Below are 72,089 nucleotides of genomic sequence, written 5' to 3'. Positions count from 1 at the left end.
TCCTGAAGGAGATGGTAAAGTTATGTTCATCTTTGATGGGCTGGATGAATGTCGCTTTCCTTTGAACTTCAGAAGATGACATATTTACAAATGTAAATGAACTTTTTATGAACTTTTTATGAAATTCCACCATTTGAATTGAAAATATGGGATCATGATTCATATAACCTATTAATTCATAAATGAATGTGACGAGACACATTCACGTTTTCTATATATTAGACCAGTGGTTACCAAACCTTTTAGCCTGGAGTACCCCCTAAAGAGATTACCATCCTTCTGCGTACTCCCTCTCTTCCACTTAGACTGCAGTCACACCTTTACCATTAAGGGACAACATTTGCCCCCTTAATTGATTTTTCCAATGCTTTTTTTTTTACCTTTATGAATAACTATAAAATAATGTTTTAAATAAAAAAATGTTCAATAGAGAAATATGCAATAATGGTAAAACTAAGTAAAACTTTTAAATATTAAACTAAAACCACCAGTAGGTGGCAGCAAATCATGGTTTTTATGAGTGAGTCAGAGTCATTCATTCAGTAACGAAGCAAGTGGCTTTGAATGAATCATTGAATCATTGACTCTCACGATTCGTTCCAAGCCGCAGAATTGTTTGTGAAACACAGACGTGTGTTGTAGTTCTGCTGTGGTTTTCTATTCTTCTGTTACTCTGTTTTACCATGCCAGCTTTTCCCAAATAAACAAAATGGTACAGACTTCCCACTCATGTCACATCTCAGGACATACAGGAAGTTCAGGGACAACCGCCATGGTCGTGTCAAGGCTGACTAGAAATCTGGAGATGACTTCTGTGGTCGTGTTAGGACAGGACAGACTGTGTGGTCAGGAATGACCTCTGCAGTTGTAACCGGGAAGGCAGGGTACTTAGGAGCGGACCTCAAGTAAGTTGGAGAGCAGTGTGCAGCCCAAAACCATATTATGGTAGTTGCCATCACTGGCAGCAAAAATAACAGTGGTAGGAACTCTGGAACACCCAGACTTGAAGGGGCAGGAACCACAGGTATGCCAGCCACTCACACAGACCTCAGCGATGGGTCCAGCAAATCGGAAGCCAGTCTCAAAGGCCTAGGGACCACCTCAGTAGCTTCAGGTGCAGCGTCCATGACGGCTGGAGACTCTGGCATGGCAGGCACAGAGTGAATGTCGAGTTCCTTCTCCACAACACCCACAGAAAAAGCAGAGTCGCTCAGTTGCAATGCACAATCTATATAAAACTTCAGAGTTCAGTGAGGATTGTCCACAGGCATGAGTGAGCTGAGCAGTTCAGATAGCCCCCTGCGAAAAAATATCATAAGGCATACCTTGTCCATAGATGTTAAATATGCCAGTTTAATAAAGTCCTTACATAGTCCTTGATAGGCTGATCTCCTTGCTGGAGACGCATGTTAGTTGGTCGTTCTGTAACGTGCGAGCAGGGATAAGGCAAAGAACAAGAATCCAGATGCAAACACCAGAAGAGCAACAACAGGAACAACAGGAGAGGCAGGAGAGCAACAACAGGAACACATACAGGAGCAATAACCAGCAAACAACAACTGAAGCACAGAGGTTTAAATAGTCAAGTTAACAAGGGGCTGATGAGGGACAGGTGTCTGTGAATTCTTGTCATGGGTACCAATGAGGGTTAGAGCTTAGATTCTCTGCCCGAGCCCGAGCCCGGACTCGGCCCGACCCGACCCGACCCGACCCGTGGGCCAGGTCGGGCCGATATTTCCCGCCACCGTCCTCGGGCCGGGTCGGGTCGGGCCCTTGATAAAGCACGTCACGTGTCATGCGCAGCATCTCGTCCACTCGCAGTCTCGCACGCGTGACGCATCACACCTGCTGTGCGTTTTGTACTATTCAGCAGCTTAAAGCCTCGTTTAAAGCCTCGTTTACACTGCACGCGTGCGGCGCGTCACGGCTACGACGCGGCTACCGGAGCTGATACGCGGCCACTCTAGTCAATGCTCGTGTTTACACCAGCCGCTCCGCGGTGCGTTTGAGAAGCGTCCCAGAAGCGGCTCACCGCGCCGCTTCGCTAAAGATAGGCGCCTCGCCTATTTTTGATGGACGCCGCATCCAAGACACGCAGCTGAAATACAAAATAAAGTCAAAATAATCACCCTGAGTAAACTCCCGCTCATATTTCACATTAATAAGATGCCAGAAACTGACGACAAGAGATTCAAACTTGAAATTTCTTGGTTTTTGTTGTCCATAACTGGAATTTTAAGTGTGTTCACTTCATCTGTATGGCTATAGCAAAATAAAGTATGGCATAGCAATAAACACAATCAAACCGGACAAAATATAACCATTTAGCCATTAAAAACATGAAAAAATTAACGAAAACAATGTTTGCCAGGCAAATCTAGTGGTCTCGCGAATCCAGCCACTTCGCTTCTGAAATGCTTCTGGTGAGTTGACACCCCTCAGAAGACAGAACAAAACCTTGTCGGAGCCGAAACGAGGCTTAAGTACAACATGGAGCTTGAAGAACCAAAGAAAAAAATTAAAACAGGAGAATTAACTTTGAGCAAGTCTGGAGGAAAGTCGGAGGTATGGAAACATTTTAAACTAGTTTTAATAAACAAACAACGCAGTTTACATGCTTCTTCCTTGTCGTATTATTCATTAAGATAATAATTAATAAATGCACGCACAATTATGAACTTGATAAATGTTACAGATATGTTTTACTATGCACAAACAAATGCTTTTCAACTTACATATGCAAAATTCTGAATTAAATGAATGTGCTGCAATTTGTACAAAAAGAGAGTCTAGCTATAGCCTACGTGTTTTAGCCATTAAATAAGCACATTTAGTTTCAATTTTGTTAAGTTTTGTTTTGAAGAATGATTTTCTTTAAAGTGAATTTCGTTTAGTATTAATTGTATCTTAATTTTAATACATTTTTCATCATCCAATTACCTGGATTTAATACATAAAAAGCAATATAGCAGACAATATAATATTGACATGGAGGCGCCGGCGCGCCACGGACACACTTACACCATTTGAAACTCGTAACACACGCTGTCACCGAATTTACAAATGCACATCTTGCTTGTTGCTCACACACATATTATGTTAAAATAACAATAGGTTGAAGTAACATTATTAATAATAATTAATCTTTAAGAATATTTGATTGAATGCTGAATGTTGAGCTTGTTCAATTTAATAAAATTAAAACTTTATTATAATTAAAATAATTTAATATTTAATATTGAGTGGCCAATTTTTGCTCATTTATTAATAGTATTTATATATAATATATATAACTGCGCAGCTCCCCCCTGTAGCCTAAATGATCTAGCACAGCAGCACCTGCGTTAAAAAAATATATATATATCTGGCGCCGCCCCTGGTTATAACGGCCCACATATTAAAAATGGTCGGGTTTAAATCGGGCTCGGGCTCATAATTACAGTGGACGTGTCGGGCCGGGCCGGGCTCGGACACAACGTGCTCGGGTAGGGTCGGGCTTGATTTGTTGGGCCCGATCTAAGCTCTAATGAGGGTAACTATTCCTGCATTCCATTTGGAAGGGATCATTCCTATGGCCTAATCCCTTCAAAGGGTTTACCCTTCAGAGTAAGAGCTATGAAGGGATGAAGGGTGTAGGGGTAAAAAAAAAAACTTTTTTTGGAACGCACTTCTGCGTCATCTTAACAAGACAATCAAGGAGGAGTAGATTGTGCAAGCTGCGCCTTTTGTTTAATGTTAGTTTATTTATTTATTTATTTTAGGTTTATCGCATGTAGGCTATATAGTATCTATGTATTTGAAACATTTGAATGGACTGATAAAGGGAGCTGAAAAGTATTTTTGTTGAAGTACAATGTCGTTTTGACCATAATACTGTACCAAATCTAACTCATATAAATATTACAGTAGTATAGAAAAATATTATACATAGTTATAGTTTATAGTTTTATTGGATTTATAGTTTTATTTATTTTATTCTATTTTAACATTATAGTTAAAATCGAACTCCAAGCCTCCTGTACCCATTCTGTGACGTCAAACAACTTCCCTGTGCAAAGGATCATGGGGGCCCAAAGTGTCCATCAGTTGTACCGAAATCCTTCATTCCAAAGGGCCCTTTGAAGTGGCCAGTTTTGAGCACTTCGGTTTGGAACGACCCTTCAACATGGCGGCCACGATTATTTTCACTCCGAAGTGCCCTTCGAAGGGCAATATATCCCATTTGGAACGCACTGTATGACGAGACAAGGCAGGCAAGACAACATGGGAAATAGGAACCACAAAGGAAGGGAGCATGGAAACTATGGGAACTGAGAATACATTTCAACAAAAGTCCTTACAAAACACAAGACACAAAACCAGGATTGTGACACTTGTCTAAATGTAAATGCTATTTCAAAACAATGAAATTTAAAAAAGGTAGTCACTTAAAATTGCTGCAGGTTATTGAAGTTTTATAAACAGTTAAAAATAAGAATGGATGTGTCTGATGACTTAACTACATTACATATCCACAGACACTCTTGTGACTTGATCTACAGAAAACAATAGCTGAACACAAACTCCACAGGTCAGTGTATGATAGCAATGTCTGATTGCCAAACTAATGTCATGTGATCTGTTGCTGTATGTCTTTGTAGATTGTCTGGCTGTATGGTGACAGAGGAAGGCTGTGGTTATCTGTCTTCAGCTCTGAGTTCAAACCCCTCACACCTGAGAGAGCTGGATCTGAGTTACTCAGGGGTCAAGTTGCTCACTGATAAACTCAACCATTCAGACTACAGGCTGGACAAACTCAAGTATGTACAGCAAATAGAGTTTTGGTTAAACTTCAAAAAAAAGGATTGCAATCTTAACTTATTACAAACCAGTTACACTTTGTTTCTTTCATACATTTACAAAAGTATTGAGAATTTATAGAGGTTTAGCTCTAGTCTCCAAGCTATTAAGTGTTTCATTCTGAAGTAGACATTGACCAAATAAATAAATATAACAAAAATACAATATAAATCACCAACCATTTCCATGACTTTCCTACAAAATAACTTTCCATTAGCTTTCTCCTACTCTCTCTCATACAAATGCACACACATACAATAAAAGCCCTATTCGGACAGGATTAGTTTTACATGGGGAGGTGGGGGTAAAGTAATTATTACCAGAGCTTCTCTGTGATTTTAGTCACTTCCGAAAGTGCCATTTCAGTAATCATTATGGACAGTGTCAGTAAAGATTACGGCGACTTTTACCTTCTGTGAAAAGGTCCGGAAAAATTACCTCAGGTAATACTAATCCTGTCCGAATAGACCCTCTGTAAATATGTACGGTAAAATTCCGTCATTCCCTGTTTAAAGGTTTTCTGTACATTATTCAAGCATGGAAGCACTTGAAAAAAACATTCTTTTGTGTTGTAGGTGGTGGGACAAGTCTGTGGCAAACCTCAAGTATTTTCCACATACCATTCACAGCAAAAAGAAGATAGAAGGAATTGTCAGAGGCACAAAACTAATTTTATCTTTAGCTAAGATGTGTTTGCGCACATGGTATCAGGAAGCAACATATACCCACATGACGACAGGGAGGTGACGGTAGTGCATAAATCGAGTTACCCCTACCACTTCTGCTAGTATTACTGAGATGTCTTGTCCCGTGCGAATTGACCAATTATATAACAGACATCCTGAGGTCAAATTACTTTACTCCACCTCCCCATGTAAAACTAATCCCGTCCGAATAGGGTTAAAGACACACAGACACAAGCACAGAAATGTGTCTGACAAAGGGACTGTATTAAGTGAGGTCCGATATCTAGCTTTCCACAAGTGTGTATGTGTCCTAAAATAGAAAGAGAATAAATACACTAATTAATTTGCATGTCTCAGGTATTATGCAAAGTTATTATTTACATGAACAATTTACATAATCATTAAAACGTACACTTAGAAGGGCCCAAAAGGTCAAAACTGCTGTGGGCTTTAGTGTGGGTTTGTCCTGCCAACACTGTCCCACACGAACCCACACCTGCCCACGGTGGGCCGCATGGGTGTATTTGCTGGCTGTGCATGAAAGAGCTTCTCGAAACTGACTTCAGACAGGCTTCTGAGGCAGAATGACCATCTAATGATCTACAATGAAACAGACAGAACTTTGATGATAAACTAAAACAATATTTCTTTATTACAATACTAATTTCCTGCAAGAAATCAAGTGAAAAAAATTGAAAAAAAACATACATTTATGCAACTTTCGGGTGCAATTACAAATCATAATCGTAAATATGTGCTAACAGCCCTGCACTGCTGTGTGTGAATTACTAACCTGATATAAAGACAATGGAAGTGACTAATATAGACAAACAAACCTGTGTGTGTGTGTGCGCACATGTCCGTGTAAGAGAGAGTGAATGTGTGTATGTGTGTTTACTGAGTAACTGTTTTTTTTAGTGTGGATCATGGAGGAGAGATCAGGATTACAGCAGGAGTACGCAAATGTATGTATACACACTCACACAAACAAACTCACACTCAACCTTAACCCTAACATCCTAACATTGGTTTTTATACTGTACAAACTGTATCTTCTATCCCCTAAACCTACCCATCACAGAAAATTCTGCATTTTTAAATCGATCATTGTGGGGAAATTTTGTCCCCATGGTGTAGGGCAGGGATGGGCAACTCCAGTCCTGGAGGGCCAGTGTCCTGCAGAGTTTATCTCCGTCCCTGATAAAAACTCACTTGCCTATAACTTTCTACTAATCCTAAAGACCTTGATTAGCTGGTTCAGGTGTGTTTGATTAGGGCTGGAGCTAAACTCTGCTGGGCAGTGGCCCTCCAGGACTGAAGTTGCCCATCCCTGGTGTAGGGTTTACCAGGACACACACACACATGCATCTGCTAAACTCTACTAATACACTGCTGACATATAGAACTTGGAGAGTTGAGATACATTAAAAGCTCAGACAGATTCATAATTCCTGATTCTGTATTACAGAAACATCTTAACTTTAGAATCCTATCTTATCTGTTTGGTAATCACAGTGATTTCAGTCAGAACCTCATTTAGGACAAAGGCTGCATTTACACTGCACGTCTTAATGCACAGATCCGATCTATTGACCATATCCGATTTTTTGGCCAGTATGTTTACATTCACTTTAAGGCCAGAACACACCAAGCCGACGCCGACGAACTAGTGGCGACGAAAGCAGACTGCGGGGTTGGTTCATGTCAGCAGCGTCTGTGTCCAAAGTTGCCCTGACACACCAAACCGACACTAGACAGCTGACGGCCAAGTAGCACGTCCGTTCTGCACCTGCGTGAAATGTAATGCCTTTCCGTACCAGCAGGTGGCAGTAGCTGAACAGTCAATCAGAATGATCAGATGGCCCGATGGACTGACGAGCTTCGATGCAGATTCAACATTTCAAATCGGCCGAAAAAAAGCCGACGAGGACCAACTTCAGCCGACGGTGTGGAACACACTGAGAAAACTTAGTCGGCCGACGAAGAAAAACTGCCCAACTCAAACCGTCGGCTTAGTGTGTTCCTGCCTTCCCACATGGAAAGAACCTATATGTGGATATATGCGCATATATGAAACCTATATGCAGTGTATATGCATATATGCACATATATGATAATATATATGCTGCATATATGCGCATATATGCTGCATATATGCGTATATATACTGCATATATGCTGCATATATGCGTATATATGCCACATATAGGCAAAATTGAGGTGCATATATGTGCATATACAGGAAATATAGTTCTCCTGTATTGCTTCTTCATATCCACATATAAGCCCTATACATACAAGATATGTCTTCTATATAGCTAATGGCAGGATCTGGTCATTTTGTAGCTCATATCTCATTTTTGACTGTCATACATGATGCCTAGCTCATATTTTCTATTATCAAGGCAAAAACTAAGAATTAACGAAAAAAATTATGCAAGAACTTATGTATGTGCGAATGTAGCAGTTATGTATTTAGACAATTATTTTGTGATTCCACTTGCCATGACCATATTTGGGGTTTCCTGCCGCCATGCTGACTTGGGGTGTTGACACACTTTGCTGCTTCCCAGTCTGCATGAGACATCACAGCGGTAGGTCGCACAAAGTTTTTGCGGTGATTCAATTAAGGCCATGTTTCATGTAACAGCTGAATTCACATGATATATTTGTATGATTGTAATCCAAAACCCCTCTGTGATGTACATTCAGATGTTTCGTTGATTATTTTTCTTTACTTAAGTTACTTTTAATATCTCTCTTTCTCACCCACATGGAAAAAACCTATATAAACATATATGTTTCAATATAGGTTTGATATAGGTTTTACATATATGTGACATATATAAAATTGGCCGTTTTCCTATATTATGTGTACATATATGTACATATATGTGTATATATATATGTACATATATGTGTATATATATATATATATATATGTGTACATATATGTGTACATATATGTGTGCATATATGTACATATATGTACATATAATATAGGAAAACGGCCAATTTTATATATGTCACATATATGTAAAACCTATATCAAAACCTATATTGAAACATATATGTTTATATAGGTTTTTTCCATGTGGGTTTAGACGCGACTGACTGAATGGATATAGACCAGAAAATAAAGTTAATTTGCATTTGATAATTTATCTACAGTTATTAGTTTTACAATTCCATACTTTTTTTATGAATTTGAGCGAGTTAGGGAGAACATGCGAGAGAGAGGGAGAGAGAGAGAGAGAGTGGCTACAGTGGCTACGTTTACATGCACCAAAATAATCCATTTGTAATCGGATTGACGGCTCAATCGGATTGATAAGCGTTCATGTAAAACACCTTAATCAATCCGTTTGGAAGGGGTGGTTTATTCCTTTTCTAATCTGATCCAACAGCAAAAAATGACCATGTAAATGCTTAAATCTGACTACTTTATCAAGTGTATTCAGAGGTCTCTGGAGCACATATGCGTAGTGCAATGTTGACACGCATTGCGCAGTGCGCAAGTTCATGTTACGTCTTTAATTGTAAAGATGTATGTCAACAGGCAGTGGTGTATGTATCCCTTTGTCATAATATTGGAAATCTTTCCATTTTAAAGAAGGGGAGCTGATGGATATCACACAAGAAGCAATGTGCAACTTTGCACAAGAGTTTTTCAACATTGCGCACGTATGCCGGTGAAAAAGCCTCAACCTCAGTCAGTATTCACTATACAGAAATTGAAAGTAAAAAGTGATGGAGCTGTCTGACGCTGCATAAACGGAGCATATTCTCTCGGAGACTCAACATAATATGCTGATAACTGTATATACTGTCTTAATTTATTCCATTATTTCTCTTGTTGCAGTACATAGGCCTATAGGCTAGTGAAACGCACACAATTTCTTTCTAGAAAAATAGATAACGTTAGACATAGTTATCTATAGACAAGTTCCCACCTCAATAATAGCATACAAGCACGGCTGCTTCATAATACAGCATTAAAGCTACCTTTTAGTGAGCAAACATGTCGCCCTCACCTTGTGATGGCTTGGAATTCCAATGGGAATCGGATATGCGTGTTCAGACGTAGGTCGCATGTCCAGGGATTGGATATGTATCAGATTTAAAACCACATTTGGAAGTGGCTCAGATCAGATGCGAAAAAATCGGATCTCATGTGGATTTTTGTGTTTACACATGTGCAACTAACGTGTGCTCTCCCAAATGATCTATTTCGGCCAGGTCCGTGTGCAGTCTGATTTCTGTGTCAGATGTGAGCAAAAGATCAGATTTTTTTGTGCCAGTGTAAACGCAGAAAAAAAAATATTTCAGAATGACATTTCTTAAGTGCATTATTATCATTGGTTGCTTGTGTTTTCTCTCCATCAGATTCCCATCAGTTCACTCTGGATCTGAACACAACACATAAATACCTCCATTTGTCTGAGGGGAACAGAGTGATTACTGACACTGTCACAGTCCAGTCGTATCCTGACCATCCAGACAGATTTGAAGGATATAATACTCAGGTGTTGTGTAGAGAGAGTGTGTGTGGACGCTGTTACTGGGAGATTGAGTGGAGTGGGAATGATGTGTTAATATCAGTGTCATATAAGAGCATCAGCAGGAAGGAATCGGGTAATAAGTGTGTGTTTGGACATAATGATCAGTCCTGGAGTTTGTTCTGCTCTTCCTCCAGATACTCATTCATACACAAAAAAATATGGACTGATCTCCCAGTAAAGTCCATCATCAGCAGTAGAATAGGAGTGTATGTGGATCACAGTGCAGGAACTCTGTCCTTCTACAGCGTCTCTGGAGACACAATGAGCCTCATCCACACAGTCCAGACCACATTCACTCAACCTTCTATGGGATGAAATTAGACTCAAACTGATTAACAAATGCATGCACAATTATCCACGTACTTGATACATTTGGCAGAAATGTTTTACAATCCACAACCAAATGCCCTTCAACTTCAAATGTCTGCAAAAATCAGAATTAAATTAATAATTCTGTTTAATTTGTACAAAAAGAGACACTTTTGTGAATTAGTGTATCATCATTTGTGCATGCAATAAAAATGTGCATTTGTGGATCAGGTGACATATATGCATTCATTGACGTTGTTTCTGAGTTAATCACATTTGATTCATTTGGATTTTGAGACTTTCTTTTCACGGTTTTCAAGGATTTCACAACCCACACACAAACAACTACCAATGAATTAGTATGGTGCTAATTATTAATGTGTGCACAACTACCCGTTTATTTGACAATTCACATATGTGTGTTACTACATTTAAACTAATACTTTACAATTGTGTGTGCAAAAATCCAGATGAATGTGCAGCATTTTGTATAAATAGAGACCATAGCTGAGAATACAAAACTTTGATTTTGTATTAATGTAGTCGGAATTTTATATGTTAAACATTCGTTTTCCCATGCTACTGTTCGATAGAGTCAGCAGTCTTACAAAGATATCAATAGCATGATTAATGTTAAAGTCCCCATGAACCGGAAGTTGCAAACGGATTTTCTCCAGTGTCGTGACGTATTTTCAAGTGAAACGGAACATTGAATAGAGGGCAGGGTTTTACTTTAGTGCTCCTCCTCTCCATCTCTCGCTTATAGCAGACTAATGGTTGGAAGGGAGTAGTTTATGCGTTTTCAACCCAAGCTGTCAAACTGATGTCATCAGAGAAGGAACGCCATTCCATTAACTTTTCATGATTATAGATTACACAATTTTTTTCTGTGTATTAACTTGCACGGATCAATTGTTCACCACAAGACTAGTAATATGTGCTAACAAAGTAAATAGGGTCAATTTTGATTTCATGAAGACTTTAACAGTATGCAAACATTGTATATCGACATGAAATATTCCTTCAAAATCGCCTATGTGCATTATTGCTGCATATTTATAGGGTACATGAGAATGCTCTGATGTGCTGCCGGCACGGGAACGTCTGCCATTTGCAATTATGCGCTAAAACGTATAATTTGTTTTAATTAAAATAACATTTAAAAACAGACATTTTAAATTAAACCTTGTAGAAGGTTCCTATTGGAAAGGCTGACTTACTACAGGTGAATTTGATTTTGTGAATTTGTGAAGATGATTTTGACTATACATATATGTACAGTACACAATTATTTTCAGAAAAATTACTGTAACTTACCAAAAGGGTTTTTGGTGACTTACTACACGAGGGGGCAGTCGTGGCCTAATGGATAGAGAGTCGGACCTGTAACCCAAAGGTCATGGGTTCGAGTCTCAGGTCCGGGATTGTCGGTGAGGGGAGTGAATGTCCAGCGCTCTCCCCACCCTCAATACCACAACTGAGGTAGCAATGGCGCTGCTCCGGGTGTGTGTTCACTGCTGTGTGTGCGCACTTGGATGGGAGAGCACAAATTCCGAGTATGTGCTCCATACTCCATACATGACCATACTTGGCCACATGTCACTTCACTTCACTTCATTTCACTACTGGTGAATAAGGCTCTAGTATAACTTACTCAAACCTAGACCTACTCGAAACTAGAGCGGTTGCTTTCCATTACAAATGCAAAATAATACAAACAATAATACAAATAACAAACAGGCTCTAAGGGAGAAAAATCCCCTTAACGTGAAACTTTAGCTGTGTCCCAATTCAGGGGCCGCGCACTTCGAAGTGCATGAAAGGGGTGGGGTTTTGGAGTGGAGGGTTGCCAGACATGGCAACAATGAGCTGAGCGTCGTTACATGGCTAGCGGCTGTGTGACAGACAGCTGACAGTTGACGTTTATGTGTGCATTTTAAAGTTTTATGACTTTCTATTGGGTTTTGACATGCTTCACTGCCGGCGATGATGGGACACTTAAACAGGTTATGGTTAATATGGTTAAACTATGTAATGTTAGTTTTATATCGTTAGCAATAGTTAACCTTGTTTGGTTTTTTTATGTTCAATTATGTTAAATTTATGTTAACTGTGAAAATATATACATTCATATTTATACATTTACTCTGTATTTAAGTCTGAATTTAAAGTACAGTACTTTAGGAATTTATTCAACTGCACTCCATCTTAGAGACAAATATTTTATTCATGAAAAACAGATATTACAGTTTGATTTAGATATTGGTGAACACGGGGCATTGCTTACATTTATGTGAATTCACACAGAACTCCTGTCGTCACTGGCGCGCAATGACTTGAAGTCGCTCTCGAATTATGTCATCCCTCTTCGCGCCGCGGTGAATCGCACTTAAAAGGCTGCTTTCACCCCACTTTTTTCAAGAACAGAATACAGTGCATAAAATGGGCACATTAAAATGTGTCGATATCAATATTATTTAAATGTCACTTTGTCAATGAAACAGCCTAATTTCTGTACAGCTTATTTTTGTGATGTAGGCTAAGTTAAAAATGAAATGCATAAGTTGTACATTATATTTGTAAAGTAATTTATTTGTAAATGAGCCAGAGTAATTTCTGTTACTATAATTTCTGTTCGATAATTTATGTTATTTTTTACGAATGTTCACGTCTGTAAATAAAAGAATTGTTCTGTTCATTGTTTATTTCTTTTATGCAACTTATAATTTTACATGAAACATTATGCATATACATACAACATACAATCATTTTTTCATCATGTAAATTAAATATTTTTACATTAAAATACATTGTTCTATACATTACATAGAGTACCTTTACAACTGTTTACAACAGAACTTAGGTTGAACATCATAAACAACAACTGAGATGGAGTGTAGGTGAATAAAATCCTAAAGTACTGTACTTTAAATTCAGACTTAAATACAGAGAAAATGTATAAATATGACTGTATATATTTTCACAGTTAACATAAATTTAACATAATTTAACATAAAAAACAAACAAGGTTAACTAGTTGCTAACGATTTAGTTTAACCATACATATTTTGGTCCAGTGTCCCGTCGTCGCCGGCAGTGAAGCATGTCAAAACCCAATAGAAAGTCATAAAACTTTAACATGCACACATAAACGTCAACTGTCAGCTGTCTGTCACACAGCCGCTAGCCATGTAACGATGCTCGGCTTATTGTTGCCATGTCTGGGATTGGGATACTTTTACACTTGTGCTGTGATTACGCTATTTTTGGGATGGTTTTGTTGTGTAGACCTGGCAACCCTCCACTCCAAAACCCCACTCCTTTCATGCACTTCGAAGTGCGCGGCCCCTGAATTGGGACACAGCTTTTGAGTGATGTTATTCTATAGGCTGTACATAATTTTCTTCTCATAGAGCCTATTGTAAAAGAAAACGCTTAACGGGGCTTAATGCAGTAAGGTGGTGAAATTAAAATTATAAAGGTTTTCTATGTGAGAAAAATGCCTAACCTCACGTGTTGTTCATAATTTAATCTGCTGGCATGTAGACAACAAAGTATGCTTTATTAATAAGGTAGGCCTATAGTCTTGATGAGTTTGGTCTTTTAAGCAGGACAATGACACTATTTTCTTCTAGAGCTGCTGTATAGCCAAAATTATGTTCCTTCTATCACTGTAAAGCTGCTGACACAATCTGCATTGTAAAAAGTACTATATAAATAAAGGTGATGACTTGATTATACAAGGTTATAAATCTGCCACTGCTCCGCTTTCATGCGGTGTTCCTCAAGATTCAGTTCTTGGTCCACTACTGTTCATCATTTATAAACAGTATATCCACTTAGTTACATCATACGCATACATGGACTTTAATTTCATTGCTATGCTGCTGACATTCAAATTTGCCTTACCACCAGTTCTGATAGGCCATCACTGCCTTACTCACTTACTGCATGTATCAGGATATCAAGCATTGGATGTGTCTGAATTTTCTTAAGTTAATAATATAATCTGTAATCTCGGTGCCCCATTTGACTCAACTTGTAAAAAAGACAATGTTATAAAAAACTCTTTTCTATCTTTGTAATATTGCACGTTTTCAATCTTCTCACACTAGCTAATGCCGAGACCTTAATTAATGCATTAATCACATCACGTCTGGATTATTTAAATGCTCTATTTCTTGGTCTGCCCAAAAAAATGATTGCAAGATTACATTATGTTCAAAACAGATGAAAAAATTAATTAGAAATTTAGAAAAGTAATCAAATGTAATCAGTTACATTACTTTAATAAAGTAACTGAAATAGTTATACTACTTATTACATTTTAAATAGGGTAACTTGCAATCTGAAATCTGTTACATTTCCAAAGTAACCTCCCCAACACTGGTTGTGTGTGGGCTTTTTGACGTCAGACAGTGATTCTCCACATAGTTTCACTCTTATGTCAAGTGTTACGGAGGGACTGCAATGAGAGGCATGCGGATCCATATGCAAAGCTTTATTCCAAAACATAGTCAAAAACAGGCAAGGGTGTGACAATGGCCTCCAGGTATTTGAGGGCAGACAGAAGAGTAATCCAGGGATGAGCATGGTCGTTCTGTGGAGAGCAATATCCAGGAGGGCTAGGCTAAAGGATAATCCAGACTATGATAAGAACTATAAACTCAGACAAGGACTGGGAACTAGTTCTGTAAAGTAGCTCCGCTAAACGGCATAAACACTAAAAAATACTTGGCAGTGAGAGAGAGGAAGTCCATGGCTTATGTAGGGTGTGTAATTGGCTACAGCCGTGTGCGTAATCAGTGCAATGGATGATGGGAAATGTAGTTCGGGGTGAAGTGCAAAACAAAAAGGTAACACTTTAGAATACTGATCCTTCATTAATGAATAACTACACAGGAACAAATGAGTAATGCATTATTAACACTCTAGTAACTACTATTAACTAACAATAAACTCTGATTAATGAATTAGTAAGTAATAGTGCTCAGTTGAAGGTAGTTAACTATTAACTAATCAGTAACTACTGTTTTTTCATACCTCCCAGAAAACTACTACGTGTTCGTAATTATTGAGAATAATGCATAATGTATAATTAATTCTAAAGTAAAGGTCATGGTAACCCATTAGTAATGACTGAAATATTACCAAATACTTAAGAAGGAATTACTACAGTAATTATTTGGATCAGTATTCTAAAGTGAAAAGCATGATAACTCTCTAGTAACTACTGAAGTCTTTGTAATCTTTTGATGTTTTTGTATGTTTTTGGACAGTAATTCCTTATGATATATTTGGTAACACTTAAGTAAATTACTAGTGGGTTACCATGATCTTCACTTAAGAATACTGATCCAAATAATTAGTAGTTCTTTTAGAAGGGTGTAGTAACACTTGAGAAATTACTAGTGGGTTACCATGATCTTCACTTTAGAATACTGATCCAAATAAGAAGTAGTTCCTTTAGAGTTATATAGTAACTCTTGAGTTATTACTATCCAATATTTTACAAAAAAAAAAAAAGTTTACAAAGACTTCAGTAGTTACTAGAGAGTTATCATGTTTCTCACTTTAGAATACTGATCCAAATAATTAGTAATTCCTCAAGTATTTGGTAATATCTCAGTCATTACTAATGGGTTACTATCACCTTCACTTTAGAATTAATTATACATTATGCATTATTCTCATTAATTACAAACATGTATATAGTAGTTCTCTGGGAGGTATGAAAAAAAAGTAGTTACTAATTAGTTAATAGTGAACTACCTTCAACTGAGCACTATTACTTACTGTCATGATCACCGTCTGTTCCTGTCAGTTCCCGGACTACATCCCCCATCATCCTCTCTGCCACTCACCTGCACACACTTAACACTAATCACTAATCACCACACCCAGCTGCAGCTCATTACCAGGACTATAAAAGACTCTTACACACATCACCTCACTGCTAGGTCTTGTTTTCCCTGTGTTGCATTACCAAGCGTTATATCCTGTCTGCCTGTCCTGTGTTACCGTTCCTGCCTGTTTCCTGTTTGTTGACCCGTTGCTGCCTGTCCTGACCATCGCCTGCACCCTGACTACGATTCTGCCTGTTCCTTGTTGTTCCCGTTTGCTCCCGTTTGACCCTGCCTGTATGACAACGCTCACTGTAAATAAAGCTTTGCATTTGGATCCCTACCTGAGTCCCGCCTTCGTTACAGAAGACCTAGCCATACCCAGGTCCAGCAAGCTTTGTGAGCGTTCCCGTCTCGGCAATATGAATCCATCTGCTCAGTTGATGTGTCTCCGTCAAGGAGACAGAGCGTTAGAGGATTACGTCAAGGAGTTTATCGGACTGGCACAGTTAACGTGTTTTGATGAGGTATGTCTCATGATCTTTTTCCGAGGAGGACTGTCTCATCCGCTGTGTTCCGTCATGCCGCTTCACGATCCCAGGTGGTCGTTGGAGCAATATATTGTCCTCGCATTGCAGCTGAGTGGCTCTAGTTTTACCGTGGGTGTCGCGGAGGAACACGACACCACGTTGCATCACGTAATGGCTGCCGCTAAAGAGGACATTCACAAGATGGCGTCAACAACAACAACAACAACAACGCCAGTTCATACCCCCGCTGATCGCCCAGAGTCAAGTCACGTCTTCGCTGATCACCCAGAGCAACGTCACGCCTTCGTTGATCGCCCAGAGCAATGTCACGTCGCCGCTGATCGCCCAGAGCACCGTCATGCCTTCGCAGATCGCCCAGAGCAACGTCACGCCTTCGTTGATCGCCCAGAGCAATGTCACGTCGCCGCTGATCGCCCAGAGCACCGTCATGCCTTCGCAGATCGCCCAGAGCAACGTCACGTCGCCGCTGATCGCCCAGAGCCACGTCACGTCTCTAGATCAGTCAGAGAACGGCAAGGATTACGTTCCAGTGTGGTTGACCCACCGCTGATTTCAGCACGAGCGGCTGGTATTCCCAAGCATACACCAGCCGTCTCATTCTCAATCCCGCCGGCCGCGCCGCTCTCAATCCCGCCGGCCGCGTCGCACTCAAGCCCGCCTGTTTCAACGCACTCAAGCTCGTCTGTTTCAACACACTCAAGCTCATCTGTTTCAACGCTCTCAAGCTCATCTGTTTCAACGCACTCAAGTTCGAGTCCGCCGGTTGCTACGCACTCAAACTCTCTGGATGCGATGGACGAGATGGCCGTTTCGCCAGTGCCCACGGGCAAGATGGCCGCCCTTTCGGTGTCTGGAATAGAAGGGGTTGTTCCAGCCATTGAGTCCGCTCCAGAACCCGCTCCAGCCAGTGAGTCTGCTCCAGCCAGTGAGTCTGCTCCAGCGCAGCCTGCTCTCCTGGTCTGTCCTGTCTTGGCCCAGAGGGCTGTGCTCACTTTTTATGTCTTGGCTGTCCTGCGTGCATTGATGAACTCGAGCTCTATGGACTTTGGAACAGTCTGCCAGCCCGAGCAGCCCGCTGTTGTCTCAGAGCCGTCCGCTGTCGTGCCAGAGCAGCCCGAGCCGTCCGCTGTCATGCCAGAGCAGCTCGAGCAGCCCGCTGTCGTCCCAGAGCAGCCCGCTGTCGTCCCAGAGCAGCCCGAGCAGCCCCAGCCTGAGCCCGCTGCCATCACTGAGCTGTCCGCTCTCCTTGATATGGCCACTGAGCACCCTTGGCCAGCCCTGCCGCCACCGCCTGCCCTGCCGCTGCCGCCGCCCAAGCGTTTTGCCCTGCTGGCGCCACCCAGGCCTTCTGTCCACGAACCTACTAAGGACCCTGCTGAAATCCCCAAGAACTTTTTGGGGGGGGGGGCAGTATACCCAAGGGTGGGGAGCTTGTGGGTGGGGACCATGCCCGGCCACCTTTGGTTTGCAACTTGTTGTGGTCACTAATGGACTCTGACCCACCATGGACATCTTCGGACTCTGTCCCGCAGTGGCTGCCCAAGCCTCCTGACCCGCCGTGGCCGCCCTTGGCTCCTGACCCGCCGTGGCCGCCCTTGGCTCCTGACCTGCCGTGGCCGCCCGAGCCACCTGACCTGCCGTGGCCGCCCGAGGCTCCTGGACCTGCATTGGGGACCCCGTTCCTGTCTGCATGCAGGTCTCCAATGCACCCACCCTCCCTCCCTAGCTGTTCCTTTTACGTCGCGAGGACGCGCCTTCCGGGAGGGGGGCGTTATGTCATGATCACCGTCTGTTCCTGTCAGTTCCCGGACTACATCCCCCATCATCCTCTCTGCCACTCACCTGCACACACTTAACACTAATCACTAATCACCACACCCAGCTGCAGCTCATTACCAAGACTATAAAAGACTCTTACACACATCACCTCACTGCTAGGTCTTGTTTTCCCTGTGTTGCATTACCAAGCGTTATATCCTGTCTGCCTGTCCTGTGTTACCGTTCCTGCCTGTTTCCTGTTTGTTGACCCGTTGCTGCCTGTCCTGACCATCGCCTGCACCCTGACTACGATTCTGCCTGTTCCTTGTTGTTCCCGTTTGCTCCCGTTTGACCCTGCCTGTATGACAACGCTCACTGTAAATAAAGCTTTGCATTTGGATCCCTACCTGAGTCCCGCCTTCGTTACACTTACTAATTCATTCATCAGAGTTTGTTAGTTAATAGTAGTTACTAGAGTGTTAATAATGCATTACTCATTTGTTCCTGTGTAGTTATTCATTAATGAAGGTTCAGTATTCTAAAGTGTTACCAACAAAAAGACAGAACTGCGATTGTGACATCAAGAGTCCCTATGAAAAACTGGTTCTATTATTTTTCCCAAAAATCCTGGTATAACCAGTTTAGGTTCTGAAGAAAACTCCTCCCTCCATATTTCTTTATGAAAATGCAGAATTGAATGGTTTCAAAACCACTTCAAGTTCAGTGGAGGAACAAGAATCATCCACATCATCGTTATTCATGGTTAGTAAATACTACTTCATAAAATACTGACATATATAGATTTAAAAGTGTCATGTATCCATTTACATTGATCTAGATTTAACAAACAGCATTGACACATTCTTTATAATGGTCTTTGATTGCTTGCAAAACTCAAAACAAATATTTGCTTTGCAGATTTAAACAACACAGCTTTTTGATGCCTCTGAATCTATGTTCTCTCTTCATAATTAGCCATATTCATCTCACAAACTTTACTTCAACTCATTTAGATTAGGGCTGTCAAGATATCAGATTTTTCAGTGCACGACTGTCATGGGCAAAAGAATTCACAATAAAAAATATACTGTGATATCTATAGAAATCTTAAAAAACATAGAATAATTTAACTGATAGCATTAGTTATTTTTTGTAAAAAAAAAAAACAAAAAAAAAAAAAAACATCACACTAAGTGTATTGGGATTGCCAAAATATTTGGTAATTAAATAAAATTCATTAAATTTAGAGACAACATGTTACAATGTTTACATTGTACAATGAATGGCAGGCTACAGTTTTATTAGTGTTTGTAACAAACTTCACGATTTCAATTCATTCCAATCTTGATTCAATATTAATTAATTTGGATAAATATTAGTTACTACTACTACTACTAATAATAAATAATCTGTTTCATTTATAGAGCACTTTTCTCTGCACTTTGCACAGGTAGTCTGGAGGAAGGACTCTGGAAAAAGGGCACACCCACCACAGTAAGCAAAGTATCTCTAAACTTTTAAAGCCCTTATTACCTTTTGGTTTACATCTGTGGAGACAACACCATTATACCAGTCGCACTGAGACATTTTAAATGATACCAAACATGAATTATCATGTTCATCTTGAATGAGACATTGGATTTTTGGTGAGTTTTGGAGTTTCCTGAGTTTAGGAGATGAGAAGGGGCAAAGAGAGGGATAGTGAGTAAGGAAACAGATGTTGAAAATTAAAAGTGAGGTGCAACTCTTCTGTCTTCACCCAGTGGGGTGTGTTATCTTAGATGTGCGTGTTAACTTCCTGAGAAAGTGTTCAGATGTTGATTAGAGTCACTCTCTCTTCCAGTTCTTCCAGTTTCTCCAGTCGGTTTCTCCATTACGGTAGCGTTTCCCAGAAGGCAGAAGAGTAAACAGCCCCTGGCTGGGGTAGGTGGAGTCACTGATTATTTTGCTGGCTCAAGTAGCATGAGAGATGTAGTTCCTGTAGAGATGGGAGGGAGGTCCTGATGATTTTGTCTGCTGTCCTCACCACTCTCTGAAGGGACTTCTGGTCTGCGGCTGTGCAGCTATTATACCAGACTGAGAGGCTGCAGGTCAAAATGCTCTCTATAGTGCCTCTATAAAAAGTTGTGAGGACAGGAGGGAGAAGGTTTGCTCTCCTCATCCTCTTTGCTCTCCTCAGTATAGGCACTGCTGAGCCCTCTTGAACAGGGATATGGTATTAGTGGTCCATGACAAATCCTCAGTGCTACGCACCCCCCAAGAACTTGGTACTTCTCATTGACTCCACAGTCCTGCCATTGATTATGAGTGGGTTATGAACCCTATACTTCCTCCTGAAGTCAACAGTGATCTCTTTAGTTTTGTTGATGTTCAATGACAGGTTGTTATTATCACACCATAACTTCTTCTCTGTAGGCCAATTTGTCATCATTTCTGATGAGGCCCACCACTGTTGTGTCATCTATGAACTTAATGTGGTTCAAGTTGTATCTAGCGCAACAGTCATGTGTCATCAGAGTGAACCACAGCGGGCTCAAGACACAGCCTTGGAGAACCCTGGAGTTCAGGACGATGGTTCCAGAGATTTTGTTCCTAACTCATACTGTCTGGGGTTTATCAGTGAGGAAGTACAATATCCAGTTGCACATGGAGTGTTGATGCCTAATGGGCCAAGTTTCCTCGCTCTGGGGGATGACTATATTAAAGGCGGAGCTGAAATCAATGAAGAGCATCCGGATCTTGTTCTCCAAATGCGCCAGGCTCAGATGAAGTGCTGCTGGTATGGTGTCATCGGTGCAGTTAGGGTGGTATGCAAACTGGAGTGGGTCAAGTGCTGCCGGAAGTCTGGATGTAATGTGACTTTTGACCAGCCTTTAAAAGCAATTCATCATAAAGGATGTGAGAGCTATTTTGCAGTAGCTGATGCTGGTGATTCCTTTGGCATTGGTATGATGATAGTGGCCTTGATGCACAGGAGTACAATGGCTTGCCTTAGGGAGATGTTATAAATGTCTGTGAGGATGTCTGAGGCAGAGTACTGCATCATCTGGGCTTTTCCTCAAACCTGCTGAAGTAGGTGTTAAGTGTATTGAGGAGGTCGATGTTGTAATCACAGTGTAGCTGAGAGGACCTGTGATCTGTGTTAGACTTGATACCCTAGAGCAATGTTCCCTCTAAGCTGCGCGCGTGCGCGGCCGCGCACTTCTGAAGCCGCGGCCGCGCAGAGAAAATAATTGCCGTGCAGAGAACAGACATGAAAATGATTGTAGTAGTTTAAATGAGAAATAATTGCAGTGCTCTGGACAACCGCTATAGAGTTATTGTCGCTATAGAGTTGGAACCGGTGAATGCGGTTTACAGGTTTCATAGAAAGAGAACGATTGAGCGCGTGCGCTGGCTGGCCCTGAGCCAAATCAGTAGCGGTAAGAATACTGTCATGTGTGCGGACTAAATACATCAATACGAGAGGCAACGCGAAATGAAAAGAAATGTGAAATAAAACGTCATGTTTTAATGAAAAGTGGTGGAAATAACGGATGATGGGCACAGAATGGTAACAAAACTCTGAGACATTTACAATCACACGCCCACCACAGGTGTAGCTTAAAAACTCAAAATACATCAGTGATATACCTCAGTTTAAATAGATTATTGTGTGTGGTGGTGGTGTGGGTTTCAGGGATGTTTAGATAACTATAAACGAGTTAACGTTCACTTTTCTTAAAAATATTTAGTTTAAACTTTATCAGTTTAAATGCTTCAGTTTGTTTTCACTATATAATATATTAAAACAAATGGAAGCATTTAAACTGATAAAATACTGTATATCAGTTTAAATACTTAAATATTATATTATATTTTATTATATTATAAAGTAAGCCTAATAAAAAATTGATCTCACAAGGGGATTGTTTAGGGCTCCTTGCCACGAAAAATCTTAACCTCCTGGTATATAAAATCTGGGAGATTCATAAGCAATAAACATATAGTTTTGATGGTTTAACACTGTCTGTTGCTAATAATTGACTGTACAAAAACACATTATGGTTGTCCCAAACCATCATTGTAACTGCTCTTATTATATTATTATAAAGAATTGAACTGTCCTGCAGGAGGACAGAAATTATTTTTTAATAGAATTTCTTGGTAAAGACTGGTACAGTTAATACAGCAATGTGAAAAAAATCTCAAGTAACCTAAAATGTGCTTAATTTAGTGACTGAACTGCTTCTTTTCAAACATATTATTTAATAAATCACTAAGTTACATCAAAGGTCAAATAAAATAGAAACGGCACATTAAAGTTAAATGTTACAGTTGCATGATAAAACCATTTTTGTGTGTGTGTGTGTTTACGTTCATTGTACAGGTCTGATATAAAATGTGTTTTTGCTCAGGTGGCCAAAATGTGCGCTCAACAGAGAAAAGTTTTGCTCAGCAAGAGGGAATTAGGGAATAAAAGGGAATAAAAATTAGAGGGAACATTGCCCTAGAGCCTGGGATCTTTTATATTAGAGAAGTAACTCTGGATTTTCTGTCCATAAGCACATTTTGGTCTCACACCAAGATTCAAATTGGTTCTATCAAGTCTAAGAGCTTCTTTGTTAGCAGACTTTAATGCAGCATTATGTGCTTTCAGGAGCGTATGTACCTCTCTAGTGAACCAGGGTTTCTGGTTGGCACGTGTGATGAAATTCTTAACAGTCACATCCTCCACAATGAGGAAGGTTGCTTTACCAAATCGAATGGCTTTTAATATACTGTTAGCCTTCCAGGGAGGAACATGCAAAGTGATCGCAAAGTTGTTCATATATCACAGACAACACTGGAAGAGCGAGATGGTCCTCACTGCAGAACACAAGATCCAAGGGGCGGGGTTGGATCTAACGGGATCTAGATCCAACTCCTCCCACTTTCCATAGCCCTAAACCTACTCGACTCCGCCTCCTGGCTCTAAACCTACCCATCTCCACCCCCTGGTTCTAGATCCAACTCCTCCCACTTTCCATATACCTTAACCTACCCGACTCCGCCCCTTGGATCTCGAGTGTTCTGCAGTGAGGGGCTACTGGGGAAGAGCAGTGCACAATTTAGCTAAAGATCTGCATGAACAGGCAGCTAAACTTAATAAGGATCATGGGCTTTTCTCCTTTGAGTGGGACACATGGTTTGGGTCGATATTGGGGCCACTTTGGAATTATTTGAGATAAGAGAATGTCTCCATTTCAAGGTTTTTAACATCACAGAACACTGTTGTTAAGCAGTAATTTTCCATTGTTTAAAATGGAAAATCCCTACATTTAAACATTGTGTTTTTATCCCTTGGTATAAAAACACAATGTTTAAAGCTAACATCTCAAGATAACATTAAAATGAGACAATAACCATGAGCTTTCTAAAACAGAAAGTAACATTACGTTAATGTCTTGACTTTCCTGAATTTCATTATGGAATGGCCAAATTTCTCCCTATCTTTTTCCACAACACATTCTGTTTTCTTTTCCACTTCTATGTAATGAAAGTTTTTCCAAATGTCATTTCTTCTTTTTCTCCCAAAGACGAACCCCGGCTGGCCGGCCATCGGTCCCTTTCTCTGTAGACTTAATTTTTTTCGTCGTTTACACCAACTCACTGCAGCTGCATCTTCTAAAAAAAAAAGCCACGAGTGGGGCTTAAGGAACTGACGTTGCCGGCGTCTGCGTAGTGCGACCTGATGCAACCCCTGAAGTTAGCGACTAAACGAGACGAAATAACAATATAACATTTCGTCTCGTTTTGGTCAATGAAAATGAAGAGACATTTTAGCATAGTTTTTATTTTGTAAACCACATTTAGTCTCGTTTTTATTCGTCAACAATATTGCATTATACATTTAATTATAGAGAGTATGCATTGACGTCAATTTCCCGCCAGAACGTGCTCCCTCAGCAAAAGAACCTGCTGCATGACTGGATTTAATAGGGGAAACTGCAAAAACGCAAGTAAAACAAACGATTACACTAAAGGTTGGGCTCAACCTAATCCATGGATATTGACATGCAGCCAGGAATCATGTTTCCTGACATTTATATGTGCCTGATTTTGATGCCAGGGAAATACATAAAGCAAATCTGCCTGTGAACGCTTTATATAAAAACAATGTAGGTAGGTCTAAATCGGAGTGATCACTTATATCAGTGTTATATATATCGTCATATCGTCCAGCCCTAAAACTTGTATAGTTTTTGTCAGTGTTTATTTAAAAACACCCAATTATGCAGAATATAAGATGGTAAATATTTAATTGATGAGTTGTCAATTAATCAGGCTCAAATTGTGAAAGAATTGTTGGGAGGGAGCATGAAGAATCATTTTCACACATGAATTGGCACTGACCTTAACCTCAGTGTAAGTCTTTGGGATGTGCTGGAGGATACTTTACAGAGTGCTCACCTCTTGCATTGTCATTACAAGTCTTGACCAAAAAATGATGCACCTCTTGGTGGAAATAAATGTTGTGATGTTATTTCCATCAAGAGGTGCATAAAGTTTTGATCAAGATCTTGTATTGACGATGCAAGAGGTGAACACTTTGTAAAGTCTACTCCAGTACATCCCAAAGACTTTCAATAAAATGAAGGTCTGGAACTCAGAGGTGCCAATTAGTGATGGGAAGTTTGGTTCTTTTCCGCGAACCGGTTCTTTCAGACAGTTTGATTCAATAAACCGGTTGAAAAAGACGGTTCACCGGTTCTTTTACGCTCCGACGTAATGACATCATCCGCGATGACGTCGTCTATCGCGGGCCGGGATGAAAAAAAACACTTAACACATTCAAATATATAAAGTCAGTTATCATAACATCAGTCAACTAAACCATCATTATAATCTGAAACGTTTCTTACAATTTAGTTTAGCATCTAAAGAATCTAAACACATATACAGTGATGTGCAAACAAAGTTTTACAGTTATAAAGTGACTAAATTAGTCTTCTTTTTTTTTTGGCAGTGTATTTCAATGCTGTCTGTCCGTCCGTCTCTTAACTATATATTTTATAGGGTACTCGGGTGATTGCTAGGGGTACTTATTGGTTGCATGTTTCAGATAGATACCATGCAAAAGGGGCATTATAGGACCCCTTTAACATATGAGTTTGGATGAGGTTCCTCTGGGATTCCTGATCCGATCACAGCTTCATTTCATAATCCAAATAACATTTCACTGCTTAGGTCCACATGTTAAGAGAGAAACTACTTCAGATCTTTTTCTTTTTGTCCTGCAGCTGTTAATCTGTGAAGGACGATGGCGTCTGTTGAAGAGCTGCTTCTGAACTCACTGATGGACCTGGTAGAAGCTGAACTCAATCAGTTTCAGTGGTACTTAAAGAGACATGAGTGTATATCAAATTCTGAAATGGAGAATGCAGATAGGTTAAAAACAGTGGATAAGATGGTAGCACATTTTGGACCAGAAGAAGCTGTGAAGATCACGGTGAAGATCCTGAGGAAGATGAACCAGAATAATCTGGCTGAGCAGCTGGAGAACAATTACAAGCAAGGTAACGTTTCATTCACTGTGACTGTAATGTGAATGACTGATTACCAATGAGATGATTTGACTTAAACGTTGCTCTGCTGATGAGTTTGTGTGATTTTTTGTTTCCCAGTGAGTGATCCTCTCTCTCTCTCCCTCTATTACACGCAGGTCAAGCTGAAGGCAATATAAAGGCATCTGCCACTGTTGGAGCTCATTCAAATGAGATAGGGGGTAAATAACAATCACTGCCTGTACATGGTAACAAGAGAAAATATAACAGCAAGTAACAATTACAGGGCCAAGAAGAACAGCAGCAGATCTTATTCAAGTACATTTAATAAAACTCTATTTTACAAATAGTTAAATGGTGTACAAGGATCTTAAACCCGGAAATTCTGCAAGCAACTTCTACATAAGAAGGGTCATCGCAATAACCCCAAACTATAACCCTAATACAGTCTCATGTCTTGTTTGATGTGCTGGATGTCAATGGTTTGATCAAAAAGCTTTTAATAACTTTGGTCAGCATGGGCTTTAAATTGATTTGAGTCCAATATTGACTAGGGTTGTGCCGATAGACGATAGTATCGCGTTTCGACGATAGTCAGACATATTGCCAAGGGCTGATGCCTTTGACGATATCAAGACGATAATGGGTCGTTTTCCACAATAATCTATATTATTATTATTACTACTACTACTATTATAGGGCTGTTATTATTATTACTATTATTAAATCCACTTTACAATTCATTTGCCTTTACTAATTTTATAATGACATAACCAAACTTGTGACACGTGCATATGAGGATTGAAGACTCTTCAATGAAAATGTTTTTAAAACATAGCCTACTACAAAACTACATTCCACATCAAAGTTGAATTGCAAGGCGATCCATTCACAAATTGTCAGTAGTGCTTGTTATAAAAGAGACACATCATTCTTAGTTTAAGCCAAGATGAAAACGGCATTGCTGTTCGCCAGCATTTTTTGTTTCCATAGTATAGTCACAAAATATTTAATGACCCTGATAACACTAACAACAATACAATCACAAATTATTATTAATTTTATTATCACTAAAGTTATTTAGACTTATCTAACAGTCTTTAAGATCCGAACAAGGCAAATCAGTCAGCTTTGAAAATCAAAAGCAGCTGCAAACTACGCCTTAAAAAACATAGTTTAACAAGAAATATTGATTCTTCTAATTTTTCACTGTCATTAATGTATGGTCAGCGAGAAATAGCCTATAAGAGAAATATAAAGCTAGTAAACTAAGATATATAATACCATTATCAGCACTGAGGTAGATTCATGTCATCATCTCTGAGAGAATTCGCCTTTAATGCAACGACAGATGCCAAAAGTTTTTCGTCCACTTTCACTATCCGGTTTATGCAGATCACTATCCGCATAAACCGATCGACACAGCTAGATTTTTTTGCTACTTACCCCAATTTCGCCCGGCATGTAAACATATTACCTGAATTGCAGGATAAGAACTCACAATTCTGAGAAAAAAAGACAGAATAACAAATATGTCTAACAATTCTGTTTTTGTCTTCTAAGAATTGTAAGATGTTAATTGGAAATGAACTTTATTCTTTTATTCCATGGCTTCCACTAACTGCTACTGCACAACTGTCATTTTCTGCCGCCAGGTAGGCTCCGCCAAAAAAAACAAAACAAAAAAAACATTGCTGTTTGCAAACACAAAATAGGTCTATAAAAGTTCTGGAAGGAATTATAAAAATAAATTTATTCAGAAAGTGTAAAATTGAAACCAATTGCATTCTAGTCAGCATTGGTCAAGGCATTTTCATCACCTTATATGTTGTCAACTTATATGTTGTATAATCAGTGTAAGATGTGTAACGCTAATTTGAATACAGTAGATGCATGAATTTATGAAAAACACAATCACTTAGTCTTTGCTGTCTTTTTCCCTTCTTCTTAAAAGGTCAAGTTACTCTTCATGATTACACAGAGACCAGCCTCAGACTGAGGAGCAAATTAAAACAGGAATATAAGCGGATATTGGTTGGTAATTCAGAGACAGGTCATCAAAAATACCTGAATGATATCTACACTGATTTATATGTGGTGGAGAATGAGACTGGAGGAAGAGTGAATGACCATGAGGTGATACAGATCGAATCAAACCAGAACCGACTGACTGCCGAGGAGAAGCCAATCAAGTGTAATGACATGTTTAAAGTCCAGTGTGACACAGATCGACAAAACAGAAAAGTGCTGACAATGGGGATTGCAGGAGTGGGAAAAACTGTCTCTGTCAATAAATTCATCTTTGACTGGGCTGAAGGAAAAGACAACCAGGATATAGTCTTCATATTTCCACTTCCATTCCGTAAATTGAATTTGATTAAAGAAGAGTACAGTCTCTTGGGACTGCTTAACAAATGCTTCTTTAGTAGTCCTGAAGAACTGTCCTCTCTTCCTGAAGGCAATGGTAAAGTTATGTTCATCTTTGATGGGCTGGATGAATGTTGTTTTCCGTTGATCTTTAAAGATGATGACAGATTTACAAATGTAAATGAAAAAACAACAGTGAGTAAGATAATAATAAACCTTATGAAGACACATCTGGTTCCCTCTGCTCTCATCTGGATCACATCCAGACCAGCAGCAGCCAGTCTGATACCCCGAGACTACATTGATCAAGTGACAGAGGTGCGAGGATTTAACGATGAGCAGAAAGAGCAATACTTCAAAAATAACAGCAGTCCTGAGGTTTCTGAAAACATTATCCATCACATCAGGAAATTCAGAAGCCTGCACATCATGTGCCATATCCCTGTCTTCTGTTGGATCTCTCTTACTGTTCTTCAGCCTCTCCTGGCTCGAGCGAGCAATGACAAAACTCCCACAACCCTCACAGGGATGTACACAAGTTTCCTAGTTTCTCAGAAGCAACAGATGGAAAAAAAATACCATGATGACCCTGAACCTAAAGTCAATGCAAGGTCTTTTGATGAGATTATTCTGAAGCTTGGAAAACTGGCCTTTCAACAGTTGGAGAAAGGAAACATGATTTTCTACAAAGAAGATCTTGAGGAATGTGGACTAGATGTCAGTGAAGGTTCAGTGTACTCTGGGTTATGCACTCAAATGTTTCAGGAAGAAAAGGCAAGAAACATTTACAGCTTCGTACATCTCAGCGTACAAGAATTCCTTGCTGCTCTCTATGTGTTTTTGATGGGCAAAGATGAGAAAACTGACCTATTTCATCAATCCTGGAAAGAAAAACTGACATGGAAACTGTCCGAAAAGCCACTGTTTCAGCTTCATAAGGCTGCAGTCAACAAGGCTTTGCAAAGCAAGAATGGACACCTGGACCTTTTCCTCCGGTTCCTCCTGGGTCTCTCAATGGAGTCCAATCAGAGTGACCTGAAAGAACTACTGCCAGGACTGGAACTCAAAACAGAGAATGTTAAAGACACCATTCACTACATCAAAAACAAAATAGAAAAGGAGAAATCAGTAGAGAGGACCATCAATCTCTTTCACTGTCTAAGTGAACTGAACGATGACTTTGTGGAGGAAATCCAAAAGAATCTGAACTCAGGAAAGCTTTCAGCAAAGAATCTCTCCTCTGCTCAGTGGTCTGGTCTGGTGTTTGTGCTCCTCATGTCAGAAGAGACTCAACAGACGTTTGAACTGCAGAAATACAGAAGATCTGATAAAACACTGATGAGACTGCTGCCAGTAATCAAAAACACCAGAAGAGCACTGTAAGAGTCTCCTTTACATTCTGTGCAACATTATGTACAACAGGGATGGGCAACTTCAACAGTGCTGTTTAGAATGTAATACAAATTAGTCAGTTGTTGTCTTAGTAACATAAGAGTTTACCCATGATATGCAATATAAATAGCGACTACGTTATGGAGGATGATCAGATACTTCTTTTAATTACATTATTAATTTGTGTTCACATTGCTCAAAAAGCATGTTTAGCAAGCTACAGAAAACTGGCAGCCAGGCAACTGACACATAACAGATCCTGAGTGGCGACATCACTACATGTGAAAAGGAGTAAGGAGGAATGCTCAGGTAGCTAGCTTGAAGCCAGTGGGGCTGTCGGTAAGAACAGGTCTAGTCTAGTCACTCAGGTTCACAAGTCTTTATTGCACATCCAAAAGGTATTGTGTGCATATGTGCATGCGTCTACATGTGAGCATGTGGTTTCTACAAAATGAACAGAGAAATACAGAGGTTTAGTTTACCAATGGTAAATCAGTTCCAAAGCAAGTACAAATCTTCCACTGAGTTCACAAGTCATATAAACAAGACATGAGAAAAAAATACAAGCCTGAATTGAACACACTTAGGCCAAACTCAAGTCAAACCAAATAATCTATAAATATCAAACAAAAGCACTTACATAGTCAATTACGCACACGCAGGAAAACAAAGGAGTAAGAATCAGTTCTCTGCACAGTACAGCCACATGCAACAGAATGGGAAAGATGTGGGCACAGGTGCAGGTAATAAAGCCTGAGGGGAGTCCTAATTGGCTTGAGATTGGTTGGGTGTAGCTTAGGGCTAACAGGGAAATGAGTATGCTATAGAGGGGTGTGGCACTTATTTTGAGGCTACAGCTTAAGCCGAGTTCAGACTGCACGATTTTAGCCCCGATTTTGGCTCGCCGACAGGTTTTGAGAAATCGCCGACAAATGCCCGAAATCACAGGCAAATTGGTGCTTGTTCACGCGAGTGACAATCACGCAGTGTGAATGAGCAAAGACGCGATCTGAGAGAATCGCCGATGAGTCGCCGATGCCCGTGAGATATTTGGCATGCTAAATTTCTGGACCTGTCGGCGATTCAAAATCCTGCTGTGTGAAAAGTGTTCTGACTGAAAACTACATCGGCAATGACCGACAGCCAATGAGAGAGCAAGATACAGAGCAGCGGGCAGTTCGGGAAGGAGTTATAGATCACAATATCAGCAAGCATGGCTTCGTTTCAGATAAACATTACAATTCTATCAAACAGAAACAAAGCACAAATATTTGCTTGACCATCTGCAACAGCAGCACATTGAAAAGTTATGTATTTAGCTCCGACTGTCGTTGCAGAACACACAATCCTTGTTCTTCGCGTCTCCCCAAACATTTCCTCCTTCATATTCTTTTCTTTTTGTTGTTTTCACTGCAAATCAGTGCACAGGCAATTCGTATTTCAAGCTTCTTGCGGGCTACTATTTTTAATAATAATCCCACCGTGTGTCTAAATCATCTCCCTAGTTCAGTTGTTAGGGCACTGATCAGGGTATCAGCCACATTCACTTTCATTATATACTGATTCACGACCTAGGGATCTAGGGAGCTGATTGAGACGCAGGACCAGTCTCACGTGAGAACTCTGGGCTTGAACGCGTGATAACGCGTTGTTTCCTTGTCATGTCTCGTGTTTGTCATGCAGTGTGAAACCTTCTGTCGCCGATCCATCGTGCAGTGTGAACACAGCAGTGACTGAATGCTGGCCAAGATAGTCATGCAGTGTGAAAAGAACAGTGACCTGACTACTTTGAAAATCGTGCAGTCTGAACTCGGCATTAGGGAAACAAAACTTCCCAACAACATGCATTCTAGCAGCACGGTTAACTAATTCCAGGCCAAAAGTGGTTTGTAATTGTGCAGTAACGTACCAGGCTCAAGTGGAAATACAACTGGAACTGTTCCTTACTGTTCTTAGAACTGTTCAGCTTAACGGTGGAAAAGTGGCTTTTGTGAGCAGTGCAGCTGTGTAATGGCAATTTACATTAAAATCTTTCATTACAGATTTAATTTCCAAACAAATGGGTGACCCCTTGAACTTGGTAAAAGCATAATCCGTTTACCATCTTGACAGGAAAACACGATTTTCATGGTCAATTTTTCAGTTATTTTTGCTAATTTTAGTAAACTTTCACATACAGCATGCACATACTTCACTATAATTAAAATGGTGATCGGCTGGAAATAGCGACCTCTCCTTTTTTGATTTAGCATTAACCTCATAACCTGAACGCAGTCTTTTCATTACTAACCGCATTGTTCCGAATATAAGACGACCCCCGCTTTTCAAGATGTACCTTTTGGAAAAAGGCTTTTAGAAGACCAAATCTTGTCTTTTAAAATTCTTCATTTGAAAATAATTTTCATATTGCATATGTTTAATTTTTCAGTTTTAAATTAATTTTTGTATTTAAAGTGTAGTGATTTTGGACTAGCCTCACTCGAGGGTACCACAAATTTAGTGGTTTATGGTCTTAATATTAATATTAATATTTTGTATTAATATTAATATTGAGTCAGATGATTCCTTCCAAAATTTTCAGGGCACCAGTCAAGTTTCACCTTGACAATAAAGAACAATCATGGAAGATTGTTGACTGAATTACAATTATATGAATTGGAGGAAGTTCATCATCTGACCAATCTGAAGGATTTGTGAGATATTGTTAACTTGTAGAGCCTCTTACTGTATTATCAACACAAGGAAGACACAAGTGTAATAAATGGATTTTATTAACAAAAGGATAGACAAGAGTAACTAACAACTACTGAATGGATAAAGTGCAAAAAGACATAAATGCAAGTGAATGAGTAGGATGTTACTATGGCAGTTACAAGTTAATCTTATGGAAAGATAAACTGTAGTTTCTCTAGAAGAAATAAGGTAAACCTTATTCTGACTTCAACAAATAAACCAAGAGATTATTTGTTATCAGCTGATATCAGCTATGCAAGATCTAATGCAAATTATATAATCATATACTGACAATATACACTAATGCCAAGGTCTCTAGAAAGAGGTTTGGAAAGTGATATTTACGTCTGCCTGGTCGTGCTGAATCCGAAGGTGACGTCTTCCACTTATTGAGCTGAGCAGCGTTGCAGTGGGAAGAAAGGAGTTTCTGTTTCACAGCCTTGAACACGAAGTACTTGTGAATGTTGAACTCCTGGAGCACAGAAGGTTTGATGGTTCTGATGTCTGTGCAGACGATCCTTATTCTCTGGAACACGCAGATGGAAGGATCTTTAGATTCTGAAGTCAGTGCAGATCCGGAACACGCAGATCTGGAGGATCTCTGATGAGAGGATTGAAGTTGGTACAGAAGATATCTTGAAGATGGGGGGCTAAGCTTTAGTCGTTGTCTCTGTTGCAGTTTTCAAACTCCCCAAATTCACTTCTTGCAGAACTTCCTTGTTTCTCTCTTTAGAGCTTCAGAGTCTTGAGAGAGCAACTTCACAACTCTGTAGAGTTGGACTTAGCTTAGCACGTCTTGGGACCAGAACTGGAACAAGAACTGGAGCCTGGAACCAGAACGGGAAACTGCGGCAACCCAACTGGAACAATTATCTGTCTCAGAAACAAGTCTTTTAACCTGTCCCGAGAAGGAGGGAAATGCAAATTGGCACCTTTCAGATGCAGTGTCTTGATTGGCTGATGCTGTCAGAGGTGGCTGCTGGATGGCCCCCCTCTTGCATGAGGTTCATTTGCATAGCTTAAAGTTCACATTTAGAACAATGTCTTTAAGGTTTTTCCTATGCATAATTCACTTTCGAAACCAATTTCAGATTACCCTAGGCATTGTGCTGAAAACATAAAGACCAAACATCATTGAGTTATATACTTTTACCCATGCATTAATGTATACCTTGGTAGGCAAGTTTGTATAGTTTGCATGTACACAAACAACACTCATTAAGTATAGTTCTTGAGAATAAAAATGGAGAAGATTTGCTCCATTTTGTCCACTGTGTGTCTATTTTGTGTCCTTTGTGACTTCAAGTCACATAGCAAAACCTGTCTGGTGAGTGGAGTTCAGTTTACACCTCAGGTCTAAGGACTGAGGGACTGGGGTGAACAATGGGGGAGAATGGTGATAGAATTAGCCTGCTCAATGACATGCTAATGTCATCTTTCTTCCTTTGCACAAATGGTCAGGGTGATTGTCTTGATAGGCTTATCTGCTAGTCTATCTATTCCCTTGTTTGCTTCTCTTGGAGGTGTGAGTTTTGGAGTCATGTGCTTTTCATCATGGCAGATGAGGTGATGAGGGGAGTCTTCCCTCATGTCTGCCTGCTGATCACTACAAAAGTATGAAACATACTGGTAAAATCTACCAAATATCACATTCAGAATAAACACTTTATGGCATAGCTACCATAAAAATAACCTTATGTTCTTATTTAATAGATTTCACAATGATGGATTTCTCAACATTTTTTGTACAGTGACAGATGCCGGCATGTCAAAAAAAACAAAAACAGGTGTTTGATCTGCATTACCTATCTGATCCAGTGATGATATAAATGTTTTTTCCTAAGTCTGACCACGGACCACTGAAAAGACAGCAGTTTCTCGCTGAAGTCGGAGGGCATTCGCTAATCCATTACTCTGCATAATTCTACATCGCAACAGTCAAAGAAATTTTACTGCGGTCCTAAAAGCAGCCTCTTTGAGGATATTGACAGGCAAGTGCATCAGTACATAGTTGAAAAAAGAAATGATGGGCCTTGTTGGTGGGTGATTTCTGCTCTTTGGCGATATCCAGTGCCTTCAGCTAGATTATGGCTCTGGGTATGGGCAGCCTCTCATTTCTTTTTTTTTCGGCTACGTACTGATACACTTGCCTGTCAGTTTCTTCAAAGCGGCCCCAGTAAGCTTTTCTTTGATTATTAGTCTTTTTTGACTGGCCATCTTCTAACATTACACTCTCACACCGTATGATGACTCTGCTACGTTTCTTAGTCCTCTGGGAAATGCTCGTTTTACACGTATTTGGCACTCCCTATTCTTGTGGCTGTATTATTGACATGTAAAAGTCTAGACCCTGAATATAAGACAATCCCATTTTTTCAGATTTCCAAGAAAAAAAATCTTTATTCAGAACAATACAGTACTTTTCAAATGCTTTAAAATTGATCATCCGAGTGGTTCGGTGTGCCTTATTTAAAGACATTGCGGGCTGAAAGCAGCAGGCCGCCAGTTGCCCATTCCTGATATACAGTGTTAGTCTTTTGTAATTGGGTGACTTGCTGGCCTACACTGTTCAAAAAATTTAATTAATAAACGTAATGCGTGATATTATAAATACAGGTTTGATTTTTAATGAAGAGAACATTGTTTTTAGCTTTGCTCACTACAGTCAAAGGTTTTTCAAGCTTCAAATTATAAAAACTACCTAATAATCATTACTGTTGCTGTTTGCTTGTTTTGTTCTCTACACAGGCTACAGTGCTGTAAACTCACTGCTCAGTCCTGTGAAAGTTTGTCTTCAGTTTTACAATCCTCAAACTGTGTCCTGACAGAGCTGGACCTGAGTAACAATGACCTGCAGGATTCAGGGGTGAAGCTTTTTTCTGATGGACTGAAGAGTACAAACTGTCAGCTAGAGATACTGAGGTTTGAAATTTATTTTCCAATGAGTAAATAAAAAGAAATCATACAGCTAATTTATTACTGATTTATTCAGTATGCAATTACATCAGGGGTTCCAACCATGTTCCTGAAGCCCCCCCCCCCCCCCCCCCACTCTACTAATGAGCAGGAGGGGGGGGTTCCAGGAATGTCGTTGGGGATACCTGAATTACATTGTTTTTCTTCTTCAGATTTACCACATGTAACCTCACTGCTCAGTGTTGTGAGAGTTTGTCTTCAGTTTTACAATCCTCAAACTCTCTCCTGAGAGAGCTGGACCTGAGTAACAATGACCTGCAGGATTCTGGAGTGAAGCTTCTTTCTGATGGACTGAAGAGTCCAAACTGTCAGCTGGAAATACTGAAGTAAATTGTTTTAAAATAATTAACTATGCTATAAACGGAGTCAGACTTAACCAATTGTAAATGTGAACTTGCAATTAGTTTTTAGTTTAATTTAGTTTAGTAAAGTATATAATAATGCTATAGCAATAAAATATTTTGTCACAGAATGTCACAGAATGTGACATCTGTTCTCAATGGAATGCCAGAACAAGAGACAAAAAAAAAAAAAAAAAATTGCAAAAATGTGATATTTACATTCACACATTCATATTGCAGACGCTTTTATGCAAAGCGACTTACAAATGAGGAATACAGCAGCAAAGCGATTCATTGTGCAAAAAGTGCTCAAAATACAAAGTTTTAGACATTTCTTAGAGTAACATAAGCTAGAGTAGGGAGAGAAGAAAAGAAAGAACAAGGGGAAAAAAAGTGAAAGCATAGATTTTTTTAAGATGAGATTCAGTGCTCATGGAAGAGAGGAGTTTTCAGCTGTCTTTTGAATATGGACATTCCACTGAGATCATTCCACCAGCAAGGAACAGTGAACGAAAATGTCCTGGAGAGTGATTTTGTGCATCTCTGTGATGGTACCACCAGCAATCTCTCATTTACAGATCATAGGCATCTAGTAGGAATGTAGGAGTGAGGAGTGAGTGAGATGAAGGAGTGAGATGAAGTAGGAGGGTGCTGAGCCTGTGGTAGATCTGTAAGCAAGTGCCAATGCCTTGAACTTGATGCGAGCAGTAAGTGGTAGCCAGTGCAGAGAGATGAAGAGAAGTGAGACATGGGGCCTTTTTGGTTCCTTGAAGACAAGATGTGCTGCAGCGTTCTGAATAAAGGTTTGATTGCACATGATGGAAGTCCAGCCAGAAGAGCATTGCAGTAATCAAGCCTAGAAATAACCAGGGCCTGGACGAGAAGCTGTGTTGCATGCTCAGTCTGATTTTCCTTATTTTGTGTAGTGCAAACCTGCATGACCGAGCTGTCTTTGCAATGTGGTCTTTGATGATCAGTTGGTCATCAACACTAACCAAAGATTTCTGTTCGATCTTGATGGTAAAATCGTGCTGTAGAGTCGGACTGGCAGGGAAGTCGAGAAGCTCCATCTTTGCCAGGTTGAGCTGCAGGTGATGTTCTTTCATCCATTCTGAGATGTCCCCCAGACAGCTTGAGATTCGTGCAGCTACTGTGGGATCATCTGGTTGAAATGGTAGAGCTGTGTGTCAGCATAGTAATGGTAGCAGAAACCATGTGTCTGTATGATGGGTCCTAGTGATTTAGAGTAAATGAAGAAGAGGAGGGGTCCAAGAACTGAACCTTGTGCTTTGGATACCTTCCCTCTCCAGGTCTCGGTCAAGCCCAAGATATTGAGAGTAGATTGAATTGCTAGAATTAAGTCAGCTTTGTTGACTGTTGACTGACAAACCCACAGAAAAAGAGAGAGGTGCATTAGAGAAGTAAATAGGACGCAGATTAGCAGTATTGTGCTGCCTTCTGCGTGTGAAGGTAGAGCGTTGTTTAAAGACAGTAGGAATGTACTGAAAGCACATGATGAGAAAAAGAAGTGGGAAAGTTGCCTGGAAAATCCAGCTTCACCGCTGTACCAGCGGATTAGTCTGGTCGCCATTGAATTAATTCGATTTCTAGGGCGGAGCAAATCTGAGCAAACAGGAAGCGGAGTAAACCAATCAGAAAAGGGCGGATATGACGTTAGCAAAGCGACAAGAGAGTCAACAGCGAAAAGTAAATAAACGGCCCTGGGCAAGCACAATAGTTTTTTGGCAAGCACGGAGAGTAGTTTAACATGGCTAGCGCTAGAGAGAGCGACATTAATGACTTGTGTCGTTGTTGCGGTAAGAATTTGAGAATACGTGGTAGGACTTTCACCGCACTAGAGTGACGCTGTTTGCGTCACTGAAATAAACGAATCTGATTGCACGGTACAGTTGGAGTTGACTCGAGGCGCGACAGAGGGCGGACTGACCAGACTGATATCTCTTGTAGAAGATATATCATTCTCGACTTGCCAGGCAATTACCGATGTCCTTGCTCGGTGGAGTCATGCAGGTAGAGTCGCAGGTCTTCACGCAAGGAGGCTGAATGCTTCCAGCAGCAGCGCACACACTAAATAATATAAGGTGTATCACTGGTGTTTTATTGTCATTAGCTCCCTGAGGTTTTCTGCTAAAATAAAAGTTATTTAAGGGAAACGAAGAAATTAACAACTAGAATTCATTGTAAAGTAATGCATTTGACTAACTGCAAATAATTAATTTTAAAATATTCATGCATTCACTCTTATTTGTATGACTGTTAATGTTCCTTGTCTAAATGTAAATGCTTTTCTTCAAATTTCATTGTTTTGAATTGAAAATATATCAGAGTAATTACTTGAAATTGCTGCCTGTTACTTTTTAGTTTTGTAAACAATTAATAAATAATACCTAAGGACAGGCTGAAAAAGGTAAAAATATTCAAATAACAATTTGAAACGGCTGCAAATACAAACCACACAGGTCAGTGTGTGGTAGTAACACTTGCCAAACTAATGTTGTGGGCTGTTGCTGTATGCCTTTGTAGATTGTCTGGCTGTATGGTGACAGAAGAAGGATGTGGTTATGTGTCTTCAGCTCTGAGTTCTAACCCCTCACACCTGAGAGAACTGGATCTGAGCTACAATCACCCAGGAGATTCAGGAGTTAAGCTGCTCACTGATAAACTCAACGATCCAGACTACAGACTAGACAACCTCAAGTATGTAGAGCATAAAGAGTTTTGATTAAACAACTACAAAAACAGCATTACAAACTTCACTTATTAAAAGTTACATTTTATTTTATTCATTCACTTAAAAAAGATCTTATTGAGAATTTACAGAGGTTTAGCTCTAGTTATACTAGAGGGATGTTGAATGCTTCATTCTGATTGGCTGACAAACATTCTAAGGTGTGCAATTATTTCCAGTAAACGCAAAGCTAAAGTAGTTCCAGGCAGGTCTTGACTGCATTACAGTTCCTTACAACTTTGCAAAATAATTTCAGTTATTTCAAAGGTGCTGATAGCCTACATTAGCAAAAGAACCAAAACCCACAAAGACACTGACTAAACTAATAAACATAACTGTAGTATAATCAAAGTTCATCTGGAAGGAAGAGGACGGAGTCGGCGATTGTCTGCTGACTGAGCTTTATATAAGACTGTGCATCGCACAACAACAAAATAAATAATCCACAAAGGGCTTCACTCCACTCTTGGTATACACAATTCCCAACGGGCTTCACTCCAGTATCGCTGTTGTGACCAGCGTCTCAGTCAGCAGTACCCCTCTCTCTCCCACACTCCTCCTTCTCGTGGCATTTTATCCTGTCTCCGCGCCAATTACTGGAATGAGAAACAGGTGTTCGTGATTTACATTTAACCCGCTCACTTACCAAGCCTCTCCTGATGCTTTCTCCTGCTGAAGACCTCGCTGAACCACGCCCCCCTTGCCACATACCCCCACCGCCCGACTCAGGCCGGGGAGCCGTCCGTTGGATACGCGTCGAATTTCGACACTGCGTTCACCTTGCGATAGTCCACACAGAACCGAACTGAGCCGTCCGTTTTAGGGACCAAAACTATCGGGCTCGCCCAGTTACTGCTGGACTCTTCTATTACTCCCATTTCAAGCATTGCCCCTAATTCCGCCTGAACTACCTTTTTCTTATGTTCAGGCAACCTATACGGCCGGCTGCGAATCACCACGCCCGGCTCCGTCTCGATGTGGTGCTGAATGAGGTTTGTACGACCCGGTAGGGGAGAAAACACGTCAGCAAATTCTGCTTGTAACTTAGTCAAATCAGTGAGCTGGGAGGGCGAGAGGTGGTCTCCTTCTGGGGCCAGAGCGAGGGATTGTTTTTTTTATATTCACCTCTGGCCCAAGATCATCCTCTCCGCTAATCATCGTCGCCAGCATCACTGATTCTGCCTCATTCCATTTTTTAAGGAGATTGGGGCGGTAAATTTGACGTGCTCCTCTCCTATCGGAACGTATCACCTCATAATTGAGCTCGCCAACTCAGGTCCTTGCCACTTTGCAAGTAATTTTGAACTTGAAGTGGGGAGCAATACAAGCACTTTATCTCCCGGTGAAAATTTGCGTAAATTAGTCCCCTGTCATACAGCTGGCTCTGTCTGTGCTGGGCAACAAATTCTCCATAGATAGCCGCCCCAAAGTGTGGAGTTTTGTTCTGAAGTCCAGCACATACTGAATTTCGTTTTTGGCCTGAGATGGTCCGTCCTCCCAAGTCTCCCTTAGGACGTCCAGTACCCCGCGGGGCTGGCGTCCGAAGAGAAGCTCGAAGGGGGAAAACCCTGTGGAGGCTTGCGGGACTCCAACCACCTATCCCATTTTTTGGCGTCCTCTTGAACGAATTTACGAATCATGGATTTAAGCGTGCGATTAAAACGTTCGACCAGCCTGTCCGTTTGTGGGTGAAAGATGCTGGTACGAACCGATTTAATGCCCAATAATTCGTAAAGTTCGCGTAACGTGCGTAACATAAACGCCGTGCCTTGATCAGTGAGGATTTCTTTCGGAATCCCCACTTGGGAGATTAAACTAAACAGCGCGTCCGCAACACTCTTAGCGGAAATGTTGCGGAGAGCCACTGCTTCGGGATATCGCGTTGCATAATCCACAATGACTAATGCAAAGCGATGCCCTCTTGCTGATCGTTCCAGTGGCCCGATGAGGTCCATACCAATTCTTTCGAAGGGAACCTGCATTAATGGGAGAGGGCACAAAGGCACTTTTGGGGTGGCCGGTTGATTTACCAACTGACATTCACGACAAGACGCACACCACCTGCGCACATTCTCGTGAATGCCCGGCCAAAAAAATTTAGTGTTGCCGTTTGTCCTAAATGCCCAGCCATTGGATTAGAATGAGCCGCTTGGAAAAGCATTTCCCTGCGGCTCTTTGGAACTAACAATTGGGTTGTATCTTCCTTAGTCTGAGTGTCTTGGGTCACTCGATACAACCTATCTTTTATGATCGCAAAATATGGATAAGAGAGCGGTTGTCCAGGGTGGAGAGGCTGACCATCGATAATACTGACCTTTTCAAACGCATGTTTTAGCGTCTCATCATGAGACTGCTCCAGGGGAAAATCATCGCGATCCGAAAGAATAAGTCTTCCAATCTCGCTCTGTTCCCCTGAAGCTGAACTCACTGGTCCCTGATCAGTCTCTCCCACCTGAACTCGCACATCTCTATCCAGCGATTTTTCTCCCCAAGAGGCATCCGAGCATAAACACCCTAATAATTCATTAAACGCGGGCCAATTCGTTCCCAAAATTATCGGAATGCGGAGGTGCGGATTAACTGCCACCTCAACACTATACTTTTGACCCCTGAATTGAATAATGACGGGCACTATCGGATATTTCACCACTTCCCCGTGCACACACCGCACCCTACCGGTGAGTGAACACTACTTTGCCGAATGGCTTAATTCTTGTGGCCCTTGACTATGTGTGCCTATGCTACCTTACCCAAATAGCTTAACTCTAGAGGCCTATGACTACACTGTAAAAAATGCTGTTCTTACTTAGATTTTTTGTCTTGTTTCCAATCCAAATATCTAAAATTTCTTAGATTAAGAGGCATTTTCTTGACAAGTAAAAATTATTTTATTGTTTTTTGGAAAAATAAATCAAAATTAAGTAAGTTTTTCCTTAAAACAAGCAAAATAATCTGCCAGTGGGGTAAGAAAAATAATCTTAATCCAAACTGAAAACAAGGTTATATATCTTATTTTTGGTTTGATATAAGATTATTTTGCTTGTAAGAACAGCATTTTTTGCAGTGTATGTGTGCCTGTGCTACCTTGCCAAATGGCTTAGCTCTAAAATCTGTGTTCTCATTAACAATACATTTTCCAAACCGTTTCTAAACATGATCCAATGTGGCTACAGAGTGATATCCATACAGGTACAAATTGATAAATTAATTGATTATTAAATTGTTTAATTATGATTTATGCTAGTTTCCATGACTGAGTTTAAGATAAATCTTTTCATCTTACTATTGGGGCTGCCAGTTTGCTAAAATGTTAAACAGCAAGCACATACTATGCAAAAGCAGCAGCCCTTCCTGGGCACTCTGTCTTGTCATGTCTTGTTTATTTATTTATTTCACTCAGTGTCCAAATTCACTCACTCATTTTCATTTACTCCTTCAGTGGACTATATTAGTGGAATAATGAATGAGGGTATAGGGGCAATTTCGAACACAGCAAAAGTGTTACTCCCAGGAAATCACGGCAAGAACATTTTTAAAAACTTTGACTCATGCAGATAAACAACCCCCACAGGGTAGACTTGAGAAACTATACCTCAAAAGACAACCGACTACGCCACCCCAGGGCTAGTCTAACAGGAAATCGTTTGTTACAAAAATCACCAAGGCACACAGGTTTGGTTACGGCTGAGTCAGAACAAGAAACAGAGATGAAGTACAAAAAACTTTAAAACCAATAAAAATCTTTAAAAAAAAAAAAAACAATAAATAAAACCATCAAATAACATGCAAATATAAAAATCATAATTCTGCCTCTACTCCAGGGCTGGGGACCTAGCTCTCCTAACCTCTAAAATCCACATCAAACACTTGTGCACCTCCAAGTGTTGAACACTCACACAGAAGAGTACCGCCATCGAGCAGAGAGAAAGGGCTTGTCCATCATGCATTCACTGGAAAGAGAGCAAAACTACAATTTAGTCACACAAACTTACTCACACTTACACCTCCTTTTATATTGTAACTGTTTACTGATTAACTGTGACACTGTGTGTTTTCTAGTGTGGATCATGGAGGAGAGATCAGGATTACAGCAGGACTGCGCAAATGTACGTATACACACGCACACATACTCTCTCACTCAGACACACTTACTCAACAAACACACAAAACACACACTCAACACACACTCTCACTCAGATTTATATCTGGTAAACTGTACTAAGCCACTGCTGATATATTGAACATGAAGAGTTGAGATACATTAAAAGAGCAGACAGATTCATAATTCCAGATTCTGTATTACAGAAAGTTCTTAGAATCCTATCTTATCTGTTTGGTAATCATGGCAATTTCAGTCAGAACCTCATTTAGGACAAAACTATTACAGAATCACATTTAAGTGCATAATCTTAGCTATGGATAGGAAAATGGTTTTAACAGAAACATTCTAACTTGACAAAATAAATCCTAAAAACTGTTTTAACTTTAGGACAACCACACATTTCTTAAAGGGTTAGTTCACTTTCAAATGAAAATTAGCCCAAACTTTACTCACCCTCAAGCCTTCCTAGGTGTGTATGACTTTGTTCTTTCTGATGAAGACAAACTGAGAAATATTATTAAATATCCTGATGCATCCGAGCTTTATGATGGCAGTATGCGTTACCAAACGAGTATGAGCTGTCTCCATCCATATCCATCCATCCATCCATCCATCCATCATAAATGTATGCCACACAGCTCCAGGGGGTTAATAAAGGCCTTCTGAAGCATAACGATGCGTTTGTCAGACCGCCTTTCTTATTCTTGACATTTGATATACAACAGTGCTTTGATCTGCCTGCATTGACACTGTTTTCTTTAAGAGCTGCTGTGCAGCCAAAATTATATACCAGTTATCACTGTAAAGCTATATAAATAAAGGTGACTTGACTTCAAATTATGGAAAAAACGGCATTGGTGTCACGTCAGTTCCGTAAGTTGAATAGGGAAGGTGGTTTGGTGGAAACTGGATAATTGATTTCATAACTTGTTAAATTGATTTTTTTTTTTTTACACAAATGCATCGCTTCGCTTCAGAAGGTCTTTATTAACCCCCTGAAGCCGTGTGGCATACGTTTATGATGAATGGATATGGATGGAGACACTTTCTTCAGCTCTTACTCGTTTGGTAATGCATACTGCCATTATAAAGCTCGGATGCATCAGGATATTTATTAATATTTCTCAGATTGTCTTCATCAGAAACAAGAAAGTCACCTAAAAAAAACACCTAGGATGGCTTGAGGGCGGGTAAAGCTTGGGGTAATTTTCATTTGAAAGTGAACTAATCCTTTAAGTGCATTATTATAGTTGGTTGCTTGGTAACAGAACTGAGTACCGAACTCAAGATTTCCTAACAACAGATAAGATTAGATTTAGTTAGATAGGATAAGAATCCTAAATGAAGTTAAGATTTGTTTCTGTAATACAAATTTGTGAAAATTCCTAAATTAACTTGTAACATCTGAATTTAAGACTTCCCTGTTGAAAAAAAACCCCCAGCATATGCTGGTTAGGTATGTTTTGATGCATGGCAGCTGGTTAATGCTGGTCCTGAGCTGGTTTCAGCTTGTCCTGAGCTGGAGCTAGTTGCTTAGGACCAGCTCTTGACCAGCTTAAACCAGCTCATGAAGAGCTAAGGACCAGCTGCCATGCTTCAAAACATACCTAACCAGCATATGCTGTTTTTTCATCAGGGTTAAGATAGAACGTTTCTGTAACACACCCCTGATGTGTTTTCTCTCCATCAGATTCCTATCAGCTCACACTGGATCTGAACACAACACATAAACGCCTCCATCTGTCTAAGAAGAACAGAGTGATCACTGACACTCTCATAGCCTTTCATTCGTATCGTGATCATCCAGACAGATTTGATTGTTTTCCTCAGGTGATGTGTAGAGAGAGTGTGTGTGGACGCTGTTACTGGGAGACTGACATTGATTTGAGTGAGGATGTGGATATATCAGTGTCATATAAGAGTATCAGCAGGAAGGGACGGGGTAAAGAGTGTAAGTTTGGATGTAATGATCAGTCCTGGAGTTTGAACTTCTCTGACTTACATTACACATTCAAGCACAATAACATTAAGACTAAAGTCCTTCTAAAGCCCATCAGCCTTATATATCATAAAATAGGAGTGTATGTGGATCACAGTGCAGGAACTCTGTCCTTCTACAGTGTCTTCAGAGACACAATGAGCCTCATCCACACAGTCCAGACCACATTCACTCAACCGCTCTATCCTGGGTTTAGGGTTAGTTCTGGATCATTAGTGAAACTGTGTTGATGAATCAGAATAGACTGTAGAGAGATTCTACCCATAATGCTTTGAGCTCATGATAAATCAGTGACTGTCACAGGCCGGCTTCACTAGATAATCCAAGATAAGAGGCTTGGTGCAGAAAGATGCTTATATTTAATACAGTAGTTCCCAAACTGGGGGGCATGGCAAGGCTGAGGGATAGTGTACAGTCAGCAGATTAGTATGCAAAATAAACCTCTGCAGGGTGATACAAGACCACACTTCGTAATTTTTAATTACCTTATTTTGCGGCCACTTGCCAGATAAGTAAATAATTGAACACAAAATATTTATTTGACATTTTATTACCTCCAAATGATTTGCAGTACCCTCTTGAGTGCTGTGTTGATGAATCAATTCAGTCTTCTACACTGATCACACAGTAAACAATGCAGTGCTTTCAGGTATTCTCTTTCTTTCAAAGTATTCTCATTGCTTCATAACATTAAGATTGAGCCACTGCAGTCACGTCAATATTTTAACAATGTCTTTAGTACCTTTCTGGACCTTGAAAGTGGTGGTTAAATTGAGTCTATATAGTCATATACCTCTCAGATTTCATCAAAAATATCTTAATTTGTGTTCTGAAGATGAACAAAGGTCTTATGGGTGTGGGAAATATTAATTACTCTCAATAGTAATTAATGAGAGAATTTTCTTTTTTTGGTGAACTAACCCTTTAACTAGTGGCCATAAGAAATAGATGTTGTTCAACTTATCACATTCCCACAAGTTAATATGATGTTCCCACAAATTAATATCTTGTGGCCATGACAACTAAATGAACTGAACATGTCACCTTCCGGCCACATTAACAATGCTAGAATACTATGTTTTTGTTTTTAATGATCTGCGGAAGTTTAAAGTTTTAAAGTTGTATGTGAAAGTATTGCATGTGTGTGGAAAACTTTCTTCAAATGTATATGAATAAAGTTGAATAAAAACATCCCCTTAATCATTTTGTTTACCACCCAATACATTGTTTCACATTTTTAAAGTTTAAAGCACATCATTTTTGAACAGTTTCAAAATTTTTCATTCCAAAAACACATTCCCAATCAATGGGGAATTTAGTGAAACACTTCAAGAGAGTCCACACATTCTACAAAAGAAGTCATCAAGTCATCAAGATAAAATCAATGCTTTACTAAAAAACTGAGCAAACATTTTGGTAACATGTGACCTTTGTCAACGTCAAACTTAGTTCAGGAGCCATCTTAATTTGAGGATTCTCATGGTTAGATCACATGATCAACCAAAGCAGACCATAGGCTTGATCGAGATGCATTAGTGCTGTGCAGAACAATTGGTATATGACATTAAAGTACAGAGAGAGCGATTCAAAAGCATAAAGAGTAGTCTGCTCTCCAATCAGTCTCGCTGTACTTTGATGCATCTTGAAAAAGCCTTATAACAAATAATGCAAACAAAATGTTTTACAACATGCAACAACATAGAAGATATACAATATAGAAGGTGCACACAGTGTCATTCACACAAACACTAAACACCATCCTAGTAAAACATGAAATTTTAAAAATGCAATAAACATTAATTTAACAACATTAGATGTAACATAAAACCCTAATGTACATAACCAATTAGAAAAACTAAGAAACAGTTATTTCAGCGAAAACACATAAAATGTGAAGTGTCTTGCAGGGAACTGTGAGAATGTCAATTTACGATTTTTCACTGTATATTATACAATGACTTATTTTTCACTTACAAAAACTGTAAATTTAACTGTATTTTAACGTAAAATTACATTAAATGTACCATTAGATATATTACAGTTATTCACTGTATATAATACGTAAACGTTCTGTAAACCAATTGACTGTCACCGTAGCATTTTTACAGTTAAAATCACGGTAAATTTTTACAGTGTAAATAAGAGGACACATTCCAGTTTTAAGATGCTAATGTGTCGATAAATGGAGTTACTGCTACTGTTCCCCTCTACATTATCAAAAGTGGGTCTGCTTTATTAGGCATGGATGTGCTCAGAGCACAGAAATGTACTGTTAACCTTGACTCTACCATTAATCTGCTGTTTCTGCTGCTTCTGCTTCAGTCTACAGTGTTGCTAATTCTGAGTCAGTGGGGTACGTGAAGGGCTTAATGCACAAATCGAAAAATCACGATGATGCAGCACCAGTTCAACAAAAACTTTGTCAACTTCCCTTTTTAGTGCGCCAAGTAGCTCCTCAGAGGAGTTACAATCCCTGCTGAACCAAGGTATGATTGAGTGAATCGACGCATCCCCAATGAAAGGAGGAAAAATTATGCACCTATTATTAAGTCAAGTCAAATTTATTTATATAGCGCTTTTTACAATTGGTAATTGTTTCAAAGCAGCTTTACATGTTAGAAGCACAGAAAAAAGAGAAGTGGTTATAAATAAGCTGTACAAGCAAGCGTGGTAAAATGTAACATATACAAGATGGTGCTACATTAAACCAATGTCGGCTGACTCCCAGGGGTGGAAAAAACCCCCTAGGAGAAAAACCCAGCGTGCTAACACTGGGAAAAAAGTCCTAGGAGGGAAAAAAACCCCTTGGAAGATATATATAATATATGTAAATGGATATGGAGATCAAAATCTGAATTATACATTTTTATTATAGAGATTAAAAATAGATTATATATAAATATATGTAAGCGGATACGGAGATTAAAAATCTGAATTATAGATGCAGCCAGAACTGGATCTGTAGGCCCATTGTCTCCTGGGCTACGTTGTAGTCAGGTCCAGACACAGGTTCTCCATCTGATCTGGATACGGCCTGGATCCAGCACCCGGCAAACCTCAGGATAAGCAGAGAGACTGATATTAGCGTAGATGCCATTCTTATTCTGATGTACAGGTATATCTAGTGTTATAGGAAATGTTCTCGGTTCCGGCCGACCTAAGTATTGCAGCGTAACAATCCTTTAACGGATTTGAAAAATGTCAATGTATTGATAATGTGTTATGTGTATGCAAGAGCAAAGAGATGTGTTTTTAGTCTAGATTTAAACTGACAGAGTGTGTCTGCTTCCCGAACAATGCTAGGAAGATTGTTCAAGAGTTTAGGTGCTAAATAGGAAAAGGATCTGCCGCCTTCAGTTGATTTTGATATTCTGGGTATTATCAACTGGCCTGAATTCTGAGATCGCAATAGACGTGAAGGACTATAATGCACTAAGAGCTCGCTTAAATATTGGGGAGCTAAACCATTTAGAGCTTTATAAGTAAGTAGCAAGATTTTAAAATCTATACGATGTTTAATAGGGAGCCAATGTAATGTTGACAGAACTGGGCTAATATGGTCATACTTTCTGGTTCTAGTAAGAACTCTAGCTGCCGCATTTTGGACCAACTGTAGTCTGTTTAAAAGCCGAGCAGAACAACCACCCAGTAGAGCGTTACAGTAATCTAGTCTTGAGGTCATGAATGCATGAACCAACTGTTCCGCATTTGTCATTGAGAGCATATGTCGTAATTTAGATATATTTTTTAGATGGAAGAAGGCGGTTTTACAGATACTAGAAACATGACTTTCAAATGAAAGATTGGTATCAAAGAGCACACCCAGGTTCCTAACTGAGGACGAAGATTTAATGGAGCACCCGTCAAGTGTTAGAAAGTATTCAAGGTTTTTTCGTGAGGAAGTTTTTGGTCCAAAGATTAGGATATCAGTTTTTTCTGAATTTAATAATAAGAAATTTCTTGTCATCCAGTTTTTAATGTCAGCTATGCATTCTGTTAGTTTTGTGAATTTGTAGGTTTCGTCAGGGCGCGAGGAAATATAGAGCTGAGTATCGTCAGCGTAGCAATGAAAACTAACACCATGCTTCCTAATTATCTCTCCTAAGGGCAGCATGTACAGAGTGAAAAGCAACGGTCCTAGTACTGAGCCTTGTGGTACTCCATATTGAACTTGTGATCGATACGACATCTCTTCATTAACTACTACAGACTGATAACGGTCAGATAAGTAAGATTTGAACCATGCCAAAGCAATTCCACTAATGCCAATATAGTTTTCAAGTCTTTTTAAAAGAATGTTGTGATCGATAGTGTCAAAAGCAGCACTGAGATCTAATAATACTAATAGAGAAATACAGCCACGATCGGATGATAAGAGTAGATCGTTTGTAACTCTAACGAGAGCAGTCTCAGTACTATGGTACGGTCTAAATCCTGACTGGAAATCCTCACAGATTCCATTTCTTTCTAAAAAGGAGCACAGTTGTGTTGAAACTGCCTTTTCTAGTATCTTTGACAGAAAAGGTAGATTCGAGATTGGCCTGTAATTTACTAAATCTCTCGGATCTAGTTGAGGTTTTTTAATAAGAGGTTTAATAATAGCCTGCTTAAAAGTTTATATTATAGCATGCATCTATCATCAACTTTCACTACACATTGACAGGCGTGACCTGAGTGCCTTCTTTACGCATGAAGTTCTCTTCAGGTTCTGTCATGTTTCCTATGGATTAGCTTCGGCACCCTCAGATTTCCAAAAAATTATGGAGAAGGTGCCGAAGAACGTACTATTTAGATGACACTAGTTTACGCCTGACTGAACTTGACAAAATACACCACAGTCTTTCAGAAGTTGCTAGATGCTGGCCTGACACTGTTCATGCAGAAGTGCACATTCAACAAGACTTCTCTCAAATTTTTTGGTGTCTGATCTTTTGAGATCACTTTACAATTGACATCAAAGCCACTGTCGATGCTCCGACCCCACATGACTTACCTTCTCTTTGTTCGTTCCTCTGATTAATTTCTTGGTACAGTACATTTTTCCCGAACTTCGCTTCGCGTATGCTCACTGCAGCTGAAAGAACATACTCCGCAGTGGATAAAGAGGCCTTAGCCTTCATGTTCGCTGTAGAGAAATGTCGACTTTATGCTACGAACAGACCATAAAGCATTAACAATGTTTTTGATCTGCCTGCATTGACACCATTGTATGTGAACTGAACTGAGCTGGACGATGACATCACTGTTTTCTCCAGTACTGATGTATTGATAAATTAACTAAATTAATAACTAGAGATTTTTACAACTGAATGAATCAACACTGAATTTACTTAAGCTGGACAATGACACCATTTTCTTCTAAAGCTGCTGTGCAGAGAAAATTATTTGCCAGTTATCACTGTAAAGCTGTTTTGACACAATCTGCATTGTAAAAAGTGATATATAAATAAAAGTAACTTGACTTGACATTAACCATCTTGTTGGTTACAAAAGAAATTAAACGTGCTGGAATGAGAGTAGAGCTTTGGTCAGCCCGGTTGCTGTGTTTTTCTTAAGACATTGTGTACTGACCTGGAGCTCAAAACCAGGCTGCAGATTGTGGATAAAGAATGCCCTTTATCAGTAATGGTTGAGCACATTGAGGAACCCGAAATGGTCGCTGCAGTCTCCTCGGGATTACATTCTCTGTCTATGGAGGACTTCACAACAGCTTCTGAGTACTGTCCTGAGCTGTGTTTGCTTAAAACGCAATCATTGAAGGGATGGCCACATAAGAGGAAGGATGTCGATCCAGCCCTGTCATCATTCTTCCAAAAATGAACTACCTAAATTCAAACTGCCTGCCATGCAAGTGCAATTGGTATGGTTATTGTTTATGTCTTAAAATACGTACTGGCTTTTGGTTAGATCAAGGCTGTCAAATCCAAACTCAGTAAGGGCCATGCTGAAGGTTGTAAATAAAATCAGGGGCCAGGCCAATTTTAGAGGTTTTTTTCGTTTATTGAAGAAATATTATGTGTATTAGTACCTGTATAAAAACTCACAATTCATTAAACCACATTTATAAAAACAACAAGGCCAGCATAACTGCATAAAACAGTACTTTAAAAACAACAAAATAAATACCACATGGTATATAGACAACAAATTGTATCTAATATTGTATTATTTGTCTTATTTTGGTAGCTCTTACATTAAAAAGACTACTTTAAACAAAACAGTATTTAAAAAAAACAGCTAATAGATTTAAAAAAAAACCTTTTGATAAAGCAAAACATTCAACAAATGGTCTATTACAGAAAAATGGTATATTAGTGTTAGGGGTTACGGATTACAAGTAACGTACAAGTTACAGTAAAGTAATACATTACTTTTAAACTTACTACAAAATATCTGAGTTACTTTTTCAAATAAATAACAGAAGTTATTTTGTTTTTTAATTTATTGACTGACAGCTCTCCTGTCCCCATGTTGAGAAAAATTGGAGGTAAGAGCAGAGGCATTATGTTCTAGACATATGCTGCCTTCACGTGTTATTGGAAATTTGATAATTCCCACTTCTAAAATTCTGATTATGAGCTCATCGCATTATAGCAGGGCATTCATGTGCAATTTTTACCTATGAAACTCATATTTACTATAATTCCAAGAGCATGTGAAGGCAGCATAAATGTGAGCATTTACTAATCTCACTTGCACAAAAAAAAAAAAAGATTCAGTACTCCTCAAAATGAATTAAATTAGTGAAATGCAAAATCAGAATACTACACAAACCTCCAATAAATGAATATGTTAAATAAAACAAATATTTTTATGCTTTTAATCTCACTTTATTGACCAATGTATTTGCTGCTGACCTTCAATGATTCAATTAAAACATAAGCAAAAATGACTTTAGATCTTTTGTTTTCATTGGTTTTATTGGTGTTAAACTTTTTGTTTAACTTTTTGCACAACTGAAAGGTTTGTTTGAACAGCGCCCTCTACTGTACATGTGTGAATTTGCATTTACATTAGCTCAGGGGATGAAAAATAATGCAAAACTTAAAAAGTAATGTAATTAGTTATTTTTTTAAGGGGGTAACACAATATTGTAATGCATTACTTTTCAAAGTAACTTTCCCCAACACTGTGGTATATAGGCAACAAATGGTATCTGAAATTGTTTTATTTGGCTTATTTTATTAGCTCTTACTTTTAAAAGACAACTTGAAAGGACACACCAGGGTTATGTCAAACCTAAGCAAATTAGGCATTTTTCTTAACTCTTTTTTACTTTTTACACTCTGCATCTTTTCTTAGAATCAATCTAGTCTATTCATGCGGTAATGTCGTTTGCCATGGCCACTTTCATTATCGAGACCAAATACTGGTCTGTGAGGCAGATCTGTGGGATGACTTGGTCAGCTTCATTATAGAGAAAATCTGCTCCTATGAGTAAGTGCTTCTGAACATAGACATCATGTGTGCAGCGTGAAGGTGAAGCTGTGGAATTGGTTCAGGGAGTGGAGGTGCAAACTCAGCTGCCCCAACTGACTCGTAACGGGTCTTTAGATGAGTATTACACTGCAGTTCAATCAACTGCAAATGGATTCTTGAACAGGTCAAGGCTGAATTTCTATGTTTCAAAATCAGCAAATCTCCTACTAAATTACACTTTCATTGTGTTCAATTTGTCAACATACACTTCTCTTCAGGATGGTGACTGTGTCACTGACTGACTGACAAATAGGTGTAATGACTGAGGCAAATCAGACACAATTATTGGTTAGTTAACCAATAGTTTTAAGCTCACTCTGGAGTCTGTCCCCATCCCCCGGGAAGTTTTCAGTTACAAGTTTATTGCGCTGAGGAATGTGGTTGCCGCATGGAGAACAGAGTAGAGACACAGAAAATCTGCATCTTCCCTGCATTTTCCACACAGAACACAGACTCTATGGCATTAATGTATAGACAGACTGTGCTATAAATGATTCCTTCTCAGGAAATGGTATCCATTATTACTGATGTTGTATTGTACTCATTGTATTTACATGTTTGATGATTGTTAAATGTTATGACCTGCACGGTAACTTCAATCATGCCATGTTTAGTGTCTATACATTCGTAGCGGGAAGATTTAAATGTTTGTGTATGCGGTACATCCATACCTGTGCAACACATCGGTATTAAAAGAATATTTAATAGTTCTGATTCAAGAACTCAGCTTGTTAATCTTTCTGGGTTGTAAAAGCCCTGACAGGAGGGGTGTTGCCACCCAGAATTACAACATCTTCATTGGTCCGGTCAACAACTGAGAGGTGTGACTTTGACCAGAGGTTAAAAACCAGCGAACAGTGCCACTCCCTCTCTTCTTCTTCCTTGCTTCTGGACCGAACAAATCTCCTTGCGGCCGGCCTCTCTAGGCCCGGCCGCAAGGCTGGTAGGCCCCTGGCCTACAACACCCAGCCATGTGCTCATCACCCAACAGACTGGCAACAACTTCAGATGATAACTTCAAGAGTTATCCTCAACCTGCAGATCCGACGCTCTTCAGCCTAAAGGCATCTTGCAAGTATCGTACATTTTAATGCTAAACAGCGATTTAGTATTGATTTGTAAAGACTTTACCTTTGCTATTGCTAAAAGAAACTGATGAGTCCTTTCCAGATTGCCTTTGACATTTCATGTAGCTCTAGTAACAGCATCTCTTCCGGTTCAACACTATCATTACTCATTCTGACTTGCGTGTGTGTGTGTGTGTGTGTGTGTGTGTGTGTGTGTGTGACCCTTTATGTATGTTATGTTATGTGTTTGTTAGTTTAGTTATGTGTTTGTGAGTTAGTTAATAAAGATTGTGCACAATACACGTTTGGTTCTGACTCCGTCTGCTAATGAATTGCCTCTTAAGTGATAGATCCGGACTACGTGAGTAGTACAGTACAATAAGAAATATTATTTTTCCATAACTTGGAAATTGACATTTCTTAGAATTAATAAACAATCAACACTGAGCGTTCACTGGACGAACAGGTTAACTGATTGTAATGTTAATCTTAATGTAGCTACGTCCAGTTAATCTGATTAACGGATTTGCATATTCATAATTAATCATAATTAATAATCATAATGAGTTATGAATAATTATTAATATTTCCCCTTTGAGTTGATTTTCGCTACATATTTGGTGGAGAATGCGGGCATCATTTTAAGCAATTGTTTGCAGATGGACCAGTAATCAATCATGTGTTTTGGCATAATTTTTGTTAACATCTTATACATGCACAAACTGGGGGCTTCAATGCACATTCTCTTGAACGGCAGAACGTTCCTCGATGCTATAAGGCATGTTTAAATTGTATGAAGAAGCTAACCTGAAATTATCGAAGAAATCATAATTTCAGTTGCTAAATGAGCGTAAAACTTTTCTGACGACGGAATCGCAGATTAGTAGCGCGTACAAAAGGGTATCGAAAGTAATTAACCTGAATTTGGGCGTAGAAACCCCCACTTTCAGCTTTAAATGCATAAGTCTTTCTGACGATGGAATCTCAGATTAGCAGCACGAACAAATAAACTAACCTGAATCTGGGCGAAGAAATCCCCACTTTCAGCTGTAAATGCATAAGCCTTTTTCTGATAACGGAATTCCAGATTAAGCAGCATAAATTTACCTGTGTGACGAAGAAATCTCACTACAGCGTTTGTAATGGTGTTCTGGGCGAGACTCCCCAGTCACCGATTAAAGGCCTTTTTACTGTTCGTTCCGTCACTGTATTCATATTCATGCGCGGGACCGCACATATGAAACACACGCAACGAACCTGTGGTGTAAATTCTAGCGTAGCTAACTAGCAATCACCACTGTCTGTAAAGTGATGTGCTGTTGTGATTTGTGAGTTATGCGTGACCACACTGGAGTTCTTAATGCGGGCTTGCAACGCGGTTAGAATTCTGCTCCATTCTGATCGTGTTGCGGGCTGGCATTGGTCTCCTGGCAACGCATGACAACAGAGCGTGTAGAGCAGACACCTCTGAAAGTCTGATAGCAGCACACCCACATCACAGACTGTTGTGCAAACAACGAATCACGCGTAGCCGAATCTAGCTCTATAGAAACCCTACGCGTATACCCTACGAGTTAAAACCCTTTACCTCGACTAAAAGCTGCTAGCACCCTGCTAGCACCTAGACATGTGCAAGCATGAAGCATTCAAGCCAAAGACTTTATAGACTTTGGGATTCCCTTTAGGAGGGATTTTGATTTGAACCGCTGATGGGAACACAATGCGTTGTGAAGCTCCGAATCAAATGAATCAATTGCGTCACAAACGATTCACTGTTCGAACCGCTCAAAGCGCCCCTTTGCGAGTCAGAACAGTAAGCGTAGTGAATACTAGAGACACATGAATACGAATAGCGAATATGAGACATCTTTAATAAACCATTCACAAATGTTATCAATTAAATGTGATCAATGAATCATCTAATATCCTTAAACCTGAGGTTTCTGTCAAGACATGATATTTCAGTAAACTGTAGCGCTTATTGAAACACTTTGAAACTGCTAGGACACATCACAAAGCCTTGTTTACTGAAATCACGTGACTGTGGCAGTTTGAATCACTGATGCAACACAAACGATTCATTTGAGTTCCAAAGCTTCACAAGGCACGCCTCAAAAGGCACCCATCTCTGGTTTAAACCGTTTGTATGTGTGCGCGTGTGTGCGTATGTGGCGTCACTCACGTTGTCAAGTCTGAGTACCTCTATTCAGTCAAGTTGAATTTAAATTAAATTTAAAATTTAATTAAATCAATTTGTTTAGTTGCCTATCTCTACTTCATGCTAATACTTTGTTCACCTGACTATCCCTATGCAGCCAAGTTGAATTTGGTTAAAATTTGAAAATTTAATTAAATCAATTTTGTCTGTTTAACTTTCCTTTTAGATTTCTAAATCTACTAGGAAATTCTAATTTTATTTTGTTCAACTTCATTCCTCCTCTACGTGTCATTTTATTTCCTTCACTTTCTTTCTATATCTCTGTTTGGCCAAGTTGGATTTAATTAAACTTAGCATTTAATTAAATCAACCTGGGTATTCACATTCCCTAGGTCTAAAGGGACCTTCTGTTTTTATTTTATTTTATTAATTTTTTTTTTGTGTTATTCTACTATCACCCTCTTCCCTTTTTCTATAGGATTACAGTAGTTCTAGAAACTGTTGTTTCCTTAATGAGGCATAATGAGTTATAGGTTATTACTATGCTAACACCTATCTCTCAGCTCCCCCTCCTCACTCCTTAGTGCTGAGTACATGAAGTACGGCCACCGTCCAGTGCACTTGGGGCTCCGGAAAGGACTAGAAACTCTTCCCGTTGTTTCTTCTCCTTTTCGACCTCAAGGCATCTGGTCTTTCTCTGTTAGTCTAGAGATTAGGTCATCACTTGAACCAGTGACACCTGCTTAACCATATCTCCTAGCAAGACTAAATGGGTAAAAAACCTCTTTCCTTCCTTTCCCTTTTCTTATTTCATTTTTTTCTCTCTCTCTCTACCAGTTTGTTCTATTCATTTACCTTATGGTGATAATTTCTGGAAAGGAATCATCTGTACTCTGAGTAATAGTTTAATGACGTGTACCAGCCCCGTCATCAGTCAACACAGCTTACAGCTGTCATCCAAGATAGTTAAACACCTTAGTCTCATGCTGGCTTCCCCCACTTCAGCTAGCCACTTCCTATATGGCCCACATAGCTGTACGAACTTGCATTTGCCTGTGCTATCTCTTTCTCTCATGTCCCCATAAGTGTGCCTGTCTGCCCAGTACATCCAGCCCTGCCATCCAGGACCCCCTGGAGACCCAGCGGAACAATGTGATGGTTGCCCTTCAGCTAAAGCAGTCAACAACCTGCAACAACAGAGTAAGGGACAGCGAGATCGGCAGCACCAGCAGACACTTGACACCTGACCTGAGCCAAAAGAGCTTCAATTTCTCCTTAGCCCATGCTCATACGGGCTTCCAACAGGAGGTAATTGAACGAACGCTGCAAGTCACTGAGTTCCACAGAGAACCAACCCACTCAGCATGAGAAGACACAGGACAGATGCAAGAACCATGACAGAGCAGAGCAATTGAGGGAGGTCACCAGTCCTCAGGAGGCTCTGACAGCTGTTGAACTTTGCCAGTTAAAGAACGTAAGGAACGTAAGGTTTGAATTTAAAGAGACACTAAAGCTAAGGCCCTTGAAGGCCACCCGCATGCAGAACTGAAAGTCAAACACTGACTCCACAATTCAGCAGCGTGAGAAACAAACACATTGTGGTCCGAAAAGAACTGAAACAGCCCGAACAACTAAGAATGGACCACACAAGGAACTTGCAACCTGATGGACTTTGCAGCAGCAGCAGCGAGAGCTCCCCCAACCCTTCACAAAGGGGGGAGGGGCCAGAGCCTGCAGCTTAGGAGACCACAGCACCAATGCCAACATAATAGACATTCTCTTTCGTTCCAAAGTCCCTGACTGGTGTGATCCACCAAGACAGGCTCTCTGTTCTGGATCACACCCCACCAGATTCACTATGAGTTTTGACTTAACAGCCAGAAAAACTCCAATTAGACTATCAGCAGCTGAAGCCAGTCTGCATAAAGGATTTCTCAGACCCAGAAGCCTGAATGCAGATTGAGTGCTGCCCCCGACACCAAGCAGGGCAGATCTGAAAGTCCCAAGGTTACTGCCACCGACTCAGACAAACCTGGAATGAATGGAGGACACCAACAGGACCTTTGCCTCCTACAACAGCTAGTCACCCCTTTGGACAGCACAACCTGCCCTCACACAGTGCCACTCATGTGACCTGACACAGAAGGCCTGTAACACACAAGGCCCCTCAGCAGGGGGTTCTCAAGACCCCAATGACTTTGAACTGCAAACGCAGTGCTTTACCCATAGCTTCTACAAAGGTTCCTAGGCAGCATAGGGCATAAAGCTTTTAAAGTAGATGAAAATGTGTGTTCGCAGAAATGCAGGAGTCTGCAGTAGGAGTGGAAGGAAACCTTGTGTGAATGTGTAAATCTCAAATGCTCATGACTATCCACGACGAGCTATTTTGAAATATGACACTAGGTTGAGCCGGTTAAGCCAGCATGGCCTAACGCCACTCGCTTAAACCATCGTCCAAGTGTGTTTAATAATTGATAATTCCGACATGACGTTTGACAACGTTGATTCGCATGTAGATCGATGGTGCTGGCTTGTTAGATGCAGATAAAACTATAGCTTGAAGTGACACCTCTGCCGTAACAGAAAGAGTCTTAAGACATTTTAGCATATGTTCAAATGGTATCAGTGTAAAGTTAATCTGATTTTAGCGAAGAAATCCTAATCTCAGTATTAGAGCGTAAGCCTGTGTTGACGAAGGAATCTCAACTCAGCGGCATGTAAACTGTACCAGAATTGATTATTCTGCTTTGGTTGGAGAAATACCAATTGCAGTATTGCTTAACCTGTTTCTGATGAATGAATCTCAGTACAGCGTTATATAAATGTAGATTTGGGTAATGCTCCCCTTTTATAGTTAAGATTGATGTCATTCATCTAAACTTTGGCTGCATCTACAAGCATAGCTACCTCTTGACCAAAACTGTGTTTCACTCGCTGAAAGGAATATCAGTATACCTGCACAAGACGGACTTAACTATATATGCTTAAACAAGCTTGGACTTACAGCAAACTGTGTAATTCCCCTTTAAACAAGTACAAGACGTTGTTTAAAGTAGAGAGAAGAGTTTACATGAGTAAAATTTGCAAATGCCAAAACATATTTGCATTTTACTAAATGTAATATCAAGTTTTTGAAAATCTGAAAGTATAAGCGTCACATTTTAACTCTGTACGTAACTAGTTTGAAATGAGCAGACCGTCTTCATGAACTGTTTGAATTGCTGTGGTGTGCATTGGTTCCCATGACAACGACTTGTCACAGGAAGTGCTAACTCATCACCTTGTGATGCCATGGTGTAAACAAACCAGGCTAACCCTAAGCTAACCCCACCTAGCAACCCTTCCGCTCAGGCTAAGCTAACTAATAGCTTCTACAGTTAGCGGTTAGCATCATTTATGTGAAGCCTTTAACTACAGCTTGTGTGTGTGCAGTGTGAACTGATCTAAACCCATTCTGCTGTTTTAGTCACTTCTTTAAATCTTTTTATTGATTTTAATTATAATAGCAGTCAGCTATTAATTTTTACTAGTATTATTTCTTTCATCTTTGTGATTTACTTACATCTTCCTTTTTTTCTTGTGTGGTTTAATTTCCCAATATAACCACAAGCAACTAGACATACTTTCCTTCTTGATTTTGTTAATTTACAACAGTTGTTTCAATTTTATGAGCCAGTTACAAAAGTAATCTGAACGATTGCTATGGCATTATTTTGAGCACCACTAATGAACACAATCCAATGGGAAGCTCTCCTCCTCCTCTCCCTTTCTCTCTTCCATTCGTTCAGAGGTCGAGCCCGTTGTGAGCCATCAGTACGTTCTGATAAATAATTTGACATTAAGAACCATCTTAAGTCATTTATTAAACCTAGCTTTATACACCTGGCTGCTCACTGTGCCTTTAGCCCTAAATTCTGTTTGATCGTGCAGTAGTCTCTTGCCCTTACTCTCACCACAAGCGTGCCTAAAGGTTGCAGATGCTCAGCCTAACTGCCCAGATGGCAGACCGAAAGGACTGGCTAGGTGTGGTGAGGAACACCCTCCTAACCAGGGCTGCTGATCCCTTACAGCATCAGAGCCAAAAGCAACTGGACAAAGATGGAAGAGAAGTAAAGGCAGATGACTCAAACCAGGGGTATGATCACGATGATCTGACTGAAGTCAACTTCTTCCTGGCCCACAACCTCACTGGTTTGAAACAGGAGGTGAACACCCTCCAACTCCAGATCACAGAGACTCACAAGGAGCTAATGCATGCTAAAAGCCACATAGACCAGCTAGAGATGGAGGCTCAGGACAGACCCTGACAGAATAGAGGCACAGAAGAAAATCCACAAAACCTCAAAGGCTCTGACAACGAGAGCAGCTGGAAAAGGCAGCCAGAGAGGATTTGGTAAAAGAACTCTGTCACAAATAGTCACTGTTAAAAATAGCAAATTCTGAACTCTAGGACAAAGATGACAGGATCAGGACCTGTGAACGTCCTCTGGATGTGTCCAGACCTGGGACTGAAGCTCTGACCCAGCAGCTGGACAACACCAAAGATGAACTTGACATGGCCCAAAGAGAACTGAGACTCTCTTGCCTGCAGCAGAAGAACCTCCCCCAGCCAAGCACAGAGGTACAGAGAGGGGAGCCAAAGCCTTCTGCTTGACACCTCATCAGCCAATTTCCTGAAATCCTCTAAAGCTACAGAAGGAGAAGGATTAATTCAGACAGACCCAGGCACCAGACCTACCACAGGGAGAAGCCATGGATGGAAACATCCTCTTCCTGCAGACACCGCATGATCTCCAACAGCAGGTAGCACAAGGGCGACTGGACATGCCTGCATCGAACCTGTAGGAGCTTCTAACGCTAGTAAGGAGCCCCATGAACAGTACTTACTTGAGAAGTACTCAGAAGCACAAGCTTCTGACCACTCACACAAGACAACTCAGACCTGCTCAAGTCGGCGCCGCCACCAGAGCAGAGGGACACAGCAAACTTCAGACTCCTTTGGACTGAGAGCAGAGGTAACAAATGCTTCTGTCATCAACCCTAGGTCAGTCTGAAACACTCTTCACACTACAAATCCCATAAACTCTTCCTGCAACCACCTGCTTCATGGGTGTCCGAATGACAGGTGACACTGTCATGGCACCTGCAACCTCGACACCTGCTGAGCAAGCTCAAAGCCCTGAACCTTGCCACCAGCAAACGTCTCGCCCGCACTAACTGACTTTAGGGTGACAGGTGACACACCGTCAAGGCACTGGATGCGTTGATTCCTGCAGCACCAGCTCAGAGAACTTAGCTTGCCCACGGTCTGCATCAACGACCACCACTCCAGGAGACACATACAACCAGGGCCCATCACAGCCTTCCAACCTTGTGTGTCAGTGATGTGTCTGATCTTTCTGCACCTTCAATGTCGCTCACTGTTGCCATAAGAGAGACAACAACGAGCGAAAGGGGGGGAATTATGTAATGACTGAGGCAAATCAGACACAATTATTGGTTAGTTAACCAATAGTTTTAAGCTCACTCTGGAGTCTGTCCCCATCCCCCGGGAAGTTTTCAGTTACAAGTTTATTGCGCTGAGGAATGTGGTTGCCGCATGGAGAACAGAGTAGAGACACAGAAAATCTGCATCTTCCCTGCATTTTCCACACAGAACACAGACTCTATGGCATTAATGTATAGACAGACTGTGCTATAAATGATTCCTTCTCAGGAAATGGTATCCATTATTACTGATGTTGTATTGTACTCATTGTATTTACATGTTTGATGATTGTTAAATGTTATGACCTGCACGGTAACTTCAATCATGCCATGTTTAGTGTCTATACGTTCGTAGCGGGAAGATTTAAATGTTTGTGTATGCGGTACATCCATACCTGTGCAACACATCGGTATTAAAAGAATATTTAATAGTTCTGATTCAAGAACTCAGCTTGTTAATCTTTCTGGGTTGTAAAAGCCCTGACAGGAGGGGTGTTGCCACCCAGAATTACAACATCTTCATTGGTCCGGTCAACAACTGAGAGGTGTGACTTTGACCAGAGGTTAAAAACCAGCGAACAGTGCCACTCCCTCTCTTCTTCTTCCTTGCTTCTGGACCGAACAAATCTCCTTGCGGCCGGCCTTTCTAGGCCCGGCCGCAAGGCTGGTAGGCCCCTGGCCTACAACACCCAGCCATGTGCTCATCACCCAACAGACTGGCAACAACTTCAGATGATAACTTCAAGAGTTATCCTCAACCTGCAGATCCGACGCTCTTCAGCCTAAAGGCATCTTGCAAGTATCGTACATTTTAATGCTAAACAGCGATTTAGTATTGATTTGTAAAGACTTTACCTTTGCTATTGCTAAAAGAAACTGATGAGTCCTTTCCAGATTGCCTTTGACATTTCATGTAGCTCTAGTAACAGCATCTCTTCCGGTTCAACACTATCATTACTCATTCTGACTTGCGTGTGTGTGTGTGTGTGTGTGTGTGTGTGACCCTTTATGTATGTTATGTTATGTGTTTGTTAGTTTAGTTATGTGTTTGTGAGTTAGTTAATAAAGATTGTGCACAATACACGTTTGGTTCTGACTCCGTCTGCTAATGAAGTGCCTCTTAAGTGATAGATCCGGACTACGTGAGTAGTACAGTACAATAAGAAATATTATTTTTCCATAACTTGGAAATTGACATTTCTTAGAATTAATAAACAATCAACACTGAGCGTTCACTGGACGAACAGGTTAACTGATTGTAATGTTAATCTTAATGTAGCTACGTCCAGTTAATCTGATTAACGGATTTGCATATTCATAATTAATCATAATTAATAATCATAATGAGTTATGAATAATTATTAATATTTCCCCTTTGAGTTGATTTTCGCTACATAGGAAAGTGAGACAGGTTGCCTTGGTGAAACAGGCCCTCCCACAGATTCTCCATACACAGGTGTTACTAAGAAGTTGGAGGCTCTGTCCAAGAACCGGGATTGTGGCAAGGTGAAGAAGTGGCAGCAGAGTGTCATTAACCATCTGCACTGTTGTTATAACTCATCATCATCTGGCGAAGAAACTTTTGCTAAATATACAACAGTTGCCAATCATGTGCAGAATATCCATACCCACAACAATGCCCTCTTTCCAGCACTCCCAAAAGTGGCTGAAGCCAGTGGTTGAATTGTATTTGGTCTTTAATTACATTCTATGTAATGTTTATTTAACCAAGAAAATTAAGTGTAACCGATATAAATTTACATTTGATACACTGTATATAAAAAAAAAAGTGAGAACTTTGCCTCCTAATTTTAAAACATCACCGCACACCACTGAGTATTATCATTATTAAAAAGAAAAATATTTTACCTACATTTTATACCAGATGTTGAAAGAGCTTGTGGCTAAACCTCATAACTCATGGATCCTCAAACTGTCGGCAAAACCTCATACAGCAGCCCCATCTGCCTCAATCGTGAATAAAGTCCTGCACACATGTGGAATGTGCCTATAGGTGAAAGACTGACTCTGCAGAAGAAGATCAAGGCCTACTTCTACATCATTACTACTCTATCCCTGCCCACTGATTTGTGCATTACAAGTATTAGGTAAATAACAGACATGATGTTAACATTGGACCGAGTAACTAAGTGATAAACTTGCCTTTGAAGAGTGTGAAATGTTGTGCAGTGCCAGGTTGATGAAAAACACATTAGTTGCATTGGATTTGCTGAGAGCCTGAAATTAAAATAATGGTGCTGTGCTGTGATGATGATCTTGTTGTTTTACATATGTATATGATTAGAAATTATATTACTTGTTTTTGCTTCTTTTCCTGTGTTTTGATCAGGAAATTCAGTACTCTTTCAGTGAAAAGACTGAAAGACAGAAAATTCTGTCAATGGTGGGGAAAGAGTTAATAAAGCAGAGTTTGTATTATGTGTCATTTTGGGGTGGGCAATATGACCAAAATATTATTACAAGTTGTAAGACATTTTAATTCATATAACAGTAACAATATATCATAATATAGATATTTTGATTATTTAATTTTTGTTATTAAAAATAAGAACAAAGCAGCAAATTACATACAATAGGACAAATACAGATCAAAGACAGAAATTAAGTTTTTCAGGTACAGTAGGTTTCTTTAACATATAGAAATACGGACAAAGGTCATAATTGAGTGAGATTCTCTCATCTTTCAGGAGGTCAAATGTCATCGTATAGAAGAAGCTAATGAGAGTGTTTGACATCCTCTGTTGAAACAATACACAATCATTTTGTTTTAGGCGTATGCTGAAAGATGAGGCGAGAATGGAGATCCACAATAATAACGGGGTTTATTCACAATAACAGGAACAACATACACCTCTAAGTAAACAAGAGAACAGACAAGGAGTGCAGGGAAAGTGTCCAACTTAAAGGGAGTGCTGACGAGGAACAACAGGTGCAGGGAATACGGGGAGATGGCGGGAAGACTGATGAGGGAAGTGAAGACAGGTGTGAGGAACAGGAGGATACTGGGAACTGGAGTCCGGGAAGGCGTGAATGTAACACATTTGCAGTTTTCCTTTCGTACCTTTCTGAGTTATCTGGATTTAACTGATGTCAGAGGTGTCAGAGCATCACATCTGTAAATTCAATGCTGTTCAGGAGGAGGTTGATTTCAAGTAAACTGGATTAGATTAGAATAATTGTGCTCATACTTTCACTGATCAAGAGTTTACAGTATGATCACATGATTTGGGTTGATATATTTCACACAAATTAAATTGACATTTAATTTCACAACAAATGACTTTTTTTTTTTGAGTAACACATTTTAAAGAATCCTGTGTGTGATCATTTCAACTGAAGGTAATTTAAATAGTAATAAAATTTATGTGACCCGGCCAATCTGGCTACACTGGCCGACTTATGGTTTTGAATGATTGTTGGTCAACTATTTTAACTTTATACAGAAACCCATGCCTCCTGCTGTTTCTAAGTGGATTACACCTGTGTGCCATTATTTAGGGTTTTTCCCTGCTACACACATTTATTCTGACATGTTATTTCAGTGACAGAAGTTCAGCTGTAGTATTAATGTAATGACAAAATAAGAGACATCTCAACGTTACTGAATCTCTCTACTGTCTATTCTGATTCATTAACACAGTTTCACTGATGATTTATAACCAACCCAAAACCCAGGATAGAGCGGTTGAGTGAATGTGGTCTGGACTGTGTGGATGAGGTTCATTGTGTCTCCAGAGACGCTGTAGAAGGACAGAGTTCCTGTACTGTGATCCACATACACTCCTATTCTACTGCTGTTGGGCTTTACAGGGAGTTCAGTAACTATGTTATTGTGTCCAAATAAGTATCTGGAGTGAGAGAGGAACAAACTCCAGGACTGATCATTACCTCCAAACAAACACTCATAACCTGATCCCTTCCTACTGATGCTCTTATATGACACTGACATTTGCACACCATATTCACCACTCCACTCAATCTCCCAGTAACAGCGTCCACACACACTCTCTCTACATAACACCTGAGGACGCACATCAAATCTGTCCGGATGATCAGGATACGGCTGCTCTGTAACAGTGTCAATAATCACTCTTTTCCTCTCAGACAGGCGGAGGCGTTTATTCACTGTGTTCGGATCCAGAGTGAACTGATGGGAATCTGATAAAACACATCAGAATCAGGAATTATCAATCTCATCTTTTAATGTATCTGAACTCTTCATGTTCAATATACTGTATCAGCAGTGTCTCAGTACAGTTTACCAGATATCCTGTGCAAATCAGCATTTACGCCAGTGGCTCTCAAGATTTCATCTCCCATTGTCTACCATAAATACTATGGTAGTCAATGGGGGATGAGATCTGTTTGGTTACTGGCATTCTTCCAAATATCTTCCTTTGTGTTCAGCAGAACGAATACATTTAACCTGAGACACTAACCTGAGAGTGAGTAAATGATGACAGAATTTTCATTTTTGGGTGAACTATCCCTTTAAATGCCACATAACAGAGCCATATGATTAGAAATGATGTTTTATTAACAAAATTCGTGAGGATATAATTAGCCTAATTAAAACGGGAGGTGCGCATTCAGTTAATCATTACTGAGTTACACAATTTACTTTTTCAGCATTCTTCCACCACCCCATCATCTCCTCACTTCTAACTATTCCTATCCCAACCTAGGATGGGGGGAGTACTCTGGGTTCGGGCTCAGAGCCCTCCCCTCGGACAGCATGCCAAATACGCATAACCTTTACTCCATGTGCCTGTGCTACTGACAACAGGACAAGTGCATTTGCAATGTTTGCGTTGTGTAGAATGTTGTTAGAATGTTGCAGACCATTTTCTTTTGCAAGTAATTACAGTTTTACATCATCAACCCATACACGTTCGGTGACAGTGAGCTGCATTACAAATGGGACTGAAATGGTGGCAAACAAAGAAATCTCGGTAACACTTTACAATAACAGTACATGAATAACCATGAATTAATACCTAAATTAATAGTTACTTCAACATGAACTCATGATTAGTTAAGATATGAACTAATCATGAACTAATGAAGAGTGATCCTTAACTACGACAGGAGTCATAAGGATTCATGCATGAAAACAGCAGCCTTAACTACGCATTAATACATGTTTGATAATTAATGCATTAATTAACATTTAGGGGTAAACTAAATAAATCAGCCTCCATAAGAGTAAACAAGAAGTACTCTGAATTTGAATTAAACGTGATTTAATACTGTCATAATTTACACTGTAATATCATAATCTGCCATCTGCAGCTTTGTGACAAATAATTGCAATGGCACATGATTATTTAGCCATTAATTACATAGATCTGTCTAATCAAATGTGGAAAATAGACTAACTACCACTAATAAATTTAATTTGATCTAAACTGTTTTCTGATTTTTACAGTTCATTTATATTTAGTCATAGCTAAATAGTCACAGTTTATTCCCGGAACTAAAGTATGTAGGGTTTGTTTCTGGTGGGACACTCATTAGTGGCGCACGCTAGGTGTTCTCTTGGCGCGTTTGTTGTGTTGCTGGCATTTTAAACTAATAAATGTTGACTGCTTTAGTAAGCCGAATTAATAATTAAAGACATATTTACATGTATGTTTTATTGGGATTTTCAGGAGGTTATGTGCAGTTATTAACTGTATTTGTATTTTTGTCGTTTAAATGTATATGCTTTGATTAGCATTAGCTTGTGGACGCGCGCTATTTTACATGCAAATGTGCCTTATGTGTGTCTTTACAGGTATGTTTATGGCTTGCTTTCAAGTCCATATATGTTTAATTATATAAATAAAAATAAAATACAAATACTTTTTATTTTAGTTTTTTTGTACCGGGGTGTAAAGGAATATGGATGGCACTCTATAGTGTTTATTCATATATTAGTTAATGATGTGTGATATGTGCATCATGTCATGACTTTACTTGAGGGGGCACAATCATAATTAACTCATTATTAACTAAGCATATACAAACATCAACTAATGGTTTGTTAATGCATAATTATGTCATGACTTTACTTGAGGGGGCACAATCATAATTAACTCATTATTAACTAAGCATATACTAACATCAACTAATGGTTTGTTAATGTATACTTACGTCATGACTTTACTTGAGGGGGCACAATCATAATTAATTCACTGTTAACTACTTACCAAATTCAGCTCATGATTATCATTAACTTACTATCAAATACACATGTACTAACACAACTATATAAGTATTCAGCCCAGTTAAGTGATGTTGTGTGACTTTTCAAAAAGTCAGAGAATGGAGGTACAGTATGATCACGGCCTGCGAGTGAATGGAGAGTGAACTTCTGAATCTGATCCCAGCAAACGCTCCCTGACCTTAGTTCATGTTTCCTGTTTGGTTATTTTTTTGGGAAACGATTCCTCAGGAACTGATGTAAGTCACAGTAGTTTAGTTTGATAGGAAAGAATATCACAAAACAGATTAAGACCTTTTAAGATAAATAGTGTATTTAGTATTTTATATGTTTGATAGGGAGGGTCAGTGAAAATAATTACAAACTAATCCTGTGCCTTTCAGTAATGTTTATAATGAAGCTGCTGATGTCAGTAGTTTAAATTCTGACAATAATAAATTGTTTACATTTATTTCAAAGTCCAAATATGTATTATTCCTTCTTATAGAGACTGTTTGATTTAGTTTACCCTAAATGTTAATTAATGCATTCATTATCAAACATGTATTAACGCATAGTTAAGGCTTCTGTTTTCATGCATGAATCCCTATGACTCCTAGCCTGACTTCGTCATACTCATATTCTAGGCAGAATGTGAGTCTGATACTGCTCCATTGCACTTGAATTATGGGGCGTGTCTTAACCGAACCAGTAAAAAAAAAAACCTCTGCACTCAATTGGATAGACCTACAACCAATCAGAGCAACGCAGTAAGTGACGTATGTTGAACTTGTACTTAAACTTTTGCCGAATCCCGCTGGAAGGACGGCAAACACATCTTTCCCATCGACAAATGCCTTGATTGCGGTTCTTTGTTCATCTTTTAAAATTAATGCGCTGTCGATTTCTTTTATTACAGACGTGATAGCGGAATCTAAACATCTTACTTCTCCAGCTGCAGTCATCGTTGGTGAAAACCAATTCAACCCAAGCGCTCTTTGATGATGTGGGTGGTTACGTAACCGCAGATAGCCTGTCCATCATCGATTAAAGCCCGCCCTGGCAATTTGATTGGCTCGGCCTTCTGGGAGCCGAGCATAATTACTCCACAATGGATCGAGTCCAGACCGAACTTCCCGTCCAAAAAATGTTGTGGGCGGGGTTCGGGCTGGCACCCAGGCTATATGACTCCTGTCGTAGTTAAGGATCACTCTTCATTAGTTCATATCTTAACTAATCTTGAGTTCATGTTGAAGTAACTATTAACTCAGGTATTAGTTCATGGTTATTCACGTACTGTTATTGTAAAGTGTTACCGAAATCTCTACTGTTAATTTTGATAATGGTTTGTCTTGAAAAACGAAGACAATTTGACTTTTTACATAGGAGAAGTCACACTGCAGGACTGTGCTGCAAATCTTCTGACACTGCCAGAATTTTGTCGGAGGAAAAATTTGATCCCAACAGTCATTAATCGGCTGTCGGTGAACATGTCAAACTTGCGATCAAAGACTACAGATTTTAGGCTAGGATTATAGGAATCTTTTAGGATTTGCAAAATTTGTCTCAGACGACCAAATCATGGCCAAAACCGCAGTGTGCACCACACTTTAAACAAATGCCTTTCTAGAACACCTAAATTGAAGATATTGCTTTGAGCGCCCCCCAATGTTCTCAGAATGCCCCTGTTGAAAAATTGCTAATTTACATGATCAACTATAAAACTCATGTTTTCTTTCTCCTTTTACAGAAAGAACATGAACACACTTAATGAGTTTTTCTGCTTGTTTTCTTAGTGTAACGTCTGGATGGATCCGTTCGTAGTCAATAAACTTTGGAATTTTCAGAACGCTTTTAACCTGATGAACTGTGTTTTTAAATCACTAAATCGGCTCCGGCCGACTATGACTTTTGCCATTTTTATGGACCCGTGAGGTTAAACAGAAAACTCCAACTTCCTAGCTCTGGAGACTTCAAAAGGATCACCCCCCTTTTGTGGGCCCAGAGACTGACCAGACAAATTCCACACACACCACACACACAGAAACACAAAAACACACAAACATGCTTAGAGATTGTAGGTACAGCTATTCTTAGAATATGACGGTGCCAAAGTGTACCCGTCACGTATATCAAGTGCATATATGCTTCCTAGTGTTTAGACTTAGTTTAAATGACTGTATTTGTGCTAGTGTTCGTTTTAATGATGGAATTTTGTCTGTAAACCATAACTTCTTCTACATGCTTTTCTTATATGTCAAGTTTAGATTAATTTTAAAGCTATTTCCACGTCTCATTCACCTATGTATATTACATGGCTGTCAAATGCATTGTTCGATTTGTTTAATGATGCTGTGAAGAAAGTACTCCATCTCGAAATCCGATCTGATAGTCATAAAGTATGCAAATTCAGTTAGGAGACCAGACAAAGGAAACGCTTGCCCGCCAACTCTGCGCCTATGTCATTGGCTATTCCACCTCAAGGAGGTGTGTTGGCTTATCTGTCATAAAAGAGGAGCACCAAGATTTTTCTGGGTGTTCTCCCGACTGCCCTGAATCATCCATCGCCCACTCACGCACGTCTCCCGGACGTCACGGCGACTGCGCTGCCATCGCGCTCATCCTTCGGGACCACCATCTTCCAGCGAAACTAACTTTCAAGTCCTCAGTTCAAACCTTCCCGCGGAACGGAAGAAGCCAACGAACTGCACCAGCGCTAAACCGAACTCGACGCGCAAAACTAATGCAAGTACTACCGTTTCTCAATCTCAGATAATGAAACTGATTTCCGTGCTGGCCTCAAGGACTGTTTGTAAGTTTTGCTGCTTGCCTTCTCTCTCTCCTTTTCTCTACTTTCACTTTTGTAAATATGTGTATATCCTGTGTATAGCCGTATAACCGCTGTAGTCGTAGTTTGCATATATTAAACACATTATATCCATGCTTTTTGTTCTTTTGCTCATTCAACAAAAACCAGGTCACTTTAACGTTTCGATTCTAATACAATCGCTCTAGGTTTGATGCTCTCATAGGAATTTATCCTCGTGGCCAGAGGATAACATTTCCGTTATAATAGTCTGTGGAAAACTTACTGTTTGCTGGACAAACTAATAGTTTCTCTAAATAATTATTAAACCAGAACTAATCATATAGGTAATTGATTATAATCCGTTGTAATTAATTCACAATATATGTTTAATCCCCCCTTGGGTTGGTATGTGCATATATTGAGTCATAAAGCTTTATGACTTATTATATTCATATGCCCCACCCATAAATTGATTAATAATTGTACAAATCGCTACATTAGTGACTTACATTGTAGGAAGTCGTTCCTGGTTCTGGGAACAATGTTGGTGAAAGTGACTGTGGAAATCAACAGACATGAAGAGTATGATTATCATGTCAAGAGAAAATGATCCCTGCATCCGTTCCTAAGACATTTCTAATATGATCTTCTACATGATATGAGATGATGGAGGATCATTTCTGAGAGCAGATGAATCTCCAGGACTTTACCTCTGTCAGAGATCTTCTTCAGCTCCTCTTTGCAGAAATCCTCCAGTTTGTCTCTCAGCTGAAGGACAGATTCTCTCACAACATCAAAAGATGAGAGAGAACTGAAGGGATCGTCATTTACGTCTGTAGATTCAGAGGAGCTGAGAGAGACTGGAAACTCTACAGAAAACAGAAATCAAAGCTCATCACCTCCACACTTCAGCCCATAACCTGCACTACTGTCAGATTTGAGCAGCTCTTGTTGATCTTTAGAAACTCTCCTCAATCCAGCACTTTCACAGCATCAGATTCATTCTTCTCATATTCATATCATGTTAGAGTAAGTTCTAGCGTTTGCCACTTACACTATATGTGAACTTTCTAGGAAAACACTTGGATGATCAAACATCTGGTAATACATAAATGTAACAGATCAAGTGCATCTGTTACGGATGGGACAGGACAACAGAGTTGGAGATCCACGTGCAGGCTTTATTAATAGGATGAGCATAGTTGTACAGGCAGAGGGTCAAACACCAGCAAAGGCAACATACAGGAAGGCAAGGCAAAAGAGTAATCCAAACACAGGCAAAGGTCTAGGCAGGCAGCAAACAATCATAAACAAGGAAACAGGCCAGGGTCAAGGAAACAGGCCAGGGTCAAGGGCACAGGGCACAGGGCACAGGGCACAGGGCTAAACAATACTCAGCAATGTATGTGTGTTTGAGTGCAGCTTATAAAGGGTCACTGATGGGAAACAGGTGTGAGTGCATGATTGGTTCCTAGGTAAGGAATTGTGGGAAATGGAGTCCATATAATGAAAATAGAGCATGGACCCAGGGCACATGTAACAGAATCAATGGTGTCACATGGTAGGGTTGAGTAGATTTAATCATGAAAAGCTGTTTAAAGGCAATAAGTAGATTGACCATTATTTATCATTTTTGAGCAGTTACTGGCTCTGAAATTCATAAGGACACGATCCCAAGGTCAGGTTTTGTGTGGTTTAAATAGGCTAAAGCAGAGGTAAAATACAGCCTTACTTCCTGTTTGAGGGCTAAATATTTAAATATTAGTGAAATTTTGAACTGTTGTGGTCTGGAAGCTTAAAGGGGTCATGAACTGCATTGTTTTATAATGTTACCTGGGGCGCACTTATAATGTTAGTATGCTTTTTACATCCAAAATTGTCAATTTATAAATAAAACACATTTTTCCTACCCTGATTTTAGCCCTCTGATTTGAACGCTCTGTTTTAAGGATTTGTTGAATAAAATGGGAGTTTTGCGTGTGTCAGTCATGATAAACTCGAGCTGTTTGATTGACAGCTTCAGTGCATGCTGCTCCAACGATTGCAAAGGGAGCTTTCTTTGATCGCTTTCTTTATATAATTTAATCACCGTTAAATAACAGATTATTTTCATCCTACTAAGAGAAACAACGCAAGTTTACATTTAGTCAC

General features: G+C 39.8%; 1 protein-coding gene and 1 pseudogene across 2 annotated transcripts; one reads left to right on the top strand and one right to left on the bottom strand.

Annotated features, from left to right (window-relative positions):
• The first annotated feature begins 19,257 nt into the window (after positions 1–19,257).
• LOC125264201 (NACHT, LRR and PYD domains-containing protein 12-like) lies at positions 19,258–45,933 on the top strand. 2 transcript variants are annotated; one of them, XM_048183407.1, is made up of 10 exons: positions 19,258–19,310; positions 19,973–20,042; positions 25,811–26,086; positions 26,233–26,295; positions 28,029–29,820; positions 35,315–35,488; positions 35,695–35,868; positions 38,428–38,601; positions 42,692–42,738; positions 44,425–45,933. In XM_048183407.1, exons 3-10 carry the CDS (start codon positions 25,831–25,833, stop codon positions 44,961–44,963), a joined length of 3,219 nt encoding a protein of 1,072 aa, XP_048039364.1. In that variant the 5' UTR covers positions 19,258–19,310; positions 19,973–20,042; positions 25,811–25,830; the 3' UTR covers positions 44,964–45,933. The 2 variants fall into 2 exon arrangements, with proteins under 2 accessions (XP_048039364.1, XP_048039363.1); XM_048183406.1 differs by having other exon boundaries at positions 19,273–19,310; positions 19,999–20,042.
• An 18,140-nt stretch (positions 45,934–64,073) lies between these two features.
• Positions 64,074–72,089, bottom strand: part of LOC125264203 — a 17,500-nt pseudogene continuing 9,484 nt past the window's right edge.

This window comes from Megalobrama amblycephala, linkage group LG3, assembly GCF_018812025.1.
Source record: "Megalobrama amblycephala isolate DHTTF-2021 linkage group LG3, ASM1881202v1, whole genome shotgun sequence".
Lineage (NCBI taxonomy): Eukaryota > Metazoa > Chordata > Actinopteri > Cypriniformes > Xenocyprididae > Megalobrama > Megalobrama amblycephala.
This window is presented reverse-complemented; position numbering and strand designations above follow the sequence as displayed.

Coding starts and splice junctions, on each gene's coding strand:
- LOC125264201 (XM_048183407.1), top strand. CDS start 25,831: ATGGCGTCTGTTGAAGAGCTGCTTCTGAACTCACTGATGGACCTGGTA. Junction 26,296..28,028: donor TCATTCAAATGAGATAGGGG/GTAAATAACAAT, acceptor TCTTCTTAAAAG/GTCAAGTTACTCTTCATGAT. Junction 42,739..44,424: donor TACAGCAGGACTGCGCAAAT/GTACGTATACAC, acceptor TCTCTCCATCAG/ATTCCTATCAGCTCACACTG.